The sequence below is a fragment of the Lissotriton vulgaris genome, chromosome 9, assembly GCF_964263255.1.
Source record: "Lissotriton vulgaris chromosome 9, aLisVul1.2, whole genome shotgun sequence".
NCBI lineage: Eukaryota > Metazoa > Chordata > Amphibia > Caudata > Salamandridae > Lissotriton > Lissotriton vulgaris.
In genome coordinates, this window is record NC_141697.1 from 1,036,702,757 (window position 1) to 1,036,774,845 (window position 72,089).

The window sequence follows — 72,089 nt, forward strand, 5'->3', positions numbered from 1 at the left end:
CACATGATATCAACTAGTTATAAACCCCATAGCCAGCTATGTGGGGAAATCATCCTATCTTATCATCGCAGGAAATTAATACGCTAGAAGTAGCTTGTATCGGTATTGCTGAAACTGGAATGAGGCCTGATATGTTGTTACACAATAGACTCATAATGAACATAAATTGGGTATGAGCCAGAATATCAATGGATATTTAACTTGATATTTCTGAAAAAAACAAACCATAGAGGCAGAACACAACACTAACGGAGACCAGTACATTAGTTAGTGGTGTCAGTGTAGAACACAGTGCTTATAAGTAAGTCTGGTAGTTACAAACAACAGGGGCAGCCCTAAGACTTGAACCTGGGGCAAAATAACACTGGAATCCAAACAAGGGTTCAAGTAGAACACTTAAAATAATAAATACAAAATAACCAACTCAAAATCTTATCTAAATTAGATAAAAGGTGAAGAAAAAAGAACACAAACTTAGTGAAAAATACACAATAAAAGATAGAAAAAAGAGAGGAAAAGAATGGCCAGATGCTATTTGGGCGTGGGATACCCATGCACAGACTGTTTCATTTATGTAGAAATTTATTACACAAAATAAACAATCAAAAACAATCATAAAAAAATAATGGCACTCATGGGATTACACAAACAATCCGAAAAGTTCAAAAGATACAATGTGTAATCAAACAAAGTCGCTGAGGAAAAAATGTGCAAAGACGGGGTTCAGGAAGAAACAACAGAAACAACACACAGCAATGAATGCATCCTCTACAATTAGGGCCAAATTTAAGCGTTGATGGTGTTTCAACCAAAATTAACTTAGAAAGTCATCATCAGGACAAAGCAAAGAACATAGGAGCATCCAAGTAATTTTCAATAAAACATCTGTATCAAGAAATTAATCCTCAATAATATAAAAATGAAACTCAAAATGCAGAGGGTGCAGAGCTTCACTGCATATTGAAGAAGTCGCACTTTGGTGACATATAAGGAAGGATTGGTGTCGTTACAACGCAGGCTATTACAACGCCTGCTGTTACAACACGGTTTTTACATCGCATACCACTACAACGCATAGTGCTTTTAAGCGCTGGATAGTGATTTATTTAATTTACTATTCCAACTCCAGTCCCCGTGGATAGTAGGGAAGGTGTTGGATAGTAAATTAAATACATTCCCTATCCTAGAGCGCCCCCCAGCGCAATGCGTTGTAATGGTTTGCGTTGTAATGGCTGCGTTGTAATGGTAGTGCGTTGTAATAAATGCATTGTAAGTGATGTTTCCCATAAGGAAGCATGTGGTGATTAATAACAATCGTAGAGAATCCCAAAGAGACTCCGTTCAGCCACAAATTACCTGTTCCATTGATTTAAATGAAAAGCCCCACTGATATATGAAAATTCCAGGGAGTAGTAATTGGGTGCCAGTCTGTAAGGATCCGAAAGATTGGTCCAGGGCCAGGGCAAAATAAACTGTTATCCAAAGTGAATGGAGTTATAAATAGGTCAAGCTTAGTTATTACGGCATAGGGGCCAAGCTGGTATTCGGGATCCAAGTCGGTTGGCTCACCTAGATGCCCTTCTCAAAGGCCGCCCGGTTCCACCAGCATAATGAGCAAAATCACATCTGGACGCAAAGCCCGAAGGTCTGGCGGGAGAACTCTGCTCTGCTTTGAGAGTTAGCTGAGTTTTCCGCACTCTGCATTACGCAGAGCTCGTGGAGTTCCGAAAAACTCTGCTCCGCCCTCCTTCGCGCTCATCGGCGTCAAGATGGCAAGCGCGAGCAAGGAAAATCCACCTCCTAGCGAGATTTTCCTTGTTCACGATCATCAACATCAAGTTGGCGAGCGGGGAAAATCAATTTCCTGGCGAGAGTTCTTGCGTGCGGTCGTATTTCTCTTTGCAAGTGGTCGCGTATGCTCGTGACTGCTTGCATTGAGAAACCGCCCGTTTGCTTTCAAAAATCTGCCGCTTGATAAATAATCCACTCGAGCAGCAGAAAGTAAGCTGCGCCCGCTTGCGCTGTGCATGGTGCCATTCGCGATGATTGCACAGTGCAGACAAACACCCAGTACTAAATATCACTGCGAACGGCATTAATCTAATGCACTTTTTTTTTGCACTTCACAAACTCCGCCCAGGCTTACTTTTAAGTTACCACCTAGGAACTTGAAAGAGATGCATTATTAAGTATCAGATCTGGGTTGAATCCATCATCGTTCTTTAGCTCACTTAGCCACCCCAGTTCAGACACAGCTATATGCAAATCAGACTTGACCCTGTGCCTCACGGGAACAGTCCAGCTTGAACTGCCAAGTCATGTCTTCCATGGACCATAAACAAGCATGCTGGGACCGGTTTCAGGCTAACAGCCCTCATCAGCCAGGCTAGCTTTAATCCAGTGGTAAAGTGAGCAAGGGACCCCAAGGAATGCACAATCCAGCTGAGTCTTCTGCACCCTCCAGAATGCCAAAAATACGGAGATCCCCCCCATTCCTGTCTTCAAGGGTGGCTAGTTCTTTAAAGAGAGACCATTTTGTGATGTTAAGTGCTGAAATTGCCTTATTAGTTTTGACTTCGGATGCTTCTAGGCTGCTGATTCTTCCTTCCGTTTCGGCAATCCTGCTGTTGGCTTTGTTTCCGTTGGATCTGATAGCACAGATTGTATTCTGCATTGCATGTGTGTTATCTTTTGTGGCTTTGGCAAGGTTTGGCAAGGTTGTGACCCTTTGCTAATGTCTTGAGGATCATATCCATTGTTGCGTTAATGTCATTTTTATTTATGACAGGTGAGTCAGGGTTGGTAAGATATTCTTTAACTCGTTTTAGGTTAACTTTCCTTTCTCTCTTCACAATGTTGTGTCAAGTATTTCAATTCTGGTAGATCTTGTATATCCTACTTGCAGAGATGCAATTGATTTTGATTCCAATTGTGCTTGTTTCTGTGCACCAATGATATACTGGATGCATTTGTCGCAAGATTATGAAGGCGACTGGTGGTAAATCAGTAGATGCCTGTGGGTTAGTCAGACTGAGATAGTCTAGGGAAGACGGTGCAGAGCAACCAAATCCAGTGAATCTAAGCAATTTCTACTAAAGTAGGGCACAGTTGACCATCACACTTATGCTGAGGCAATCATGCTCTAGCTATGTCGGAAATTGATATATTGTGCCAAGCGGAAGTGAACTGCACATAAATAGTGCTAGATCAGGACTCCCAATACTCTTGTTGCACTTGTGATTCTGTGGCCTACATAAGTAGTCAGAATCTTTTCGACACCACCTTTAAGGCTGGATTATGTGGCAATGCTGCGGGACTGCACAGTGATCAGAAAGAACCCAATGACATGGGCCAAAGGCGGCTTGAGTCCAGAGCAACTCAGTGCAGTTCTGAATGCGGTCTCACTGTGGTTGTGGGTAGGTTTCAGCACTGCCAACCAGATGAGAGAGTGATGTGTCCTTCCCATAGCAGAGATGTGCTGGCACAGGAGCTGCCATATTGGCTGTAATGACTGCTCATTTATTAATTCATTGATTGCCTCAACATGAGTGTTGTCACATTGTGGGCTGCTAAAACACTGCATTCCTCACTAGTCACACTATGTACACAACCTCAGCACCACTACAAGTACTGCAGATCGCGAGACTTGAGTGGGTTGTGCTCGCTATGCTGCCATTTTGTCCTTGTTTGGTCACCACTCACATTAGGGTCCGCAGGTACAAGCGCTCAGGCAGTGTGCCGTGTGCAATGATTCGGGTCCCCCTGCTGTGTTCAATGTAATTATTGTCAACTGATATCTGGCCATAGCCTGTTGTATGGCTTAACAATTAGGTATTAGGGTGGCAGGTCTTCTACCCAACCCGGTATGGGCCGTATATCTGGTGCTTACGCTCCGCTGCCGCTTAGCTGCAGCGCTGAAGAGCCTCAGTATCTCAGTGTCTCAGTGCTGAGCTATGTGCTAATTTAAGTCTTTAGGCAGGTCGGCAGTGTTGCGAGCACTTGACTGGGGTTGCTGAATGCAGGATGGCAGCTCATCTTCTCAGTGCGATCTGAGCCGTGCCATTTTGGTTAGCTCTGAATACGACCCCGTCACGTAGTGATCACTATCGCACATGCACATATTCTTAAAGCTGCAGTCATTCAGGCATAGAAGGAGGGTAGGCACACAAGCGGGTCTAAAATTGTTTACTTGAGTGAAGTAATTTTTTTAATGCATGCAGGACGACTGGCTCCCCGACTGCACCTAATGTAAGCCGTGAGGCGCCATTGTGGTGCATGTGGTGCCATTATGAACTGTACTTAGGTCACGTGAATTACCTCATAAGCTATTAATTGGGGTTGTTGTTAGGAGCTCTTAATTTGGACAGGGATACTTTGCACCCAGTTTAACTTCTTCTGGCATGTTGCTGGACGTATTGATAGAAATTTTGTTGGCAAAGCGTTACCATGCTGCGGAGCTGCAGTCTCACATCGCCATCTTCCTCCTCGTCCAAGCCACGTCCCTGCTGCAGAGGACTTCTAATTTAAACATAACATGAACAAATATATAAGAAAACAGCTCACCAGATGAAAACTGGGCATCGACCAGTACGTGCCACAGAAAAAAACAATGGAAGCAGATACAGAGGAGAGATTCTGTTTCATGTCCTCAGAGAACGGGAGGACCTCATATTAACGGATGACGTGAAAAGTCCTTTATGTTTCTAATGCTTGGACTGGCAAAGTGTGAGATAGGATGCACCTCAAGGAATATGATGAGGGAGGTGGACGGGGAGCTAATAATGTCGAGATTACTTACCGTTATCCTTGTTAATCTTAGTCCTACTCATCCTCAACCAAGTCATTACTCATGAGGTATATTCCACTGACAGGAAATAAAACAGGAAACGCTTGATGGCTCCACTCACCCTCCTGCCAGGGGCTATAATGTAATAGCCAGCACAAAGCACTTCCTGATATACAAAGCACAACAAAGGCCTGATACAGGGAGGGTGGGTGGGAAACATGACTGGGTCGAGAATGAGTAGGACTAAGAGTTATGAGGATTACCGGTGAGTAATCTGGACATTACCTCTACGTCCCTCGTCCTTGACCCAGTCATTACTCATGAGGCATACCAAAGCAAACACCATAAAGCGAAACACTGGCATAAAACAAATCAGACAGCACACTGGAGAGAAACGCACCACAGTGAAACTTTAATGGCATAAAAGAATCAACAAGGACTATCGGACTCCACAGCACGCAAAACACCACACCCAAAATTCAAACGGTCAGTCAGACCGCAATGCAACCTGTAATGCTTAATAAAGGTAGACTCAGAAGCCCAAGTCCCCTTATGACAGATCTCTTCCAAAGATACCCGTGAAAGGCAGCCCAGGAGGCTGAGACACCCCTTAAGGATCAGGCCTGCACACCCAAAAGACATGGCAAACCAGAACCCTGATAAGCCAAGGAAAGTACGGTCTTGGTACAATGACCTAGGGTAAGCCGAGAAGCACCCTTCCCGTGGCCATCCAGCCCAAAAGTCACCAATACATTGTCAGATAAGCAAAAAGCCACTGACCAATCCACATACACGCTTCACATCAAGAATGTGCAACAACTGATCCTCAGGAGAAGAAGGGGAAAGGTAGAAAGAGCGCAAGACCAACTCCTGAGAGGCATGAAACGTGGAACAAATTTTTGGCAGAAAACCAGGATACAAATGCAAAATGACAGCATCTTCCACAAACCTAAAAAAAGGAGGAGAACAGCACAAAGCAGAAAGACCCCCAACCTCCGAGCCAAGGTTATGGCCACCAGAAAAGTCACCATAAAAGACAAGAACTTAACATCAACAGACAACAAAGTCTCAAAAGTAGAGGACTGCCGAGCACGGCGGACCGGAGAAAGATCCCAGACAGGCACCGAAGAACGTACAACAGGAGAGGAGAGAGAAAAGCTCCAGAACAACTAGGACACCAACAGCCCATTTGAAGAGGACAAGAAATCTAGATGCCGGAAAGCCTAGACAGCCCCGCCACTGGGCCTTCAGGGTAGACTAAGCATTACCCTTATGGAAACTGTTAGAAATGGGGGTCTCTAGATGGCCGGTTGTTACCCTGTCCAATTTTGGACCCTTCTTCCTAGTCAGGATAAGGGGGACACACTACTGAAATAACCCCTACTCACCCCTTTAGTAGCTTGGCACGAGCAGTCAAGCTTATTATCTCAGAGGCAGCGTATAAAGCATTTGCACACAAACAAGAGTAATACAGTGAAAACACTACAAAAGGACACCACACCAGTTTTAGAAAAATATCTAATATTTTATCTGTTCAAAACAATACCAAAACCGATAAAAATCCACCATATAGTTAATAGTCAAAAATAGACTTAAAATACAGTTCCTTGAAGTTGATAGCTTCATCCGGGGCTATTACGGTGTCGTGAACAACAAATCCAAACAGCTATGGCTGATCGCGGTGTCGCGGGCCAGCTACGGTATTGAGAAGGCCTGCAAAACAGTACCTTTTAGAAATGTAGGGTATCGCAACCTCTCGTCCAGCTTTGAGGAGCCAGCATCGCCAGGCGTCGGTTCCAGAGGTTGGTGCAGGGATTGTCGGGCCCTTGAAGTCATGTGTTGCAGATCGAACTCCTCACGGTTGAAGTCAGGAGAGCCAGTGTCAGCCAGCATCAGGGCTGCGGTGCGAAGTGCAGCAGTGTGGCGTGTAGCGCCCTCAGATCATGGTAAAGGCAGATGCTCGGTGACGATCATCCAGCGATGCTGGTGAGTCCAAGGCTGCGGTGCGAAGTGATAAGGGTGTTCATCACAGTGCTGGCAGGGTGCGGTGCAAGCAGCGGCGTTGTCGTTGCTGAAGGGCTGTCGTCGGTAGACCAAGGCTGGTGTGCGGGATGAGGATGGTGCATCGTGTAACTTACGAGCGGTCTCCTTGAACCACAGTGCAAGCATCGGTGTTGATGTCGGCATGGAGCATTGTCATCGTGGCTATCAGGGCAGCAGTGTGAAGCGAGGCAGTGCAAAGTGCGGTAGCCCCAGGTCCCGGTGCGAGCAGTGGCTCGGTAGCGGCATCTAACATCGTAATTGGTGAGACCAGGGTTGCGGTGTGAAGTGCAGCATGCCCTCTGTGGTGCCTTCTGGACATGGAGGCAGCATTGGTGACGTTATCGGGTTGCTTTTTCTTCTGTTGCAGCACAAAATACACAGTTCCAGGTGCTGATATCAGATGAACTTGAAGTCTTTGCTGTTCCTGAGACTTCTTGAACATGGGGCAAGCTCTACCTCAAGCCCTTGGCGAAACTCAAACAAAGAAGTTGCAGAAAGTTCAGTCCAGTTCATCTCTGTCCAAGACAGAAGCCGCTACTGTGGGCCAACACAGAAAAGCACACAGTAAAGTGGTAGTTCCTCCTCACAGTTTCTCCAGCTTTTTTCTTGGCAGGTTTCTGAGTCCAAAAGAGTTCTAAAGTTCTGGGGTCTGGGCCCCAATATTTATACCACATTTCCCTTTGTTTTCTATTGACAGAGAGTATCTGTGCTCAGCCCAAACCAGTTCTGTCATCTCTGGCCCAGCTTCCTGGCAGGAGCAGGAGACAGTATTGTCCAAGGCAGACCAGGCCTATTCAGGTGCAAAGAAATCTACTTCCACTACTCTAAATGCAGCCCAGGTCTAGTCAGCCCAGCCCTAACTCCTCCATGAGAGGCAGGACACTCCTCCCCCCACCGTGGCTGTCTGAAAAGAATTCCCATCCCCAACCCCTGTCACTCCAAACTCAGGCAGTCAAATCATCACCCAGCAGAGGCACATGGGATGGCTGAGCAAGAAAATACCCACTCTTTAAAAGTGGTATTTTCAAACACACAACATAAAAATCACCTTTACTAAAAGATGCATTTTTACATTCTGAGTGCAGACATACTAAAGTCAATTTCTCAATATTTTCCCAATGGTATCTTCCATTATATCCTATGGGACAGATGGCCTTTCAATAGTGAAAAACAAAATACACCATATTTAACTATCAGGATATGTCACACATACCAGTACATGTCATACCTTTCACAGACACTGCACCCTGCCCATAGGAGTACTTGGGCCTATGTGAGGGGGTGCCATACATTTAGGAAAAGGGAAGGTTTGGGGGCTTGGCAAGTGGGTGCACTTGCCAAGTCGACATGGCAGTTAGAACTGCACACAGACACTGCAGTGGCAGGCCTGAGAACCCTTTGAAGGGCTGCTTGTGTGGGTGGCACAACCAGTGCTGCAAGCCCACTGGCAGCAATTGATTTACAGTCCCTGGCACACCTTGGTGCAATCTACTAGGGACTTACCAGTAAATCAAATAAGCCAAGCATGGAAACACCAATCCATAACATAATTTATAGTAGGAGCACTTGCACTTTAACACTGAACAGCAGTGAGAAAGTGTGCAGAGACACTAAACCAGTCAAAACCAGTAGGTCAGAAAGCAAAAAGATAGGGGAAACACGCCAAAAGATGCCAGGTCTAACAGAAACCATCCAAAAAGAACAGTAGAATCTCAGAGACAGAACAAGAAGTATAAGAAACCCCATGACCAGAGCACCAGGTGTTGATAGAATACCAATGTTTAGACAAAGTGGTCCTTCTACGGAAGGCTTGCTACACAGAAATAATGTCGACATGTAAACCCCAGCCACCTAGAGACTGCAATTCAACCTCCAGACTGCTATGGTGAGAGGGACCAGCAGGAGAGGAGTGGAAGACCTCAGCGGAGACAGGCACCTTGGCAAGATCCAAGGAGGACCCACTGCCAGACTCAATAACAGCGGGAACCAATACCTCCTGGGCTGGTGAGGCAACACAGACAATACCTGAGCCCCCACCCTCTCTACCTTCAACTGAAATGCACTGATGAGGGGAAAGAAAGTGAAGGCATACAGCTACCAAGGGGTCCACATGACATGAGATACAAGGCCTCCACACCCCATGCTCCATGTCCAGTAATCCGGGAACAAAATTGGGGAAGGAGAGCATTGGTACTGGAAGCAAACAGGCCCATCTTGGGAGTCCTGAACCTCCGACAAATCAAATGGAACACCCTAGGAGACAGGTACAAAGTCAGAGTGGATGGAAACTTGCTACTCAGGGAATGCGCCACCTCATTGTTCAAGCCCCTGATGTGCTGAGCCGAAGCAGCCTGGAAATAAAGCTGCACCCAACCTGCAAGGCCACAAGATTTAACCGCATCGCTGCTGCGGCGATTTTTGCGCTGTGCGGCTGTTTTCCGCGTTACATGATGAGCTCAGCTCGTCATCAGCAGACGCCACCCGTGGCTGATGACGAGCTGAGCTCGTCATCAGCAGCGAAGGGGTTAAAGACTGACTGTGAGTACTACCCTAATGATTCATGTAAGCCACAGTCATAGTGTTGTCGGATCTCACCAGAAAATTTCAACCCAACACAGGACCATGGAAGTACTGCAGGGCCAGTTCCACAGCAGACAGTTCCTTCTAGTTGGATGACCGGCTTGACTCTGATCCATGCCAATGAGCCTACATGGTCCACTGACCCAGAGTCGCACCGCAACCGAATGCACTGGCATGGGTCATCAGAACCACGGGTAGAGTAGGATGTAACCACATGCCGCGGGAGAGATTGGACCATCCACCACTGCAGACTGCTCACCACCTCCTGACACTCCCAAGTAAAAATCCTGAACAGGGAAAGGAACAAAGCGGTGAAGATGCCACAGCAAGGGGCGAAGATGCAACCTGGCCCACGGAACCATGAACACTGAGGCTGCCATCTGCCCCTGTACCTCCAACCACTGAAGCAGGGAAGCCAAAGTCTGAGACAACAGCGCCCCCAACAATGACTCCAGATACAAGATCCTGGAAGGAGGCAGGAACACTTTGCCCAGTACAGTCAAAGTCCGCCCCTATAAAAGACCTCCGGGTGGCAAGCTGAAGATGGCATTTCAGAAATTTAGGAGAAAGCTGTGGCCCTCTAGCATACAAATGGTCAAATCCAGATGCGGAGACATCCAAAGGGCAGAAGGGGCCTGCAGAAGCCAGTCGTTCAGGTAGGGAAACACAGACATCCCCAGGAGGTGATGGTGAGCCACAAGTTTGGAAAAGTCCCTGGGTGAGGAACGCTTGTCAAAAGGGAGGACACAAACTGCCAATAACAACCCCTCAGGAAAAACCTCAGAAAACCCTGGAACCCCAAAGCCACAGGTACATTCAGATATGCATCCTGAAGATCTAAGGTAGACATTACCCAGCCAGCCTGAATCAATGGGATCACAAGCTGCAGGGTCTCCATCTTGAAGGGAATCTTCCAGACAAACCTGTTCAGTGGCCGAAGGTTAATCATGATGCGAATGTCACCCATGACCTTTGGTGCCAGAAAGATTACTGAATAATTTCCCTGACCCCACTCTGACCGAAGAACAGGAACAATTGCCTTCTTCGGAAACAACAGCTGAACCTCCTCCAACAGGAATCGTCGTCATGACACCTCCTTCAGAATCAGAGTCCGCATCCTGCCTGACACAGGGGGGGAATAGGAACTTAATCTGGAAACACCAGTCCAGGCCATCCAGCACCCACTGGTCGATCGTCGTGAGACACCACATTGCCAAGTAATGGTGCAGACACCCAGCAAACTCTGGTAGCACTCCAGCAGGTCTGCCTTGGAATGTGGTATAGTCAAAAATGCTGATTCCCAGGACACGTATTTGGAGGAGGCTTTCTCTGAAACTACCCCTGGAAACCCTTCCCAGGGCCTTCTGGTTGCTGAAGGAATTCCTCTGCAGACGAGAGGGTTGCTGAAAAGACAGCCAATGAAAAGAATGACTCCTTATTCTGCTGCTGACTTTAAAAAGAAAAGTAATTCTTCTGTTTCTTGAACACCCGGTGCCAAATTCTCCTCCAGTTCCTTACCAAAAAGACGAGGACCAGTAAACGGTACCCATAAAGCCATGGACCGTTGAGCAGCATCAGTGTTCCAACCCTTCAGCAGCAAATTCCACATGGCAGCAATGGATGCACCATGGGACAGAGCTGAAGCATGAACAGAGTCAAACGCAATGTCAGAGAGTAACTCAGCCTGACGTTCCATGTATTCCAACAACTCCCGACAAGACCACCATCCTGCATACTGGAGAATGAGGACTTAAAGTCGAGCAACAAAGACTGCACCACATATACACCATACACCCCCGAACGAATGGCGAGATGGGACCCCGCATAAGCCTTCTTCGATGATGAGTCAATCTTCTTATCTGCACCATCCTTCAGGAAATTATCTTCAGCCATGGACGGACGCCCCACCAGACTTGCCACAATAGAATCAACATGAACCGACTCTGGAATAGTGTCCTAATGTCCCACAAGGAGAACAGCTTGGATATGATGCGAGGCATCATAATGCAGTCAGGATCCTTCCTCTCTTTCAAAAGCACATACATCATGAAATGATGAATGAGCAAGGCCTTTGTAGACTGCTTCCAAAGCTGGGGTAAAACCATGTCCCTGGACGTGCTGGCAACTTCCTCATCAGGGAAACCCATGATACCACTGACATAGGAAAGAATGTCCGGCAACAAATGTATAGATTTATTTTTTCCCTTGGCCACAGAACGCCACGCCGCAGCCCCAGTCAGCAAAGGAAAAGCCAACAAGCAGACAGTCTTAGGAATAACAAATGGGGAGAGGCACCAGCCTCTCTGAACACAGAGGCAGGCCTAGGCTGTAAATGGCAGAGCATTCACCAGGAGGCCGCTCCACAAAACCCCAGGTGCCAGTGATGAGGCTCCACCAAAAAATTTAGCTAAACCGGAACACACCGGCAGGGGCGGATAGCCAAGGCGGGCATTCGGGCATCGGCCGAAGGGCCGGTGTCTCAGTGCCCTCTGTGGGCCGTTTTTTTCTCCCCTTTCCCAGTCCACAGAGAGTGGACTAGGAAAGGGGAGAAAATAAAACCGGCCCACAGAGAGCACGGAGACAGAGACACTGGACAGAGAAATGAAAGCAGCCTCGCTGTGCGCAGTACAGCGATTATCAGCTGTGGCCTCTCCTTCACCCCCTGCCCTGCCAAGCAATCACGCTGAGGCTGGGCTAGGGAGGGGTGATTGCTGGCAAGAATCGGCCTCCCTAGGGGCCAGGTTTTGCTCAGGCTTTGAGCCATTTTCACCTCGGCCCCCCTGGGGCCCACGTAGCCCAGAAACAGTGTTACTCTTAACACCTCGCCCACAGCCCTTCACATTCAGGGCATAGTGGGCGATGAAGAATGGGTCTCCCTGTGTGGGCCAGGTGATGTTTTGAACTCAGGCACCATCTTCCCCTCGGCCTCCCCCTGGCTACTTGGCTACCTTGGATGACCCAGCAGCTGTGTTTTGTGCTCCCCTGCCAGGACATTTCCCTGAGGCCTAGAGGGCCGATTAATTTACTAATTGCAGGGGCCTTACCTCTGTTCATGTGCTCCTAAACTGAAGGGCTGGGGAGGGCTAAGTAGGTTAGTAATAGCAGGGGCTTTGCTGCTTTTCAGGTGCTCCTGTGCTGGAGGGCTCGAATAATTTTGTGACAGAAAGGAGCTTTAATGTTTTTTTTAGTTGCTCAGCATGTAGGCCATTGTCATCTTGGCCCTGTGTCCTACACAAGAACAGTATTCTCCCACTTTCATACCTTGTCTGTGCAAATGGTGTTTCATGAAAGGGCACGCCCCTTGAATGTGGGCCAAGCCACTTAAATATGTGCCACGCCTCATGAATGTGGGCCACTTTTTTCGTCAGTGCCCGGGCCAAATTGTGATCCCAATCCGACCCTGCACACCGGCACCTCCGCGGCTCACCAGGAATACAACCACTGGAGGTAGCCGGTGTAAAATAACAAATAAAAAACGAGCATCCCACCTGAAAAATGCTGAGAAGGTCTGTGACCCGCAGAAATATCCAAATGCAAAATCACTGCAGAAAGAGAAAAAGCTAAAGAGACTGGGGCCCGACCGAGCCAAGCAAGCAAGACACCCGGTGGCAACTTACAGTGTCCATGCGGCCACCAACGACGTCCCAGCTCCAGCTGCTCCTACGACGGTCCCAAAGCACTCCTAAAGCCCAGAAGAAGGAAACAACCCGTTGGAGGTAAGAGCACGGCAATTACCTCTGCGTCCCCCTTCATGTCCACCGACAGGAAACAAAAGAGGAAGTACTGGCAGGAGCGTGGGTGGAGCCTTCAGGTGTTTCATGTTTTGTTTCCTGTCAGTGGAGTATACCTCACGAGTAATGACTGGGTCAAGGACGAGGGACATAGAGATAACACATTGTTATTGACTGAGGCGTATAGCAGAGGTCTCAACTGTGGTGGTTAGTCAAACATTATAGCAGTAGCAGCGCTTAATTTGAGCCTGTGGTTGCCAGTGGGGGCAAGTGGCCCGTTTTGAGGGTGTAAGGGGGGGGGGGGGAACACTTATTTCCTTGCATCAGATCTTTACGGAGTGGAAAAGAGGGAAAAATACACAGATTGGAAAGACGGGGGGGGGGGGGGGGGAGGGGGTTGAGAAAGGCGGCAAAACCGTCACGAAGGGAGAAAGCAGGAACTTTCAAGAGGGGATAAGGGGGCTGGGGGTGTCTGCTAGTACATTAAAGACTACCAGTCTTGGTATTCGGCGCCCTGCTGTTTAATTGCACTGACCGCCAGCTTTTCAGCTGTTTCTGGCACCTGCACTCTTTGTTTCACAAATTAGGCCCTAGGCAGCAGTTTGACTAGATCACGTACACGTCGTCCTTTGCGCTTTTGCCAGCAATGGGTGGGGAGCTTTGAAAGGAATGAAGTAGGCATGATGGGTAATGAACTCTGATGCTCTTCTCAATCTCTGCAACTCGTTGCCATCCTGAAAGCGTTCAGCATTTGAGGCAGAAGCAACCGTTGATTAAAAAAATGAAACACCAGTTGAACATCTTTTCACATATTTACTATGTTTTTTGTTGAGGTTTATCATAAATGTGCCCTTCGTAAACAAATTCTGAAGGAGTACATTAAATAATCGTATGGGTTAAAATGTGCGTTCAATGAATAGAAAGCAACAGCTAGGTCAGTCATTTTACATTCATGGTGTGACCATGTGACTGTGTAACGCATGCGTTCGATTGCTTTTCATTTTCTTGTCAAACCCCTCTTCAAATACCTGTTCCAGCATTTTTCATTATGTTTGACTGAGAGAGAAATCTCAGTAACCACTCTTGCGATTCATCAAAAGCCTAAAGGACATTCAAGGGCAAACATTTGAAATGCGATATTGTTTCCTTCCACTAGATGTCAGTAGAGATTCGCGTTTGCCTGGCTGAAATAAGCAGCACTGGAAGCGCTTGGCAGCTATTATTATTTGCCATGCATAGCATGTTTGGTTTAACACAAAATGAAGTGCGTGTCGGCTTAGTTTTGTGCAGGCCGAATTACCAAAAAAATCTAAACTCTGTGAAGCTTTTCTGACATTGTTTGCTGCATTTGTTGCTATTTTAGTCTCTTGAAATGAATAATGCGGATGGCTGTGTACGCGTATTTTAATTTCACCTGAATGTAGAGAAATACATACTGTTTACTTTCTTCAAATGCAAAAGCTATTCTTAACTGCGACTGATATGGCAATACATTTAGAGGGTCGTTGGAGCACAAATCAGCACGTAAATAACAGGCCCGAGGGGAAAGGATAGTATGTTCTTCTATCCTAAGTGAGCAACCAGAGAAAGCTTGACTGTATTATTGATGCTAAATAGTATTTATATAACAACAAGATTAATCTTCGCCAAATCCCCTCTAGACCCAAGTGAGAAAAAACCCTTACATGTACGATCCGTATATTGCCCTAGGGTAGTCGCTGTCTATGATCTGCCCATTGTTGACAGTCACAACAAATTATGATTGTTCAAGCTGCAGCATAACACGCACAAGAAATATCAACACACAGGCTTCCCTTGCAGCACCTATGCACTATGAACAGCTGTCACATTTGCTTTCAAGAGTGTGCAAACAATATATACATATCTGATGTGTCTAGCAGAAACCCCGGCCTCACATAAGTCTATTTGAAATTTTGAATTATCAGGGTTAATACGAGCTATATAAATACAAACCTTTTTTTCCTCCTCTATTCTTCTGCTATCAATCCAAATACAAATAACTGACTAACCTATCCACCACTTAAAATGTACTTGCATGTTTCATTACACTAATTCAACACTAACTAATCCTCTATGGGTACCGGAGTAGCGTCCTACCCGCCGAAAAAGCGCTTCGACGCCTCGTCAGGGGTAGTAAGCGCTATATAAATGCAATTACAATACAATACAATTGTAGATGTGTGCATTCCATCCCCTGGACAGCAGGCTGGATTACAAAAGGTGACACTGAAAAGGTGAGACGGTTCTAGTTTTAAGTGGGAGGACGTTAGAGATCTTTGTTGCAGAGGTAATCTGGTGGTTGGGCTGTGGCTATTCTTTGCCCTTGGCTGTCTGTAGATGTGTGTTTCATGAATTGGATGAGACGCCTGACGTCAATGCCACCGACTGACGCCCCGGAGAGCGCCGAGTTCGCGGAAGAGTGGTTTAGCTTGTAGCGGTTCTTGCGCTGTCTATCATCATGAACGTGGCTGGGGCCGTGGCTCTGGGATGTTTCTTTATTGCTGCGGCAAGGCTTTAATTGGATTTGCGTGGATACCGAATTAAGGCAGTCTGAGTTCTAGAACTGCTGGACTTGGCATTGGCTTGTTTGTCTGGGACATTCCTTTGCATAGTCGAGCATGAAGGCAGAGGCCAGACGCCTGCAAGTGCATGGCTGCACGTGCACAGAAAGGGCAAACAGTAGAACTGAATTATTTCAATGTTCATGACATTTCCCGTGTATGTGCACGAAACCGGTGCATCAAGTGGGCAGAAATGTGCATTGCAGTATCCCATGAATTAATGAGTTTGGGGGCAGAGCCACCATAATTAGGTTATTCAGAGATGCCTTTGATTACTTCTGCAATCAATCAATCAATCAGTCATTTGTTAAGCGCACTACATACCTGTGAGGGTCTCAAAGTGCGGGGGGGGGGGAGGTGGGGGCCCCTACTGATGAACAGCCAGGTCTTTAGTGTCCTCCTGAAGGTCAACAGGTCTTGGGTCTGTCGTAGGCTCAGTGGGAGGGTGTTCCATGTCTTGGCGGCGAGGTGGGAAAAGGATCTCCCGCCGGTGGTTGTTCTTCGGATGGGTGGGACGGTGGCGAGTGAGAGGTCGGCGAATCGTAGCTGGCGGTTGGGGGTGTAGAAGGAGGCAAGTCTGTTGAGGTAGGCTGGGCCGGTCTTGTGGAGTGCCTTGGGTGCGTGGATGAGGCGCTTGAAGGATATCCTCTAGTTGACGGGGAGCCAGTGCAGGTTTCTCAGGTGGGGGGTGATGTGGCCGTGTCGTGGTACATCGAGGATCAGTCATGCCAAAGCATTTTGGATGCGTTATAGTCGATTGATGAGCTTGGCCGGGGCTCGCGCGTAGAGGGCATTTCCGTAGTCGAGTGTGCTGCTGACGAGGGCCCGGGTGACTGTTTCTTGTATCTGTCGGGATCCATTTGTAGATCTTGCGGAGCTTGCGGAGGGTGTTGAAGCAGGAGTAGGAGATGGCGTTGACTTGCTTGGTCATTGAGAGCGTTGAGTCGAGGATGATTCCCAGGTTGCGTGTGTGGGGGTCGGGGCTGCCCCCAATGCTGTTGGCCACCAGGAGTCATCCCAGGCTGACGGGTAGGAGCCGAGGATGAGGACCTCCGTCTTGTCCGAGTTCAGCTTCAGACGGCTGATCTTCATCCAGTCGGCGACGGCATTCATTCCTTCATGGAGGTTGACTTTGGCGGTGATGGGGTCCTTGGTGTGGGAGAGGATCAGTTGAGTGTCGTCGGCGTAGGAGATTATGTTGAGGTCGTGCTGTAGGGCGACGTGTGCAAGCGGGACCATGTAAATGTTGAACAGTGTCGGGCTGAGGGAGGATCCTTGGGGTACGCCGCAGATGATCTCAGAGGCTTCGGAACGGGGGGAGGCGAACACTCTGGGTGCTGCCGGAGAGGAAGGGGGTGGTCCATTCCAGAGCCTTGTCGCGGATCCCTGCGGCAAGGAGGCGTGTGCGTAGTGTGGGGTGGCAGACGGTGTCGAAGGCGGCGGAGAGGTCTAGGGGGATGAGTGCTGCAGTCTCCCCGTTGTCTAGCAGGGTCCTGATGTCGTCGGTGGCGGCGATGAGGGTGGTCTAGGTGCTGTGGTTGCTGCAGAACCCTGACTGGGAAGGGTCCAGGATTCTGTTCTCTTTGAGGTATCGGGTTAGCTGTTTGTTAATGATTTTCTCGATGACCTTGGCCGGGAAGGGGAGCAGAGAGATGAATTGGAAGTTTTTGAGGTCCCTTGGGTCTGCCTTGGGGTTTTTGTGTAGGGCGTTGATCTCGGCGTCTTTCCAGCTCTCTGGGAAGGTCGCGGTCTCAAGGGAGGGATTGATGACATTGCGTAGGTGGGGTGTGATGGAGATGCTTGCTTTGTTGAAGACGAGGTGCGGGAATGGGTCTGACGGAGAGATGGAGTGGATTGTGCTCATGGTCTTGTTGGTGTCATCGACGCTCACGCTGGTCCAGGCTAGTAAGAGGACGTGGTCGATGGTGTGCAGAGGGTCTGTTGTGTTGCTGTCTGTTGGGGCTGTCTGGGTGTTAAAGCTGCCGTGGATGTCTGCTGTCTTGCGTTGGAAGAAGGTGGCGAGGAAGTCGCACAGGGCCTGCGACCGTGGGATGTCGTTGGTGTTGGAGCTGTGGTTAGAGAGATCCTTCACGATATTGAAGAGCTCCTTGCTGTCGTGTGCGTTGTTGTCGTGGTGGTCTTTGAAGGAGGTCTTCTTGGCAGCCCTGATGACGTGGTGGTGGTTGCGGACGGCGTCCTTGTGTGCTGCGTGGCTGTCCGTAGTTTGTTCACTGTGCCATTTCTTCTCTAGTTTCCGGCAGGCTTGCTTGGAATCTAGGAGTTCTGCAGTGAACCAGCTGGCCCTCTTGCTGGTGTCTCTGTGGGGGGGTTTCTTCAGCGGGGCGAGGGTGTTGGCGCAGTCCTCGATCCAGCGTCTGAGGTTGTGGGCAGCGACGTCGGTGTTGAGGGTTCTGTGGGTGGGCTGAGAGCGAGGTTTGCATGTAGTTGTTTTTCTGTGATTTTGCTCCAGCGGCGGCGGGGGTTGTGTTGAGTAGGTCCCAGAGCTCGACGGCGTGTTTGCGTGCGGAGCGGGTGTTCAGTAGTACGCATCAATGGTGTTTGAGGTCTTTCTTGGCGGGTGGTTTGTCGGCTCTGTGGCTGGTGTAGCTGCAGTTCCGGCAGGTGAAGGGACCGTGTGTGCGTTTAGGGGCGGCCTTGAAGCAGTTGTGGGCCCGTCCGGGGTTGAGAGCGTGCAGAGTGCTGGCGTCATAATGGCGGCGGTCATCATGGCGGGTGCGGGGGCAAGGGGTGCTAGCGCTGGGCCCGGTCCAGGCGCGGACAAGCGTAGACGGGCTTGCCGCACGCCAGCGGCGCGACCGCGCAGCGGCCGGCATGTGTGAGGAGGTGGGAGTGAGGAGCAGTTGGGAGCCGGGAGGCGGGGCAGTGAATGGGCATTCAGGGGAACGGAGCCGCAGGGGACGCAGCGACGGGGGTGGTGAGGGACGACAAAGGAAACAGAAGGCAAAGGGCACAACAATCGAGGGGTAAACGAGTGGCACAGAGGGCAGAAAGGTCATAAAAGGGTGAAAGGTCACAGAAAATGGGGGAACGAGTGGCACAGAAGGGAAAGATCACAAGAAAAGGGCAGAAAGGTCACAAAAACTGGGGGGGACGAGTGGCACAGAAGGCAGAAAGGTCACAGAAATGCAGGGGCAGCTAAGCAACAGAAGTCAAAAACAGGCAGAGAGACACGGGGGCCGCGAGGGGAGCAGAAGGAAAAACCGGGCAGAGAGACACAGGGGCAGTGAGGGGAGCAGAAGGGAAAGCGAGCCGAGAGACACGGGGGGCAGTGAGGGGAACAGAGGGAGAGAACGGGCACAGACCACGTTCAGGCAGCAGGGGACACAGACAACAGCAGTCACAGACACAACAATGAAAATGCAGTTACTACAACGGGAGCAATAAAAGAAAATACAGGCAATACAATGGAGGATGAGCAAACCTACGGCCTACCACTGGTCACCAGGGATGAGGCGCAGGTGGTAGCCTGCGGGTGGAGGAAGGCCTCAAACTTCCTCAGCAGCGGCAGCTGGGGCAGGGACACACAGGCGGTGCGGTGCGGAGGGGGAGCGACCTACCTGGAGGGGTCAAGGGTCGCTCTCCTCACCGTGCAGTGGCCGGCCTATATGGGGAAGTAGGAGGGAGGAGCAGCTGGGAGACGGGAGGAGGGGTCAGGGGGGCAGGGCCGCAGGGGATGCAGAGGCGAGGGGCGACAAAGGAAATAGAAGGCTAAAGGGCAGAACAATTGAGGGGGAAACGAGTGGCATAGAAGGCAGAAAGGTCACAAAAAAGGCAAAAGGTCACAAATATACAGGGGAAACGAGTGGCACAGAGGCACAAAGGTCCCAAGAAAGGGCAGAAAGATCACAAAAAACGGGGGAAACGAGTGTCACAGAGGCACAAAGGTCCCAAGAAAGGGCGGAAAGGTCACAAAAATGGGGGCAAACGAGTGTCACAGAGGCACAAAGGTCCCAAGAAAGGGCAGAAACGTCAGAAAAAATGGGGGGAAATGAGTGGCACAGAGGCCCAAAGGTCTCAAGAAAGGGCAGAAAGGTAACAAAAAACGGGGGGAAACGAGTGGCACAGAGGCTGAAAGGTCCCTAGAAAGGACAGAAAGATCACAGAAAATGGGGGGAAACGAGTGGCATAGAGGCAGAAAGATCCCAAGAAAGGGCAGAAAAGGTCACAAAAAACGGGGGGAAATGAGTGGCACAGAGGCATAAAGGTCCCAAGAAAGGGCAAAAATGTCACAAAAAACGGAGGTAAACGAGTTGCACAGAGGGCAGAAAGGTCCCAAGAAAGGGCAGAAAGGTCACAAAAAATGGGGGAAACGAGTGGCACAGAGGCACAAAGGTCCCAAGAAAGGGCAGAAAGGTCACAAAAAAACGGGGGGAAACGAGTGGTACAGAGGCACAAAGGTCACAGGAAAGGGCAGAAAGGTCAGAAAAAACGGGGGGGGGGGAAACGAGTGGCACAGAGGGCAGAAAGGTCCCAAGAAAGGGCAGAAAAGGTCACAAAAAACGGGGGGAAATGAGTGGCACAGAGGCATAAAGGTCCCAAGAAAGGGCAAAAATGTCACAAAAAACGGAGGTAAACGAGTGGCATAGAAGGCAGAAAGGTCACAAAAAAGGCAAAAGGTCACAAATATACAGGGGAAACGAGTGGCACAGAGGCACAAAGGTCCCAAGAAAGGGCAGAAAGGTCACAAAAAAACGGGGGGAAACGAGTGGTACAGAGGCACAAAGGTCACAGGAAAGGGCAGAAAGGTCAGAAAAAACGGGGGGGGGGGAAACGAGTGGCACAGAGGGCAGAAAGGTCCCAAGAAAGGGCAGAAAGGTCACAAAAAATGGGGGAAGCGAGTGGCACAGAGGCACAAAGATCACAGGAAAGGGCAGAAAGGTCAGAAAAAATGGGAAACGGGTGGCACAGAGGGCAGAGAGGTCCCAAGAAAGGGCAAAAAGGTCACAAAAAACAGGGGGAAACGAGTGGCACAGAGGCACAAAGGTCGCAGAAAAGGGCAGAAAGGTCACAAAAAACAGGGGGAAACGAGTTGCACAGAGGACAGAAACGTCCCAAGAAAGGACAGAAAGGTCACAAAAAACGGAGGAAACGAGTGGCACAGAGGCACAAAGGACACAAGAAAGGGCAGAAAGGTCAGAAAAAAATGGGGGGGGGGGACGAGTGGCACAGAGGGCAGAAAGGTCCCAAGAAAGGGCAGAAAGGTCTCAAAAAACAGGGGGAAACGAGTGGCACAGAAGGCAAAAGGTCACAGAAATGCAGGGGCAGCTAAGCAACAGAAGGCAAAAACAGGCAGAGAGACATGGGGGCCGCGAGGGGAGCAGAAGGAAAAACCGGGCAGAGAGACACGGGGGCAGCGAGGAGAGCAGAAGGGAAACCGGGCAGAGAGACACGGGGCAGCAAGGGGAACAGAGGGAGAGAACGGGCACAGACCACGTACAGGCAGCGGGGGAGACAGACAACAGCAGTCACAGACACAACAATGAAAATGCAGTCACTACAACGGGAGCAATGAAAGAAAATACAGGCAATACAATGGAGGATGAGCAAACCTACGGCCTATCACTGGCCACCAGGGATGAGGCGCAGGTGTTAGCCTGCGGGTAGAGGAGGGCCTCGAACTTCCTCAGCAGCGGCAGCTGGGGCAGGGACACACAGGCGGTGCTGTGGGCGACCTACCTGGAAGGGGTAATGGGGACAAAGCGTAGACAGCAAAGTGATATGAAGGGATGCCTTTTGGTTTGACATTAAGAAACACAGTTCCGGCAGGTGAAGGGACCGTGTGTGCGTTTAGGGGCGGCCTTGAAGCAGTTGTGGGCCCGTCCGGGGTTGAGAGCGTGCAGAGTGCTGGCGTCATAATGGCGGCGGTCATCATTGCGGGTGCGGGGGCAAGGGGTGCTAGCGCTGGGCGCGGTCCAGGCGCGGACAAGCGTAGACGGGCTTGCCTCACGCCAGCGGCCCGACCGCGCAGCGGCCAGCATGTGTGAGGAGGTGGGAGTGAGGAGCAGCTGGGAGCCGGGAGGCGGGGCAGTGAATGGGCATTCAGGGGAACGGAGCCGCAGGGGACGCAGCGACGGGGGTGGTGAGGGACGACAAAGGAAACAGAAGGCAAAGGGCACAACAATCGAGGGGTAAACGAGTGGCACAGAGGGCAGAAAGGTCATAAAAGGGTGAAAGGTCACAGAAAATGGGGGAACGAGTGGCACAGAAGGGAAAGATCACAAGAAAAGGGCAGAAAGGTCACAAAAACTGGGGGGGGGACGAGTGGCACAGAAGGCAGAAAGGTCACAGAAATGCAGGGGCAGCTAAGCAACAGAAGTCAAAAACAGGCAGAGAGACACGGGGGCCGCAAGGGGAGCAGAAGGAAAAACCGGGCAGAGAGACACAGGGGCAGTGAGGGGAGCAGAAGGGAAAGCGAGCCGAGAGACACGGGGGGCAGTGAGGGGAACAGAGGGAGAGAACGGGCACAGACCACGTTCAGGCAGCAGGGGACACAGACAACAGCAGTCACAGACACAACAATGAAAATGCAGTTACTACAACGGGAGCAATAAAAGAAAATACAGGCAATACAATGAAGGATGAGCAAACCTACGGCCTACCACTGGTCACCAGGGATGAGGCGCAGGTGGTAGCCTGCGGGTGGAGGAAGGCCTCAAACTTCCTCAGCAGCGGCAGCTGGGGCAGGGACACACAGGCGGTGCGGTGCGGAGGGGGAGCGACCTACCTGGAGGGGTCAAGGGTCGCTCTCCTCACCGTGCAGTGGCCGGCCTATATGGGGAAGTAGGAGGGAGGAGCAGCTGGGAGACGGGAGGAGGGGTCAGGGGGGCAGGGCCGCAGGGGATGCAGAGGTGAGGGGCGACAAAGGAAATAGAAGGCTAAAGGGCAGAACAATTGAGGGGGAAACGAGTGGCATAGAAGGCAGAAAGGTCACAAAAAAGGCAAAAGGTCACAAATATACAGGGGAAACGAGTGGCACAGAGGCACAAAGGTCCCAAGAAAGGGCAGAAAGATCACAAAAAACGGGGGAAACGAGTGTCACAGAGGCACAAAGGTCCCAAGAAAGGGCGGAAAAAGGTCACAAAAATGGGGGCAAACGAGTGTCACAGAGGCACAAAGGTCCCAAGAAAGGGCAGAAAGGTCAGAAAAAACGGGGGGAAATGAGTGGCACAGAGGCACAAAGGTCACAAGAAAGGGCAGAAAGGTAACAAAAAACGGGGGGAAACGAGTGGCACAGAGGCTGAAAGGTCCCTAGAAAGGACAGAAAGATCACAGAAAATGGGGGGAAACGAGTTGCATAGAGGCAGAAAGGTCCCAAGAAAGGGCAGAAAGGTCACAAAAAATGGGGGAAACGAGTGGCACAGAGGGCACAAAGGTCCCAAGAAAGGGCAGAAAGGTCACAAAAAAACGGGGGGGAACGAGTGGTACAGAGGCACAAAGGTCACAGGAAAGGGCAGAAAGGTCAGAAAAAACGGGGGGGGGGGGAAACGAGTGGCACAGAGGGCAGAAAGGTCCCAAGAAAGGGCAGAAAGGTCACAAAAACGGGGGAAGCGAGTGGCACAGAGGCACAAATATCACAGGAAAGGGCAGAACGGTCAGAAAAAATGGGGGGAAACGGGTGGCACAGAGGGCAGAGAGGTCCCAAGAAAGGGCAAAAAGGTCACAAAAAACAGGGGGAAACGAGTGGCACAGAGGCACAAAGGTCGCAGAAAAGGGCAGAAAGGTCAGAAAGGTCAGAAAAAACAGGGGGAAACGAGTTGCACAGAGGACAGAAACGTCCCAAGAAAGGACAGAAAGGTCACAAAAAACAGGGGAAACGAGTGGCACAGAGGCACAAAGGACACAAGAAAGGGCAGAAAGGTCAGAAAAAAATGGGGGGGGGGACGAGTGGCACAGAGGGCAGAAAGGTCCCAAGAAAGGGCAGAAAGATCTCAAAAAACAGGGGGAAACGAGTGGCACAGAAGGCAAAAGGTCTCAAGAAAAGGACAGAAAGGTCTCAAAAAACAGGGGGAACCGAGTGGCACAGAAGGCAGAAAGGTCACAGAAATGCAGGGGCAGCTAAGCAACAGAAGGCAAAAACAGGCAGAGAGACATGGGGGCCGCGAGGGGAGCAGAAGGAAAAACCGGGCAGAGAGACACGGGGGCAGCGAGGAGAGCAGAAGGGAAACCGGGCAGAGAGACACGGGGGCAGCGAGGGGAACAGAGGGAGAGAACGGGCACAGACCACGTACAGGCAGCGGGGGAGACAGACAACAGCAGTCACAGACACAACAATGAAAATGCAGTCACTACAACGGGAGCAATGAAAGAAAATACAGGCAATACAATGGAGGATGAGGAAACCTACGGCCTACCACTGGCCACCAGGGATGAGGCGCAGGTGGTAGCCTGCGGGTGGAGGAGGGCCTCGAACTTCCTCAGCAGCGGCAGCTGGGGCAGGGACACACAGGCGGTGCTGTGGGCGACCTACCTGGAAGGGGTAATGGGGACAAAGCGTAGACAGCAAAGTGATATGAAGGGATGCCTTTTGGTTTGACATTAAGAAACACTTGTTGGAGCAACTACGACCCTCTGTTGATGACACTTGGAATACACAGGTTGGAAAACTGGCACTTTCGTAATGCTGCCTGCCCGCCTGCTCTGGCAGTAGAATGTGGGCAGATATATTGGTGTTTTCTTGAAGTGGTCTTTGTGTAGGTACATTGAAAGACATAGCAAGTCTCTATCTTTGCATTCGTGTGTCTGCGAACATTTTCCAACAGTTGTGTAATAATTTCTTAACTTCTTGGTGAGCTTTGTGCTTTTCGGAGCCTTTTTGGCTTAGCGTGGCCCTGATACTATGTAGGGTCCTCTTTGTTGTTAAACTCGTTTTGTGGAATCACCACTGCCCATAAACCCTTTGACTATTTTTTTTTTGTTTTACTCCCTGTCGTTTTTTGGAGCCTGAGAACCTGGGTCTTCTTTTCCTGCACCACTGCCTGTCCCTGATTAGGATGTCCAGGTGATCAGCAGATCTAGTAACACTTGATGTTTATCGGCCTTATTATTTTGTTATTTATTAGTTTGATCTTTTACCTTATATCTCGTATGGTTTCTATAAAACCACAACTCTGGCCAGTCTACTTGTTCACCATATTTAGAGAGTTATGCCAGCCCTGTGGTGGCACCTTTGAAGTCACTGAAATGTTCCTGAATGACTGCTAAGTTTAAGGAGACATTCAGCAATTTTTTTTATTTTCCAAAAGAAAACCTCCCACAGCATGCGTTTGTTTTTGAAAAACAAAAAAAATAATTGACCTGACATCCTGGGAGTCTTCACTGTCAGTGGTTCCCCGGTTCACCCCAAGGAATCTACACCCTATCACTATACGCAGCATTCCTCTCGGCAGGGTACTCTTGATAAGATTTTGTTGATCCATTCTGTAATGTAACTCTGTTTTATCCATTTAATAGGTTATGCTTGCCAAGGGTTTTATGCAGTTCCCTGCATGCATTTGATTTCTTCCAATGACAAAGAGCTTGTTATACTAATTTTCTAAGTAATAACAGTAAAGCCTCGTTGATCACCCATGTAGAATTCAATTCCTGCAATGTATTTAGATTGAATATTAATGATGTTGCTGAATCTAACATAACGGGCATAGATGTCATTCTCTAGTCTACTTCTGCTGCAAAAGCCAAACATCTAAGCACGGAAGCCCATGGGGATCCAAATCAAACTGTTAACTCTGAATTCCATCGACCCATGGGCTACTTTGTCCTTTCCCAAAGTGTTCTGCATGATGGACACATGAGTAATCACCACGACTGGAAATAGAGCTATCATCAACGATAGGCAAAGTCTACTTGAAGAGTTGTTCTCATCGCCTTTATCAACCTCTGCTTGAATCTTGGCTTCCTACCTCTTTGTGTGGTGTGCTTGGGAACTTCTTTTTTTACAATGCCAAAAAGTGTTGAGCATTGCTAATGTTCAGAGAGCTGTGGATCTGGCCTTGGTAAAGGTGGGATCTGTCCCCAAGCCCTATTCTTGCTTTGCTCATATACTTAGTTGGAATATTGCAGGACTGAACGCTAAGATGGATGACCCTGAATGGCGGGTCCCATTAAAGTTCGCCATAGGTCTATGTCTGAATGTACAGACTTTTTTTAATATAAGGAAGTGTTGGACTTGCCCTTTTGGCAGGTTCACCCCTGAACATTTTGCCTTTTAATAGTACATAATTATAGTGATTTCTGGTCTTTGCGCTCTTTAACACTGTGTCCCAGTGTAAAGTGTATGCACAGTCTGAGTGCGTGTGGTGAGATTGGCCTGCCCTCCCATAGGAATGCATTGGGAATATGTGTGTCCATGGTAGTTCCTTATGTGTGGGGAGTGCAGGGTCGAGTTTGGTATGTGCGAACTCGTGAGATTAAATGCTGCGCGATAATGTGCGCAGATTTATTGTGTCTAGTGTGGAAGTCCCACTTTTAGAAGTTGGCATGTCTGTGCAGTGAATGTGAATTGACTGTCTGGCTTGTGATTGGCTGAAGCTGGCTGGTGTGCCTGGCTCCCGGAGTCCGGATGGGTCTGCCCGGTGGTGAATGGGGAGAGATCTGCATGTTGATGGCAGGGAGGGGTTGCACCTGGGACCTGAATAGGGCTGGGCCTTCCCTCCACAATGCTGGCTCCACCCCCTGTGGTGTGTCTGATGTCCCTGACCCATCCTGTGAGTAGGCAGAGGGGCTGAGCAAAACAAAGTGCTCCAGAACCAGTTGCATCTGGTTCGCCTCTTGCCTGTACCTTTGGAGACAAAGGAAATGTCTGTATAAAAAGGGGCTGTGACCCCATGAAAAATGTTCTTGTTAATAACTCGAATCTACCAGGGGCGTGCTGCTGCTGGGGCCCACGGGAGGGCTTGCCTCCCTGGGTCCTGCCCAGCCCCTGGATGCCTGGAGGACTTCTGGGGGACCCTTCTGCCTTGCTGGAGGATTTCCAGGACCCTGATGAGACTTTGGGGCTGCCCCAGCACCTTGGGAGTGCTGGCTTTTATTTTCCATGTCCCTGGCTCTTCCTGCACTTTATCCCCATCTGGGAGCGCTTTATTTGAACTTGGCAGCGCTGAGCTGCCCCTTGCCTTGAAGGGAATCCCCGGTGTAGGGATTCCCTCGAAATCGCTCCACTGCGGGTGCCCACCCCACTTATTTTCATATTTTACATAGCGGGAGGCTACTCCGCTTTATGGGGGGTTTATTTAAATTACGAATGCCACCCAGCGTGTCCTTAGTTAAATTACGGGTGCCCACCCCGTTTATGCCCCCATGGAATCACTGCCGCAGCCCGAGCTGCTGTGGAAAACTTTGCCGGGCCTCTGCCTACCATGACCCGGAAGTACTGGAGGTGGGCGGCGCCAGTGCCTTCATCATATCTGGAGCGTCGTGGGCCGCCATTCAAGTCCCGGTCCCCGAGGAGAGAGGACCGGGTGAAGACTGGCGCATGGACTCCCATGAGGAGAGAGCCCCGCCAGCGCCGCAGCCGATTTCCTGCGGGCGGCGCGCGAGGCACATTGCCGGTACCTGCCCCCACCGCGTCTACCAGGAGGAGCCTTTCAACTGCATAGAGCCGGTAAGTTGAGACGGCTAGGGTGGGGGGAAGGTTACATGTGCACCTCTTTTGTTTTAGAGCCGCGTGGCTCTAGGGATAGGCCAATTACAGTGAAGGGGCCCCAGTGGCGCTCCCCCAGGCACCAGAGTGGTGCCCTTCTTCAGAGTGGCCCCAGATGGCAGCGGGCCGCTCCACCGTGGCTCTCTTGTTGTTTCAAGGGCCCGTGGGGGTCCTGAGGTCCCGGGGGCCCGTGTTCCCCCTCAGAGCCATTGCGCTCCACCAATGGAGCATTTCCTTTGCGTAGATTGGCCGAGGGGCAGTGTTCGGCCCACAGATATTTCCCGAGCATGAGGGCTCCAACGATGGCACCATTATTTTATGGCTGGCCCAGAGGGGCCCATAATTTCCTCAATCTTTCCAGAGCCAGTGCGTTCCTTGGGAGCCATGTTTTCTGTTCAGAGCCTAGATGGCTCCAACGTTTGGGCGCAGTTTTATTCCTAATGGCCAGTGAGGGCCCATGCCGCAGTTTATTTCCCAGCTGCCCAGCAAGTAGTGGACAACTGCACCGTTTAGGCATTTCTTTTAGGGGACATGTGCTTTTGGACTCAGGAGTGGGACGCACTCCTTCGCCCCTACCATGGCCTTCCACAACTGCGCAGCACTCAGTGCCAGCTGCAGCGTTTAGGCCCCAGTTCATTGTTCTCAGCTGCCCAGCAAGTAGTGGGCAGCTGCAACGTTTCGGCTTGGCGCAGTGGCACAACCTTGACCTTCGCTGCTTAGGCAGCAGCCCTGACTTTATGGACATAGGGCATTTGAGCCCCCTTATTTGAGATGGCCAGTTGGCCAGGGGGGATGATTTAATTTTTAAGGCGCAGGCCCTAATGTGATTTATGTGCTATTGTGATTTATGTGCTAATGCTTGGGGTGTTAGGAAATGTATTGTGTATAGTATGTTTTGCGCACCCTGTTTTGATACCTCTAGATATGGTTTATGCATGGGAGGTTGTTTTACCTGTTTAGGTTTGTGTTAGGGAGATTATTTTTCCCTGTGTGATTTACTCCCCTAGTTTAATGTTTACTTAGGTGGTTAGGGTCTAATATAGTTAGACTTGTGGGATACTATGCATTATGGATTTCATGTCACAGACTATAGCAAAGTACAGTGGTTATCAGTGGTTACTGGCTGTACGTTCTATGACCTATTTTACTTGTATGTTTATGATTTAGTTCACTTTGACCAAGTTCACTTTGTGATGATCCTGACAGTGGTCCATGTGGTCCTGTCAAGTGTAAACAATCCCTTGTAAATATTGCCTGTGCCAGTTGGCACAATGTATATTGTGTGATTACTATCTGATGTGTTGTGAGAATACAAAGGCTAATTTTGATATAACCTTGTGTGGAGTTCCTTTTGTGGGGGGCCTGGGATGTTGTTGCTGGTGGGTGCATGCGCAAATGCTTTACTCATGCCTCCGGGATAAGCCTTGCTGCTCATGTCACGTTGCCAAGGGGTGAGCAGGGGTTACCTTGGCGTGTAACTCCCTTGCCCTAACTAGAGTGGTGGTTTCTGCCTGGCTTTGGCGCAAGCCTTAGCCAACCAGAAATCCAATTTCTAACAGGAAGAATATAAGAAGCTACTTGTTAAAAAAAACAAAGTGTGCTGCAGCGGCTATGGAACGATTACAAACAAGTTACAGAGGAACACCAAGATTTTCTGGGAACTTGTGTTTGGGGTTTACAGTGGGCTTGCAAGTCATATACAAGTATGCATTGGCACAAACGAATAGGTAAGAAACTTTAAACAACTATATGTAGTCAACAACAAAGATAATAGTACATTGATTATTATTGCCCTGTGGCAGCTGTAAAAGTCCACAGTCCATGATATACCCGTAAGGGGTTTAATCAGCTATTCTTGGCCATGAGTTGAACACTGCCAGTGTCCTGATCTTGTGACATTCCACCAATACCAAATACGTGTTAAGGTTTGGGCACTGGTTCTTACTAAGATCTTTAATTCCATTATCAATTATCAATGAAACAACAAGTCATGAAGGTGGCCTCGACTTGCTTTCCCATCCTCATATGGCTAAAAAAAAATCCTCTGGATGTTGTCCTGTTCCACCCACAGAACCGTAGTCCAGGCTCTTGTTACTTCTAGACTGGACTACGGTAACATTCTATATCTGGAGGTAACTAAAGATGTGACACGCAAATTGCTAGTGGTGCAGAATGCAGCCGCTAGGCTGCTCTGCCAGGTTCCCAGAGCTGCCTTTGTCTCGGGTTCTCTCCTCGATCTTCATCGACTCAGTGTAGAGAATCGTATCAAATTCAAAGCCTTGAGCTACATGTTCAAGATCAAATTCGGCACAGCCCCTCAATACCTGCAAGCTTTAGTTCAACCTTACTTACCCTCACGCCTTCTTCGTTCCTCTACTCAGGCTAAATTTTCGGGCCCTAGAATCAGACTGTCTCTAACGGGCGGTGTTCCGTTGCTTACTTGGGCTCCTCCCTTGGGAATTCTCTTCTCATGTTGCTTCGTAATGAAACTCTCTATGGGAACTTTAGCAAGGGACTGAAAACCTGGCTGTTCAATCAATAATTCTCTGCTCTCTCTCTATTCCTCTTAGGCTGGTGCCGGGAAACCCTTGGGGTAGCTGTTGCGCCGTATAAAATTAATTATCATAACATAACATTATAGCCTCAGGAGTTAGCTCAAGTTTATGGTAATCTGCAGCAATTGTTCTTTTGCAGAAGAAAGGAAGCCTAATGGTCCAGGAACTTACCAGCCTGTATCCTTTCTGGATGATGCCCACAGGATACTTGGGCATTTTTTACTAAAACGTTAGGTCAATTCGGAAGCTATCCTTTTTTTTTACCCAGACAGACTTCTAGAGGAACAATATACAATAGATCCGGCCATGCCACTACAAAAGATGTACACAAAGAAATCAAATGGGCCCCATTGTGTTCCTTGATTTTAAATCTGCATTCTTTTTGTCTCACAGAAACCAGTTATTTCTCTCAATAAATCGATAAGGTTTGATAAATCATCCATAGCAGGGGTCTCCAACCTTTTCTGTAGTGAGAGCTATCATTGTGAGCTACTAAAGGCCAGGTCGCTCGCACATTCTTATCAGACGGGAAACAGACTTCACAGCATAGGCTGAGCTACACGTGCCATTTTCACACAAGCCGAACCACGCTTGCCTTAACCATGCATATGCCTTAACCATGCATATGTGTGGTAATGCAGTGTGTGGTCTAGATGCTGGAATGGGCGGACTGGAAGAGGATGGATTGGAAGAGGGTGCAGTCATGTAAGTGGAGCTGGGGCTGGGTTTCAGAGGGTGAGGGTTATTTGGGGGTGCAGTAGTTTTTAGGGCTCGTGGGATCAGGGATGTTTATAGGGCAGGGGGACAGGTTTTAGGGCTCAGAGCGTGGAGAGAAGGGACAGTTTTCCGGGCTGGGGGCAGTTTTGGGCCTCAGGGCAAGGGGGGGCCGGGTTGGAGTAGTTTACTGGGGTAGGGTTAAGCTTTTAGGGCTCAGGGCAGGAGGGCTGGGGTTTGGGCCGTTTGTAGGGTGTGGGGACACTTATTAGGACTCACGGTGGGGCAGGGAAAACTGACAGTTTTCAGGGCTGGGGCAGTTTTATTCCTTAGGGCATGGCGGGCTGGGTCGAGGTAGTTTACAGGTATAGTAAACAGTTTTTAGAGATCAAGGTTAGGGGCTGGAGTAGTTTTTAGGGCATGTGTAAATTTGTAGGGATCAGGGTGGGGAAAATGGACAGTTTTTAGGGCTGGGGGCAGGGGTGTAATCTTTACCACATGTGTCCCTTTACCAAGCATGTCTTTACCACACAATTATACGTGGTAGAAGCATGCGTGATAAAGGCATGCATGGTAAACACGCGGTCATGGTTGAGACTGCGTTGTTCAGGTATGTGTTGTTGAGTCATGCCTTGTACCATTATACGACCTTACCAGACGCCTCCATGCCCAGTTTCATTGACTTTAAGCTTAATGTCCATACAGCCAGGTACTATGGTTTGAACAAAATACTTTGACTGGGGGCACTATGACAGGGCTGTAATGTGTGTGAGTGAGAGTGTGGTCTTTCGGTATGCATTAACATGTATGCATATGAATGGGTTATATGTGTATGGGTAACTGCAAACCTGTGTTGTATGTACTTATGGTGCAGGACATACCTTTCGCCATATGTAGCACTGTTCCATGTATAACACAAGCATACAACCACTTTTGTAAATGGGAGAAATTTAATGTGTAGAAAAATGTTATGCACAAAAGTTGAAATATGGAAAAATTTTCAGCAATTTACATTTCCCCCACTTACAATAATGGTTGTATTTTTCAGTTATAAATATGGCACTGTGTCTATAAGCCACTGGGGAGCAAGATGCCTACTGTATGCAAAGGCGATACTTTGAAATGGGAGAAAATTAAACTGGAGAGTTAACTTTATGTTTATATGGATTCCATAAAACTCATCATTTAAAATGTTCTACCACTTCCAAGTGTCACATTTACAAAAAAATGGCATCTTGCTCCAAGTGGTCTGTGACACAGTGCCAAAATGATAACAAAAAAATGCAGCCATTTGTTTAAAGGGGAGAAATATAGAGTGAAGAAACATGCTTCATATAACATTATGACATAATAGGCTTAATTGAAAGTCGATAAAAACATTGGGCCCGATTCACAGAACTAACTTAAGACAAAATCCTAAACTTACTACTTTTGGTATTCACAGAAGTTAGGATTTTGTCTTAAGTTTGTCTTAAGACAGACTTAAGACAAAATCCGAACTTAAGTCTGTCTTAAGACAAACTTAAGACAAAATCCTAACTTCTGTGAATACCAAAAGTAGTAAGTTTAGGATTTTGTCTTAAGTTAGTTCTGTGAATCGGGCCCTGCAAGACTTATGTTTAATAGTAATATTTTTCTTCACTTTAAATGTATCCCATTTAAAAAATATTACTGTATTTTTCAGTTATGAATATAGCTCGGCGTCTACTGGGCACTGGGAGCAAGAGGCTTGCTGTTTGTAAATGCAACACTTTGAAATGGGAGAGAATTAAAATGAAGAGTTAACAATCATGAAAGTATCTTTTCTTTTTAATCTTCTCCCCTTTAAAAGCTGTCACACTTCGATATTGAGTTACAAGGACAATTATTTAAGCGTTCAATACCTCGACAGGCTGGACACACCTGGGCCATAGATTTTAATGAATGCTACATACAAATACAACTTCAAGAGTATGATTCGGTCTGGCTTGGGAGTGTACCAAGAGCTTTCCTATCTCGTCAGATGTGCGCCACTCCTCTATGGATTGTTCTTGAAAAATGTTGGGAATTACTTAGAAAAAACTGAAACTTGATGCTCCAAGCTTAAGGGGTACTAGTGTACCAATTCATTTGTTCTCTGATACTGCTGTTCTGCTTGTCAAAGCATAAATTGATTAGCGGTTTTGCAGAATACTGTAGGATAAAGTCCTTGACTATTAACGTTCTAAACCAAACTTTTTGCTCTTGAAGACCTCTTCCTTATTAGGAATATCATTTCCAGATAATTACCAACGGCTCAAATATGCCAACATATTTGATTTATCTGAGCATTCCTTTTGACCTAAAGTTAAATTGGGTCAAGCAAAGTGAGAACTTTGCACAGATAATAAAACAATCTAGTGGAACACTCATGAGATGTAAGCAAATAAGTAGTATACAATCGTAAAGTTCTATTTCGCATGTGTACAAGATGAAGGCAATAACAGCAGTCGTCTATGGAGCAGAAGTATTGGGTTATGTTTTATTCTGAAAGCTGGAACATATTGAAAACAATTTCTTATGGTCACTTTCATAACTATTGCCTACCTGCCTTACCTGCTTAGTATTACATTTATACATCAATCATTATGCTCTGTCCTAAATTATCTTGGATTCAGTTATATAGGAAGGTGCATGTGAGTGTCTATCTTGAATCAATGCATGAACTAGCAACCTATCATGGAACCGCTACCAATCAGTGGACAGTGCATGTCACAAGTATCTTAAGGAATAGAGATTTGATTAGCTCTGAGAAAATCCATTGTTCATCAAGGGTGACTCTGATGATTTATTCAAGGAAGAGTATTGATGTTCTAGATGTAAAAAGTTGTTAATGACATCAAATATGGCTCTTTGACCTATAATTATTTGCTGTATAAAAATATCTTCGGTTGTGAAACTTATTAAGATTGGATGCAACCGGAAGCATGCCTTCGGTTGGTCCTCAAATTAGGGCTTAAAATTCTCCACATTAGACTCTGTAAGGCTAAATGGGATATCATAAACTGCAATGTTGAATTTTGTGATGATAATGTGGGGGTATGGAATCTATTTTCCACTTTGTTTCTTTGCATGTAGTGTAAAGGTGAAATCAGCTTCAATGTGCAGCGAATAGTTGATACCTCTATTGTGGCGAAACAAGTGTCAATGATGCTTTTGCTCTGTAATAGGACAGACGAAGCACTGATCTATTTCTTAGTGGCATCATATATTTGCAAGGCATGGTTACTCACTGGACGAATAGAACAGCATCAAATAAAAGCCTAGAAGTATCTACCCTGCGCTCTGATGATTGCTTTGTTTTTTGTACAACCACATTTAATTGATCATTTTGGGTTGTCTTTATTTCACTAATAAGGAGCTGATGTGTTAAGTCATGAACCATAGATACATTTTTGCCAATCTGTGTTCATGATTTTTTGCTAAAATTAATTTGTATATTTATCTCCCATAACTTGTTTTCAGTAAAGATTTTTCTTTGAAATACAAATTCCTCTGCTCTGTTTTTCTTCTGACCTTCCATTAATTTATTTATCCATACACAATAATATCGTTATCCTGTGGATACTATTGAGTGCGTTACTGTGGTACAACTCAGAACTTAGACCGAATAATTTAAAAACAAATCCCTTGTAGCATCTTTTGTTTTGAATTGCACATTGCCCAAGCCTACAAGGGTTTATTGGGTTTCCCCTGCCTATAACACTGAACACCAGTTGTGGCAACATTTTGGAAATGAAGACGGAGTTGTAATACTGCACTGTAGTTAGAATGAGAGGAAGGGAGATGTTTGAGAGTTAATGAACAGAGAGGTTAGATAGAGAAAGGCCTTATTGAATGACCTAAGAGAAGAGAGCAAATGGTTTTATTTTTGGTGTGCTGAATGGTTCACATAGAGCACAAGACAAATTGGCTGATTTGATTATTAAAATTATTTAACTGGAAGATATTGTGATGAAGTCCATAATAGCTAAGGTAATTTTTTAGGAGAATTTTGACGTTTAATCCAATGATGATAAAGATCTATGTGTGATGAGTAAGCATGATGGTGTAAGTAGATGGTTGATAGTGTGTTCAAGTCCAGAAGAGAGGTGAAAAGACATTTTATTTTTCAAGATGACCCCACTGAATCATTACTTGAGTCCTGGGACCCCAATTGAGTAATTATTGGAAGCTGGGGACCTCCAGCCAAAGCAATTACTATTATATGAAGCTCAAAACAATGCACAAGAATACAGAATAAAAATATACACTAAACAGATGCTGAAATATTGAAATATTTGATTCAATTCACAATCAAATATAGAAAAAGATTTCACATTTTAAAATGTGATTCTTTATTTTTATTTATACGGTATTACGTTTTGCATATTCATTTTAATTTTACTTAATTTAGTGGGCCTAATGAGCCCCCAGGCATCCCCAGACCACAGGTCACGGAACACTGGTATAGGGCATTGGGCCATATGCTCTTACAAATACAATAAGTGTTGCAGATTTGTGGAGCTACATTGTGAATTCTAATCTCCAATACTGACAAAATTATGACAAAATATTGGATAACATCACCAACTTATTAGATAGGAACATTCCTTGACATTAACGGTTAGTTATAGAGTTCTTTGTAAATAGTCAAGCGTAAAAGTGCTCTCATATTAAGACAATGAACACACCCAAAGCATCTTATAGATAATTTATAATTAAAATATTGGAGGCAATTATAATTTCTTAGATATGAACATGTACGTTTTTGACAATTTTAATTTTCTTTTCGTCTTGTTTGGAGTATAAGAATCCAGTACGCTTCATTCACAGAAAAGTAAACAGAAATAGTTATTAAATATTGTTCCAAAAAGTAAAGAATGCTTTTGAATATTAGCCAACACATGTTGCACAGCATCTTGATGACATAATATTTTCACATATTTTAGATCATTTTTGGTAGAATAAGTTCTTAAACCTATGAAAACCATTTAAGGAATCGGTAGTTAATTTAAACTAATAAAGAGTTATTCAATTTGAAAATGTGAGTGAAAGCACCAAAACATATATTAAAAAAAAAATAATACACTGTAATTTGTTCACCATGGCCTTGGTAAGTCAGATACGACTCCAGAGAGAAGAGAGATAGGCAATGCTTAATTTGAGCTAGTTGATTACGGTGCGCGGCACCGGCACAATAGTGTCAACATCTGCACTTATGGTATTCTGCCACATGGTGGCGCTGCTTGTCTCATTTACAGATGAGCACAGGAACAGTTGCTTATTAACTGAATATGCATTAAAAAAAATAATACTTGCCGCCCAAGCAATTCATATGGCTCTGGGGGACTGGGATAGTCCGCTTTGTCAGACTTGTAGCAGTGGGATGGTTAGTAGTTGTGTTGATACTGTCACTGGCTGCACTGGCAGGGGTGAATGAGTGGTGCAAGCTACAGTGGCCTCCTGACAAGGGCCCTGGCACTTATTGTTTTACAAATTAAGTACTGGAGATAAGTAATACACATTTCATGGGATTGGTTCCCAGAGTAAAAAGGAAAATCGCTGTTTCATTTTCTACACCTTCAAACATTCGATCCTGGAATAATGGCTTGAAAAGCAGTTTTTCAATTGAGCTGGATATAATAATGCAATTAAGAGGCTGCAATAGAGACACTTAACAGGGCAGAATTCTGAACTTGCTATAGATTCCATACAATTGCATCCCTGTCTGAAGACATGGGTGTGTGTAGAGAACTGTAATGTGCCGTAAAAAAGCAAATATATTAGTTAATTATCAATATAAGTGAACATTGAAATTAAAAAAGTAATCAAATCAATATTTTCATACAAATCTCATGAGACACTCGAATGCATTTCTTAGCTCTCTTCTCCCTGTAGTCTTTGAAGCCAAGTTTTCCTCAGATTATCTACATTTCGTCAGCTACCCATATCATGAAGCTGTGTGAAATTCCAGCAGCTTAAGTGATTGCCACAGTTCTATGCTGTCTGGACCTCTTGATTTTGCAACCTCTGCTATGGCCTGAGGGCTATTGAACGAGAAAACGCTGTCTGTGTCGCTCTTTAATTACTGGTACAGTGCTTGTATAGTGGAATAGACCCTGCACTACGGCACTAAAGAGGAGAACCTGTAGGATTTTAAATATTATCAGCAAATACCCCAACAAATATCTGTAAGAGCACAGGGCTGCTAATTAACCTGATTCATGTGTGAAGGGGTAGGTGCTGTGGGATATTATCCCTTAAACTGAAGTATATCCTGTATCGCTTTGTTGTGTTTACCAACAGACAGCAGAAAGGCCTGGCAACAGCTCCATCCCTCATAAAATGGGATTTTATGAGCTGAAATTAATTTGTCAGGCCTGTGGGCAGCTGCATATACGTGAATTCACTGAAATCCGAATACAAGTTCCAAATGTTGCAACTGTTTTCAAAATTACGGGATTTGTAATATTTTATACTTCATAGAGCTAGAAATTAATTGAAGCATAATATCACAGCTGAGCAAAGAGAGAAATAAATGAACGCCCAGAATGACTGAGGGCTTGCATTGCGCGTCCGTCACACAAGGTGACACAAGGCAACACAAGCCCGTAACTCATTAGGAGCGTCGAACGTTCAGCGCCCAGTGCTGAACGTTCGAATAACGGGTGCGGCCCCGTCGGCCAACGGTCGTGCGCAGCACTGGCAAGGTAGTGCTCGCGACGACCGTTGGGCGACGGCAGCACTTAAAGGGTTAAGTCAGATTTACCAAGCCACGCTGAGCCGCTTTGCGAGGGTCTGCATGGCTTAGTAAATCTAGAGTAATAGAAGACAGCGCAAGCTGCTGCCTTGCATTACTCTGCTTTCGGAAGGTGTTCCCTGGGTGGATTGTGGGCGTTTCCACGCGTGCACCTGTGGATTTAGGCACATTGGGGCAGATTTACAAGTCCCTTGCGCCACTTTTGCGTTACTTTTAACATGGTAAAAGTGACGCAAAAGGGGCGCAAGGGCCTTGTAAATCTGACCCTTTAAGTTTACAAAGAAGGGTAATCCTTGGAATGCATCAAAATGGTATGCCTTCCCGACAGAGGCGTAACAAGGAGGCATATGCTTTATGTTCCGCGTGGTTTCCTATTTCTACACGTGTTGCATTCTGCAGCACACACAGAAAGAGTAAAATGCCTCTGAGGATTGTTTTGTGCAGAAAGATGTCCCTTCCTGCCCCAAAACGCTCTTGCCTGTAACACAGGTACCCTTGCATCATGGTGCAATGGAGCCTGCTTTGGCTAGGCAACATTCAGTGCACCAGCACAGGGCGAGATCAGTAATGCTTTATATCTTAGTAGATTTGGCACATTCCTGCTCTCTCCCTGTCACGCAGCGCAGTAAAGTGTCTTGCTGCGTTACATGACTTTTTAGTAAATCTTGGCCTAAGTTTTTGCTGATGGCACTTCTGTGTTCATCACTTGCTCCATAGCTTTAGAGGCATTCTGGAAAATAGGTAAAGAAGAGGAAGTGTTAACTTTCTGGCTTTCTTGGAATTTAAAATGAGGTACATGCTACTTTTTGCACTGAGCCACGATTCCTCTCTGTCTCTCTGACTCTAAGGAACTTCTTTTCTCCAAGAAGGACTTTCTCCGTTTTTTGATTTTTCTGAAAATGCTTTGCCTTTTTCCTTCATCTGTATGCTTGGCCAACATCATACCCCTGGAAAAGACAGCCTAGGACTGGTTTTGGATACCTCTCACATGAAATGCTAGCATGAATCACATAAGAGTTCACGTTAGACCCCTATATCTCAAGTTTAGCTTGGACAGGAGCAGAATGGGAATAGGAACTATGACCATCTACTTTATTATTAATTTGCTAGTTCAGGTTAAAAACAGCACCAAACCCATAAAACATACAAAACATATTAAACCATGACATTATACTTTTTAAATTATTTTTTTTATTAGCAACACAGGAAACAACAGTATACAAAATGAGTCAAACTAAAAGAGATGATCTAAGCGTCTACAGAGTTGACGTTAGGTTGGCATTAAATCATTTGACACAATTCTTATTGGATCCAGACAATGTATATCCATATATCTTAGCACATATATAACAGAAAACAATAATGATCTAGATAATACATAATTTTTCAGCTAAAATATGAGAGACCCCCAAATCTTATTGAATTTAGCTAGAGATTTAGTACCCCTGAGCCTAGCCAGCGCTAATTCCATACTATGAATTTCATTAAGAAGAGACCACCATTCCATTATGTATGGGGGATTAGGGGAGATCCAAGCCCGAGCAATTATAAGTTTAGCGCAGGTTACCATAATAGTAAATAAGGGTTTTTGTGGGATGTTCCTAACATTAGTGTCTAGCATAACTAACGCAGAATCTAAGGGAGATATATTCCCTAATTTCAGTGTCATTATATTCTGGAGAGATGTCCAAAATTCTAATAGTTTAGGGCAAGCATAAAATATGTGCACCAAATCTGCTGCAACCAACGCGCACTTGGGACATTTAGTTCGTTCGCTATATATGCTATTCGAGGCCCATTTAGTTATTCTTTCTGGGGTATGGTAAAGCATACAGGTTATTTTAAATTGCAGCAATCTTAGACTTGATGAAGAGACCAGATTATTGATATTACATAATGATAAACGTACTACAGCCGGAGTAATATTGGTCCCTAACATCCTGCTCCACTTCTCTGATATTATACTGCAGTCCATGTTTCTATAGGTATTGAGAGATTTATAACAGCCACTAATTAATGATTTAGTTTCCTGTGAATAGAAATGATCCCATATGCTCGAATCGGAAATATTCTTTAGTTTCACTTTTCGAATAAAAAAGTTGAATATCTGCAGGTACTTGAACTTCATGGAGTCAGGGATATTATGTAATATTGTAAGTGTTTCAAAGCTCAGGAACCCTTGTGCTCCATAAAGATCCCCTAACTTTTTTATTCCATGAGCTCCCCATAAGTTAGTTAATCCATAGCTGAATATTCCTGGGAAGCCGGGGTTTCCCCACAGAATCAAATTAGGCTGGAAAAAATTCACATTACAGAAGGCCTGGATATTACGCCAAATTTTAACTAGATCCCTCGCTGTCTTAAAACGCACGATTTTGTAGTAGTTGGGGTCATTAACTCCCCATAAAATCATTTTCGCATCTAGATCGAACATAAATGTAAGAAAGTAAGGTTGTTTGTCTGTACCTTCAGAATTAATTAAATATCGTAAGCACCCAACAAATTCTGCCCAAAAGTACAACTTAAAGTCCGGGAAATTCAGCCCTCCCATATCGAGAACCCCTTTTAATAGTGTCATTGATCTGCGGGCTTTACGATATCCCCAAATGAAACTGCTGAACACCCCATCTAGTTTAAAAAAAAAGAATTGCATAATGCCAAAGGAATAGAGCGAAAAAAGTACAGAAATTTAGGTAAGATTATCATACGAATCAAATTAATTCTACCAATAATATTTAAAGAAAGTTTATGCCATTTTTTTAGCAGAATTGTAGTATTTTTAACTAGGTCATCGTAATTTAGTTTAATTAAATCCTTAATATTTGCAGATAGTTGAACCCCTAAGTAAGTAGCTGCCGAGCACAGTCCGATAGTTAGTCCTTCTGGTTTGTAATTAGCAATTATTTGGGTTTTGTTTAAATTTAATTTATAACCAGAGACGTCCCCAAATCTATTGGCCTCTAGTATGATGCCCTGCATCGCCTTTCTGATATTAGTTGAATATATTGCGACATCATCAGCGTAAGCTGTAAGATTCAATAAGTCAGGACCAAACTTAAAAGGGATAATAAGTGATTGTATTTGTAGGGCATAAAGAAATGGTTCTATTGATAAGGCGAATAAAAGAGGTGATAGGGGACACCCCTGGCGGGTTCCCCGAGCAATGGTAAACAAAGCTGATAATATACCAGCATAGCTGATCTTGGCCATGGGATTATCATACAGTGACTGTATCCAGTTCAAGAATGTGCCCCCAAAACCTAGACCAGTCATAACTAGCCACAAGTAATCCCACCCCACTCGGTCAAAAGCCTTTTCTGCGTCAAGCATAATCATGCCGAGTGGGGTGGATTCCTTTTCAGCTATATCAAAGGCTGTCACAGCCAGATTAATATGTGCGGTAGTATCCCTACCGATCACAAACCCATGCTGGTTTGGGCTTACTATTCTCGGTATTATTGGGGCTAGTCGAGTAGCTAGCACTTTGGCAAATATTTTAGCATCCGCGTTAATTAGCGAAATGGGTCGGTACGAACCGCATTGATCTGGTGATTTTCCCTTTTTTTAATAAAAGACCAGTTTTACCTTATTCCAGGTTTTCGGGGCTACCTTGTTTTCCCAAAAATAATTAATATCTTTGGAGAGGATAGGTATAAGTTCTTCGACACACCCTTTATAAATTTCTGATGGAATCATATCTTCTCCGGATGCCTTTCCAGCTGGTAAGGAAGAGATGACCTTTCTTATTTCACATAAGCTAATGGGATTAGATAGTTGTTCCAACTCAAGAGAGTCGGGTTTCTCCAGAAAATCATCCAGATATTTCTGAATATCCACATCTGTCGGTTGATTTTCTGGAGCATATCGTTTTTTATAAAAAGCAGCAAAGTGTTCTAAAATTTGATTAGGTTGGTCAATTATATTATTATTAGAGCCCTTTAAATTCTTAATCAGAGTATTAGCTCGTTCGTCAGCTATTTTATAAGCTAATAGCTTTTCGACTTTATCGCCGCTCTCATACTGTGTCACTTGAAATTTATGTAGTTTAATGCTGCTCTTATCCAAAAAAATAGTTTTTAGGGCAGACTTCAGTCGTCCTAATTGTAGTTCCAAATCTGTTATATTCGTGGCGTGTCGGCGGAGAGCCTCCGCTAGTAACAGTTCAGTGGAAAGTATGTCATTAACCAACGCTCTATCCTTTTTAAACCGTTCGGTATTTTGATGAAATAGAAATTGCTGGGTAAAGCCCCGGATACTCACCTTGCAAGAGTCCCATACCATTAGACATGTCGTAGAGTTAAGATTAATCTTAATACAATCTACAATATGCAGCTTGAGTTGTGAGATAAATAAGGTGTTAGTGAGTAAGTGCCTAGGGAATGAAAATATTCGGGGTGTTATATAGTTCTTTTCAGACATTATACATCACATTTAAAAATTTCATACACAATGCTCAATTGGGTGATATCATCCATTATGCCGTCATCCATTAAATCATGTGATACAAATTCCTCTTGGTACACATACAAGTAACAAATATTCTTACCTAATACTCCATACTGATGATAACATTTCAGAATGGTACAAACGCCCTGAGTACCTGCTGCAATCCATTTAATTCCATTATAATAATAAAATCCATGTATCAGAACGATACAGAATCACATTTATACCATGATAAACAAAGATATCATTTCTGGTATGCCAGGAAGTTACTGAAAACTTCGAAATTGAAAAAAGGAAAAATAGACATTATCAGCTTTGCAAATCCAAAGTGCCTGTGCATACTGTACCCTCAACTTCTTGTATACCTTTTCTAAAGTAGTCTACATTTCTTCCTCCAGGAACATGTTCCAGAATTGTGAAGACTGTACCTTTAGGTTTTTGCTGCTGTGGACTCCATGGAACCTGCTGTAGAGTCGAAAACGTTCTATAACTGAGTGAACCTGCTGATCCATTGAGTAACTCACAGTTAACTATTCGAGTACTGGAAGGGCATTTTTTGACCTGTTATAACTGGCTTCTTTTGTCATGGTTTCCCCTGTCTTTTTGCCTCTACCCTCCTGTTTATTGACTGTGTGCTGCATTTCATTTTTACTAGTGTTAGGACTCTGGACACTTTACCACTGCGGACCAGTGCTAAAGTGCAAGTGATCCCAGTCTAAAATGTAATGGTATTTGGTTTCCCAATTATTGACACATTTGATTTACTAGTAAGTCCCTAGTACAGTGCACTGTGTGTACCCAGGGCCTGTAAATCAAATGCTACTAGTGGTCCTGTAGCACTGATTGCTCCACCCACATGACTCTCCCTGCAAACATGTCTCAGGCCTGCCACTGCAGTGCCTCTGTGCAGGTTTAAACTGTGCTCCCACTTGCTAGGCCCAAACCTTCCCTATTATTACATATAAGTCTCCCCTAAGGTAGACCCAAGGAAGCCCCATGGGCAGGGTGCAGTGTATTTCAAAGGTAGGACATGTAATGTGTTTTACATGTCCTGGTAGTGAATTACTGCTACATTCATTTTTCAACACAGCAAGACCTATTTCTCCCATAGATTAGCATTGGAGCTGCCTTGTAACGTCTTACAAGTGAATCTGCCACTTGAGAGCTGAGAGAAAATTGGGATTTGGTGTCTCTGGACTCCCAATTTAAAATTACATATTTTAGTGAAGTTGGTTTTTAAATTTCTGGTCTAGAAATGCCACTTTTACAACCTCATCAGTGAAGTCCATGAAGCATCGCTCTGACTCCGATGCAGTGTCTGCTTTATCACTGTGAAATCAACGGAACAAGACTTGACTTTTAACGCATCGTCCCTGGGCACCGATTTCTTCATTGACTCGGCCCGCAGTATGGTACGGATGTCATGTGCCCAAAAACAGTGCCTCACCTCCCCTGTGACAGTGAGGACCCGATGCATTACCTCCCCTGCCTATCAGTAAGGAGCAAACACATCACCTCCGCTGTAGCAGTAAGGACCCGACATATCGCATCGACCAATGCATCACCTGCCTTGTAGCAGGAAGAACCGACATATTGCCTGCTTTTTCAACGCCTCTCCTCCCCTTTGCCTCTCACCATCTTTTTAATTTTTTAAGCATCTAAGGTATTTTGTCCTGAACAAGTGCAACCATTGATTTTTAGGAGCTGAACTCTATTTAATCTTTAAAAATTCGTATCTTGAATAGATCACATTTTTGTGTTTGAGCTCCAAGGGAAGAAGCCATGAACATCCTTCTAACAGATAAGTGTTCTTCTCGAATACAGTAACTTCATGTACTTCGCTCAACTTTCTCAACTGCACCAACATTTTGATTGAGATGACAAATCACCAAGAGGTGGCTCCAAGCTTGCTTACTCCAAATATAGCCTGTTTGCTCAACCCGGTGAATAGCATTGCCTTCCATAAAGACATTTGAATGGTAAATTAAAATATACATACGAACCAAACTCTCAATATCTATGTATCAACATTCATTCATAAGCTAACTTACAGTGGTCACTGATCCCTACCAGACTTCCATGAGGCTACTAAATACAGTTGTTGAGATATTGATAGCTCCCATATATTGACAATGAAACACTTTTCCTTTTGCTTCTAGTGCAACATTCACATTTTCCTTAATAACATTTGAACAACTTATCAATTTTTCTTCACTTGTATGACCTATTATTTATCCAAAACTAGTTTAGCCTTAAAGTTATTTTGCTTATTGCCACAAACATGTCAGGCATTTCTATGGAGGCTTGCCTTGAAACTCAGCCCATAATACCAAATGTGTACCGAGGACATCTATAGGTTTTCCTTGCCTTATTCACGCTCCCAACTCCAGTGATTGTCTCCAAGGCTCCAGACTTTGTTGTGAAGTTTTTGTTCGTCCTATGCGCACCTTACCACTGACTGTGATCCCAGTTTATTCTTCGCTTGGGATTTCTCCTGACCCACGAGTGCCCAACATGACACTATTCATAATCCCTTTATAGTTCACTGACTTCACTATGCCTGTGATCCAGTGACTGGATCCTGGTCTTCCTATTCCCAGCAAAGGCTCCAGTCTACTGCAGACTAAAAATGGGAGAGGTACCCCTTGGAAGCGTCAAGGGAAATAGGGTAATTAACCAGTAGAAAAGAGTATTTCCCTGGACCGTGATTTTGAAGAAACACAATATAACAATATAATACAACAACGTAATTCTATATAAAAATTGAATATTTATTAAAAATACATGTTAAAAAAAGAAGCATTAAAACTTATATTCGATTCTCAGTGCCCCAAAATACAAAAACATCAGTAAAATCACACTAAACACAATAGGACCATTATGACCAGCATAATTACAAAAGACAGAACAGGTTGTATGACTTTAAATTTGTCAATACTATTTGTACATCTCATATATTATTTCGCAACACGATGTCATACACTTTCAAATAATTAATGATTGGCGACATCGACGCATTTCGATAGCTTAAATATTTCACACCATCTTTTTCAAGGCAAATTCGGTTTGTCTGTCTCTGTAAGAGTTTTTTCCTCTTTTCCCTTTGTTGGATTGCAGCACTCTATATTATAGATAAGATCACATTTTAAGAATCCTCTCTGGGTGTTCTGTTCCTTTCTCTCGTGGGCTCTTGTGTAGATTTAAAGTAGGGCTCCTATATATTGGCTATTCGGTCTTATTCTTAGGCTTATTGTTCACTCAGGGAGCGTTTTCTCCTACTGGGAACAATCTTATCATTAGTCATTTGAGATGAAAAACTCGCTGGCTCCTTCTACTTAGTTCCGGTTTTTGACGGATGCCTTCCTCCCTCTAATAAATTCAGGAGGATACAGGACTGCTGATTTTCGTGCTTTGGTTTGTAGCGTCTTCTCTTAAAGTCCTGTTCCGAGTGCCGCAGTCTACTGCACACATCACATTGTGCGTTATTTCAAAAATTGTTATCCCTTCAAACTGTTATGGTTTACCTACTTGACAAGCTTTCATCAATGATTCATTGGGCATAAATACAAGCCCATCAGATGACAATAACCTACTTAAGTGCACCCCAGAGGCCATATTGTTTTAGAGCAGAAAAAGGAAACTTCCTGTGGCAAATTTCTCAGCTTAGGCCTGTTCAGTAGAGATGGCATTGGATTAGACTCTCTGTTTCTGTTCTAACTTGCCACATGGCACAGTGGAAAAAGACTAAAAGCGACACTGAGCTTTAAGGCCTACTGAAGACATCCGTCATCAACCTATTCTTCGAAGGAGGAGGATACGTTTGTAGTTCAATTATATAGGATGTATTATAGGATGTATAACAGTATGCTGAAAAGCAATGTTATAAATCAAAGCATGTTATCTAATATCCAAAACACTAATCAAACTTCTCTATACATAATATACAATTGCCTGTTCACAAATATTTAACGGATAGTTCAAGAAAGGGCTAACTAGAGGGATGGTGGACAGACCGCCACAAAAGGGCCACCAAAGCTTAGCCTCTTCGCTAACCCGAAATTGTCCAATGAAATTGCAGCAGAACTATGGTCTCCTGACGGTGACAAGCGGGTCATAGCAGTGTCAGAACTGTGGATGAGCGGCTAGGTGAGGTTTCAGACCTTTTTATGGTTTATTTAGGCATTAACTCATTAATAACACTGCTCTTTGCAGTGGATTGCTACTGCTGCAATTTTTTAACTACTTGATGCACTGGCGTACTTTAAAACCTACACTTTTATAATGAGCGGGGGAATGAACATCTTTCTGCACTTGGAGGTCCTTTGTAAATACATCAGTTCAGCACTGGTGGCAGTTTCTCTGGTAACAATCCCATACTCTATAGTACAGACACAAAACGTTCTCTGACTCAACCTCTGTTAATTGCATTGTCCTCTCAGAAACAAACTGAGTTGTTCTACTTATTGAAAATAAATAAACATTAAATATCACATTCTCCTTCCACTAATAGATTTCATTAATATTGTTCAACATGGATCATCCTTTGTCTTCTACTCCAAAACCTTTTCCCTCTCTTACAACTATCCTCAACTCTTGCAAAGATCCGATGGGTAATGTCAACAGAAGGGAGAAAAAAGATCCAGTTGCTCTGTTGCCTCTGTTAAAGGATCTAATGAATTAAATAAAAAATCTAAAACCTTTAATTGTTGAAATGAATGCCACCATTTAAGGAATTAAAGAGAAATGGTCTAATTTGGATTCCAGAGTTTTGGAAGTAGAGCAAAGAATCAGCGATATTCAAGTTGTAGTGGCCAAGGTGGAGTCAATGTCAAAAGAAAATATCCAGCTTAACACAACAAAGGTTTGGGAAACAGATTAAACAATTGGAGAATCTGTGGTGTTCCTGAAGATTCAGTAGGTTTGGACATGATCTAATTTCTTCAGCTTCCTATAACCAAAATGGTCAGCCTAAATGATGGTTCAGATCTCAACATACACAAATCTTCATCTCAAACAAACTCTACTTCTGCTCGACCAACAGGTATCATTGCTCACTTCATACAAGACCCGGATCTTATGAAAGTTTTCTCAGCTGTCAAACAGCGAAAACAAATTCCACAGTCAGGGCAGGAAATCTTCTTCACCCAGGATGTTGCTAGATCAACAGCTAACAGACAGAAGTAGTTTCTCCATCTCTGTTCAGCTTAAAAATCCAGGAACATTTGATTTGGCCTCCGACACCCTTGTCTTTTTAAGGTCACTTTCAAGGGAAAACATCAACCTTTGATAACCCAGATGATTTGAAACTGTTTGTTTTCTCAAATAAAGGAGAAGCAATGGTACTTGGAAAAACCTAAACCCTCCTGTTTGTTACTGTTAGGACATTATTATATTACATTACGTATTGCTGTTTGAGATTGACATTTTCGTTTACAAGCAGCTTGTCGGTCCAAGATGTTTAGATCAATGTGTCTTAAGTTCCGGTGTCTCAATGTTTCCCAACATCTGAACCAATCAGTGTTTTGTCTCACTCATTTTTTGCAAGCGTTCCTTTTGCTTTTTTTAATTTACAAGGTCTCTCCTATATTTACTCAAATCTGACTCCTCATTTATGCCTTTTTCCTTTTAACTGGTGATATGACTTGTGGCTGGTCTTTGATTTCCCACTCCACCTCCTCCAGCTCAACTCCGTTGCATCCTCCTGCTTTCACACCCTCCGCCTCCTACGTAAGCCCTTCAAATGGATCCCCCTCGAGAACAGAGAAACTGTCACTCATGCCCTCATCCACAGCAGACTCGACTACAACAACGCACTATACTCCAAAATAAACAAAAACCTCAACCGCAAGCGACAAAACATCCAGAACGCCGCTGCAAGATTGGTCCTCAACCTACCAAGACACTGCCATATCTCCCAGCACCTGCGCACACTCCACTGGCTCCCTATCGAGGCAAGAATCACCTTCAAGATTCTAACCAGCGCACAAAAAGCCCTCCAAAACTCCGGACCAGCATACCTGAACAGCCAACTCAAATTCCATGCACCCCAAAGGACCCTAGGATCAGCCCTGCTCTCCTATGCCATGGTTCCCCTTGCCAGAAGGACCAGATCGGAAGGCCGCTCCTTCTCCTTTCTCGTGGCCAGAGCCTGGAACGCCCTACCGCTCCACCTCATACAGACAACATAACTCCCCACCTTCATGAGAAACCTCATAACTTGGCTCTTCAACAGACCCCTCCTTGATGGACTGAAACCTGCAACTCCCCTCCACCCTAGCGCCTTGAGACCTATACGGGTGAGTAGTCGCGCTTAACAAACACATGATTGAGCTCACAATGTTCTTCAATCTCATCCACTGACTCACATGGTTAAGGTCTTGTATGTTTTTGCTATCTCCTCTTCATTTACTATGGGGAGTTTCACAGTCTCATCTCTTTCCTAATTTCTTTCTTTTTTGTTTTTCATTCATTCTTTCTTTCTTTCTTCTTGCTATTAATTCCCTGATCACTTCTCGATTTTTCATCCCTAGCCATCCCCTTTTCATTGCTGTGATTGTTCATTCATTGTTCAACTTTATGGTGATCTTACCTTTATATTACATATTTGTAAATATTCTGTGGTTATCTTTTTAGTGACTGTATCCCATGAACAATTTCCATATTGTTTCAAGAAATGTTAAAGGTCTGCATAATCCCACTAAAAAACAAAGAGTTCTCACTAACCTATCTAGACTAAAGTATCAAAATGCCAAAAACCTTTTAAAAGGCAATAATTTCAAGGGAGTTATTTGATGCTTGGTGAATTCCTAATTCTCAAGCAATGACATTCGCATTTTGTTCTCCAGTACACCAATCTAGATCTAGTATAGATTACATATTTGTAACTCATACAATGTTCAAATATATGGTACAGGCAGAAATTAGTTCCAACCTCATTTTGGATCATGCCCCAGGTGCATATACATTTATTGTCAGATGCTACACTTTCAAACAGGTGGAGATTCAATAATTCACTGTTAAGTAATAAAATGTTTGTTGACAAATATGCACAATTTTCCAGTGATTTTTTTTATATGACTATAGGTACTTGTACTGCTATGAACTTTGTTTGGGATGACTTAAAGAAAAAGGCCAGAGGTTTTTTTATGAATGTGTGGCTATAAAGAAAAAAAAGGCACTCAATTATCTGTTGCTTTGTTGAAATATATCAAAGAGCCCTAACATGAGTATTTTTCTTCGAACCAAAACTCAAATTAGCCCATTTAACAAAGTCCAAATTGGAATTTAACAGCAAATCTACTGAACATGCCTGTGGGACCTTATTAAAATTAATGCAAAATATTATGGTCGGCAAAACAGAGTAGGCAAATTATTGAAAAGTCAAAAAGCGAAAATCTAACATAAAGTTCATTTCTGATAAATATGACAACTGACATTACACAGATTCAGGAACATTGGACTGTTTTATGGATAACTACACCCAACAAACTATACACTCTAGAACACTCCATCAGTAAAGGCAATAGATGATTTCTTTAGTTCTATTTCGAAAAGCCACAATAAAATAGTTGATGTTTCATTGCTAGGAACTGAGACCAAGGCAGCTATAAAGCACCTGGCCCAGATGGTTTCTCTTTTCCATTCGAATCCTCATTTTCTACAATTTTTGAGCCCAAAATTATTATTATTTCAATACTTTCTGTCCACAAGCAAAGTGCATGGAACATTTCTGGAAGCTTTGCTTTGTCTGAGTCCCAAGACGGGAAAAGGTTTGTCACTATGTAGGAATTATAGACCCATTTAATTAATGAATGCTAATTGCAAGATCATTGCAAAGCTTTAGGCCCTGCTCACCAACCACACTATTTCTGACTTGACTGGCATTTGTTAAAGGCAGATGTATTACAGACAACTCTAGAGCTTGAAAGAAAATGATACTCTTGTCCTGAAAAAACACACCAGTTTCATTTCTGCCATTCAACTAGTTGCTGAAAAAGCATTTGATTGTGTGAATTGGGATTTTATTAACAGACTTTTGTCCTAAAATGTTGAAATGTTGAAATATATTGGGTTACTTTATTCCTCACTTACGTCTATTTTTGTTAATGGCTTACAATTTCATATTTTCAGTTGCATAGAGGTACTTGACAAGGTTTTCCGTTATCTCCATTGTTGTTCATATTGTCTCTTTGGAACCGTTTTTTGGAAAAGATTTGTAGATCTTGTACATTTATAGGTTATAAACACATGCACATTAAGGTTACATTTTTAGCATATGTGGATGATGTATTAGCCATTGTATCAAACCCTAAGCATGCTATTCCTGATTTTTTTAAATGTATTAAGAGAATATTCCTCTGTCTCTGGAAATAAACTATATATTGAAAAAATCAGAAGTCCTACCCCTTAATAAACATAGTCTTTAAGAGATGATTCAAAGTCTGGATAGACATGGAATTTCAAGCACATCAAATGTTTGTGTATTCTGTACTCTAATTACATTTGAGAAACTATTTCTATTCACATACAAACTTCTTCCTTTAACTGAGAACTGGTCATCTTTATTTCTATCATGGTGGAACAGTTGGATACCATTAAAGTGATGATGGTACCAACTAATAATTTTGCTGTATCCATACTTCTTGTGAAACCTCCTCATCATATTTTAAAATCAATAAATATTAGGCTGATAACACTTTTATGGAATAAACAAAAAGCAGGCATATCATAAGCTTCAACAACCTAAAGTCTTAGGTGGGTCTAATTTTCCCAATGTAATCAAATATCACTCTGCCTTCATCATGAAACTGATTTACACTTCTTTATGGGTTGATTTGACCTCAACCCATATTATAAAACAAACACGAGAACACTCCCTAATAACACCCTTTTCAATTAAAGATATGGTTTATATCTCACAGCTCTCTAAATTCTTCTTGTCACCTGCTATTACTATTAAATTCTCATCTCACACGATCTTATACAACTCTTGAAAATTGTAACTTTCTCCCTTTTGGTATAATAAAATATTAAAATAAATAATAGAGTAGTTTTCTGGTAGGGCTGGATACAAAAGGGCTTTGTCCCATTGGGTCAGCTTTTTTACAGATACTATGTTTCTTTCATTTCCTGAACTTCAAGATAAATTAAATGTAGCCCATCCTATTTTTCCAAATACGAGCAACTTATAGATATAGTGTTACAATACCCCTCCTCTTTTCAAACTTTGGACCACATCTTTCCATGCAATTCCTTTACTGCTGTGAGCGTATATATATATATATATATATATATATATATATATATATATATATGAGGTACGTGTAGTTCCCAGTACAGCGCTGTGCAGCGCAATCAGCCACACCACTAGTCAGGAACAGGCAGGACCCAAACGTGGTGCAAATGAATTTATTTAGTTGTTAGCCCAGCACCAATCCGCCATGACGCGTTTCGGCTAGAGATAGCCTTGATCACATGACGATATATATATATCTTGACATAGTTCCTGCTGATAAACCTAAAAATAAAATTACAACAGGAAGCTGATTTTCAAACGTTTTTTTCTATCCTCATATGGAATAAAATATTTTCTAAAATATTCTCCATGTCATCAAGTACTACATGAACGCTATTTTTTTAATAGTAGGCAGTTTCTCCTCATACTTCTTTTTTCAAGTTTAAAATATCTACAGATAGTAAATGCTGCTCTTGTACTAATGAAAACAGACTTCTCCTACATATTATCTTCAATTGTACAAATGTTAATCTATTTTGATCACAAGTTTCGGATATGATCACTCATGTATGTTAAATTACATTACCGTTTGATAAAAAACATATTTGTCCAGCAGGTTCCGCTCATATTTGGCACACTAATGTCATGGTGGGGAGGCAAGATGTTTCCCTGAAAGTTACCCCAAACTGCATTGTTACTCCATTACATGTGCTGTTCTCTCTGGGACAATGCTGTGCAATGTAGAGCCACTCACTGGGCGGCTTTGTTTCCATTCTGTTCATCCGTCTCCACCCCCCCCCCCCCCCACCCCCCTCTCCACCCCCCAAAATTCCACTTGTTCTGTCAAACACTCAACTTCTTATACACACAGCCTGCTGGCATCACCAATCCGCTATTCCATCCTTCTTGCTGTGCACTACTACACTTGAAGAAGAACAAACAGGCACAGTGCTGTCATAAATTCACTCTCAGCCCATGAACATAGGCTAAACACCCTCATACATGTTAGAGAATAATAGTTCATCATACTGTGCTGTTAAGTCAATTACCTCACTGATCTACACGTTTACTCTTTATTGTGAACATCACAAGAAAGGACAGAGAGCCTGCAGCTAGCGACCTTCAGCTGCCATCATCCTCCCCTTTTGGTTATGGTATTTTCAGGCCCCATATGGCATGCACATTACCTAGCTCCATGTCATGCATGTCGCTTCCCCTCTTGTTGTCAGATGTTTCCTTCAGTTGAGTACCAATTTGTTTTGGTGTGTATGATGTCACTGAATCTTGTGGCCTGAGATCAGCAGTTACTTTGGGAATTTTAATATCATTGCAGTATACCATCAATGTATGTGATGTTTCTCGATGCATTTAGATGTCTTTAATAGTTGTGTGTTTCCTGACTTACATGTAAACCTAAAATTTGAAGTAAAGGCCCATCGGCATGGAATTAGATGCTAGCTTTGTAAAAGGATATCACTGATAAACTCAGGTTACTTTGCACCTTCACCAGGTATTGAGACTGAGACCATGCGCCATTGCTGATTTCCTTTAAAGGGTTCACCACAATGTGGTTCTATTTTCAACAAGATCAGGAAGAATCATAGAATGTTTTGTTTGCAGCCTCCTATGACCAGTCACATGCTTTGCCCTATTTCTACTCTAGGTAGAGCGCGCTCCCCACAACCTCTCTTCTATCTCTACAGGGTTCCAGGTACATACCATCCCCCATCTTTTTCTTAACTCGATGACTTTTATGCCATTTGCAATGTATGCCTTAATACACTCATTTTAGCGTGGCATTAGCCTGGTATGGAGCAACTGCTCCAGTTATCTCATTTAGTAATCTTTGATTTCTGACTCGTTGGTCATATTCACAGATATAGTTGAAAGTTATAGATGCTACTTAATGTAACATACCAGCAGGGTCATTAAACATACTTCTTTATCTTTTTAATGACATTGAATAAACCCCAGCCAATTATTGATGGGTAATCAAAATTTCTACTGAGGAAACTTTTTTTTCTCAGAATGCAGATGTGGATAGTGCATCACCCCATATCTCTATAATGGACACACGTATGTGCCCCTGAATGAAGCACACTGAATTCCTTATACATAGTAATTCAGAGCCTGCTTCACAACGGTGAACTTTTGTGTAAGTTTATTATTTTTGGGTATTCATAAACTCTGATTTAATAGTAACTTTAACCCCTTCGCTGCGGCGGCTATTCCGCCGCAGCGCTAAGGGGGTGGGGCGGCCTCGCGGCGGTTCCGTGCTTGTGACGGAACCGCACCGTCACGGCTCGCGGGTGAGCTGTGCTTGTGACGGAATGGTTCCGTCACGAACCCGCCCGCCCATTAATTTGTCAGCGCAGGCGCGGCGAGCGGGCCGTGACGGAACCGTTCCGTCACAAGCACAGCTCACCCGAGGCTTGTGACGGAGCGGTTCCGTCACAAGCATGCAACGGGTTAAAACTGCAGAGAGACCCCAGTCGGGGTGGGGAACTCAGCATATAACAAGATAGGCCTGTCCTATATTATTATGTGTGGAGTTGTCTGCCTTAACTGTGGAGTCTCTAAAATGACAAAGGTACTGTAAGTCTGTAGTTTGTGAATGCTGAAAAATAGTACATTTATACATAGTGTCATTTTAGTTTTTTAAATCAGGCCCTCAGGGTTCCAATCAGGCACATCACCACGTGCTCCTGTGAGGCACATCACCGTGTGTATACTTGAGGTTAATTACCTAGTGCAACGTTCCCCCGAGACACATCACTCAGTACACCCCTGAGTTGCAACAACCAGCGCTCTCTAAGTTTCATTACCCAGTGCTTCTATGAGGTACATCACCCCGTGCTCCCCTGAAGTACATCCCTAGAGCTGCTCTGAACATCACAGCACCTTGTGATCTGCTGTCGCCCATCATCTTGTTCCTCCTGCTACTGGTCTGTGTCATTGATTCCTGTATGTTTGGCTGGTGCATTGATATTTTGGCTTGTGCACTCTGCGCTGTAAATGTCCATGCGTCCATTCAATGTTGTATTCCTCTGTGTGCATGCACTGTACAAAAGCCTAAACAAATAAGTTTGTCCACCCTTCTCTAAATATGTAAGCAAGCAAGGCAGCACTAGAAGTACCAAAGACTAGTAGAACATATGAACCCCCCAATCCACCATGACAAAACAAGATTTAAATACAATGTAAGAGCATGATACACACACAATATTGGTCACATTAATCCTAATTTATTTCAATAATAAAATTTACTTGTTCAAATTATTTTATTGCATTTCCAATTGATCCCAGCTAATTAATGTTATCGTTCTACTTCCATGTGCAGAGGATTTATTGTTTATGGCTCATCAGGTTTTTAGTCTTGAGATTTTGATTTCATTTGCGAGATGCGAGGGAATCCATCTTGTGAGCAGCTAAATGTAACACATTCCCTAGAGCAACCAAGGCACTCTGTATAATAATGAGCTTGACACAGAAATGTACTGGCAATGTAATTTGACTATCAATCACTGTCATTATTTGAGCGTGCAAGGCTCGTGGCAGCTGCAAGAGCAGCTGTAATATAGGTGCATTGTCTGCACAACCATCCTTCACATAGAGAAACCATAGAAATGGTATTTTAAGGACCCTTTTTCCTCACAATTTGCATATTCGAAATTGAAGTCGCCAACTAGAAATCAGTTTCACAATAATATCTGATTTTTAAGAGATCACTTGGCTCCGGGTTTTGGCAAAAGGAATGGCGTTTCAAATGGCTGCGGTCTTTCAGTCCAGTTTCCCTTCCTGTTTGTAGCATATATTTTATGAAAAGAAATGCAGGCTCATGCTATGCCTTCCTCGTTGTTTATCAACCTTTGCTCCTGTTAAAAAATCTCTGCATGGCTAAAAAAAGGGACAGAAATCACGTAATATGTTTCTCGAATTTAGCGATTCAATGGATTATCAAGATTTTAATTTACCGGCAGCGATATGTATATGCTTTTTGTCCTTTAGAAAAAATATGACTATTTCAATTCTATAATCGTCATCCTAACTTAGATTAAAAAAATAGTTTGTTCTGAGTTTCTGTATTTCTGCTTATTTACTCTCCAAATGTGCTTCATTTTACTTTGTTTGAGGGGCTTTATTTAGAGTATATTCTGCATGGCAGATATACCCTGAGGAACTGTTCGGTGCAGCTAAAATATATTAAAAAAAAAAAATTCAATTACCTGAATGGGTGTAGAGTCGGCAAAACCCCATACCCCACTCCCATAAGTAGCAGTAGATACACATTTTGCCTTATAGATTTTAATTAACTCGGTGGGAGGGCTTTTACCCAATTTTTGGCAAAAGTGATGAGGGCAGAAGTAGAACGTGCCATCGCCAATTTCTTCGCTGCTACAGCTTGGGCCCGAGACTCATTCTGCGCAAATAATGTGCCTAAATATGAAAATTGCTTGGTTGCCTCGAGCTTCTGTCCTGCAATAAAAATAGCCCTATTTGTCTTAAAACCCTTGCCACAGCGCATAATGAATGTTTTAGAAGAGTTCACCCTTAATCCAAGATCTTTCATGAAGAGGGTGAAACTGTCCACCACGCGCTGAAGACCCACTTGGGTATGAGACATTAGCACAGCATCGTCTGCGTACAAAAGGGCCGAAATTGGGCGGCCTGATACATACGGGGAATCTAAGCTATCTCTACACAAGGCCACCTCCAAACCGTTTATATACAAATTAAAAAGGAATGAGGCCAGGACACATCCCTGCCTGACTCCACTCCTACTTGGGATTGCAGCCGTGCGTTCACCCCTCAGGCCATAGCGGACGCGAGCTGACGCGTCATTATAAAAACGTTTAAGAAAATAAATAATATTTTCATCAACCCCTAAGTGTCCTAGCAAGCCCCACAGTTTAGAGTGGACCAGACAGTCGAATGCGGCCGAGAGGTCCACAAAAGCTAAAAACAGATTTCCTTTCTTAGCCCTTGTGTACTCTCCTACCAACATTAAAAGATTTAAGCCTTGCTCTATCATACCTAGGCCAGCCCGGCATCCATATTGTAAATCAGATAAAATGGAGTTGTCATCAGCCCAGTCCAGGAGACACTCCAAGATTATCCGCCCAGTTATCTTTGTGAAAAATTCCAACAGGGAGATAGGTCTGTAACATCCCGGATCATGTCTATTCCCTTTTTTGAAGATAGGCACGATTGTGGACTCCACCCAGGTAGATAAAAAAACAGTATTACTGCTTGCATTAAGCACCTGGACCAGAAGAGGCCCCCACAGAGAGATGCTTGCCTTAAATATTTCTATGGGGACACCATCCGGGCCAGGAGACTTACCACCCTGGCTAGCATGGAGGGCCCTTTCAACTTCCTCCAAGGTAAACGCCAAATTCCTTGATTTAGAATAGGCAATAGTGTGACAAGGGGCAAGTGATAGTTTATCTCCCTCATAAACCTGAGCAAAAGGCCTAATCAAATCCGCTTCTGGGATAGCTATCTCAATTTTAGGACCAGTCTCTTCCGCTAGGAAGGGAGTTCTAATGACCTTCCAAAAGCCTGCACTATCATTATTTACAGATGCTAAATGCAGAGCTTCCCAGGCCTCTAGTTTTAACATATTCTTCCTATCTCTGACTGCTAGTTTACATACATTCCTAAGTCTCCTCACCTCAATAATACTTCTTGGATTTGTATGTAGTTCTTTCTTTAAGAGTGCATAGGCTTGGGTGCATTTAGAATCAAACCATCCTCCCTGAATTCTGTTATTCTTATATTGCCTAATAAGAGAGTTCCTTATCGCATTTGTAATAGTTAAAAAAGAGGCAAGAAGAGTTGAAGGGGCGGTATCTTCACCCAAGCATATCGCAAACTCTGACATACATTTACCGATTACTGTTTTAAGTATTTCTGATTGATCAACCATGGCCCATCATAAAGAGTAACCGTTTGTGCTACCAATAGATAAGTTCTCTCGAACTCGCTCACTTTTAATAATCCTTAAAGTGTTTTTCGTTGGCAATAAGATGGCCAGACAGAGAGGAAAATGGTCACTTAGTGAATTATCAGAGAGTTTGAAAGAATGGATTCTATGAGCGTAATTACTAGCGGCAAGAACATAATCAATAGTGGAACAACAACCCCTACCATTAAATGTTGGAAGGAAAGAAGATGGCAATACACATGGTTCATTTGCGAAACCAAGATCAAAATTATTAAGTACTTTGTTTAATTGATCACCCAGAGCAGTATGACTAAAATGAGATAGACACATGCCCTCTTCCAATAACACTCCACATCGATTATCTTCCGCCTTTCTACATAAAGTACAATTAAAATCACCTGCCAGAAGAATCATCACATCTTTCCTTCTACTTTTAATCAGGCAGGACAGTACTTTGAACATATTGTTAATAACATTCGATACTTCGCCAGAGGGGATATTATTATAAAAATTAACCAGGGCAATAGAGGTAACGGAGTCCAGATCAAGTACTAGAAGTTGAAAGTAAACATCTTAAACAGGCTCTGTAACCAGTTTTAAATTCAAGTTATTGGAAAGGTAAACACTTAGCCCTCCCTTCGCTCTCCCACACACGGCCTCGACAGCCGGGGTGTGATAAGTCTTATACCTATTTAGGTGGACCGCTTCCTTGGTCCACGTTTCCTGGAAACAAAGCAGTTCTTGGGACTGAATAAAATCCTGACAAATTGGATTATTGATTTTTGATTTAATTCCAGCAATGTTCCAGGAGGTGACATGACATACTGAGGATACAACAGGGGTTGGAGCAAGTACAGGAGGGCTGACACCTTCCAGTGTAGACCCATTGGGGTGCACTAACTCAGAGCCAGCTTCGAAAACCGTACCCTCAATCCCTGGAATCCTAGGCTCCTCCACCCTCTGACTCATAAGGTCCCCCTGATTGAGCATAAGGTTATATTGGACTGCTTCACTAGGTAGTTTTACAGAGTTCTCCATTTGCAGTCAGTCATTAGTTTCTAGACCACTCAAAACCTCAAAATGGTTTGATGTCGGTATACAGTATCTTACTTGTCTAGGACCTAAGTAATTTTCAACTAGACGTCCAGGGCCTGGGTACATTACAGAATCCATGGGACGATAAAAGAAACCCAAAGTTAGGATGTTAATGTCCTCGGTGTTAACCATCCCACTGAAACCCCACTCAATGATGTTACGCACAAAATGCGGGGTCCTAAAAGTTAAGATAACACAGTCTCCAATTAAGGATTTAGGGGATGAACCTACCCAGCTAACCCTTCTAGCCATTTTGAATTCAGAAAACAGAAAGTTTTTAAATCCAGTCCTAGTGGTTAGAAAATGAAGGGATTTATTCCTCAGTGCTGACCAGTGCTCAAAAACATTGGGGGGTAAAACTGGGATATTAGCTAAAACAACTGTATATGGCGTGGCTTCTGGCGGTAGGTTTAGAGTTAGTGAAGGTTTGTTTGGAATATCCCTTCGGTCAGGTTGGTCTCTGCCAATATCACAGTTAGTTTTACCATTAACGTTACCTCTCCTACTTGGGCCTTTTGGATTTGCCTCACTGGTTCCAATGTTACGCGCTGGGTTAATATGTTCCAGTATGGTATTAACCTTCCTGTTTTTGGATTGTCCAGGGTTAGCCATAACCGAAGTCAAACCCTTAGGGATTTCTGTCGTTTTATTGGGGGATGGATAAACTAATATGTTGGTATGCACCATCTGGGCAGATTGACAGATGTTAATCATCTTTTCCTCTATTTTAGCTACCCGAGTTTCTACAGTAGTAATTTTTAGGTGTATAGGCTCTAAGAGTGTCGTCATTAAAGTCTCCATTCTTCCCCAAAAGTTCTCCTCCTCTTCAGGCTTATCCAGACTATTTCGGTCGGGAACATTATCTGCGTGGCCCTTGGGTTTGCCTACGTTTATACCCTTTTTCCCTTTCCTTCCAGGGGGATTTACAACAAATTTACGTTGATTTGGATTACCCTTCCCTTTAGGGTTATTTACAGGGGGTTCTTCCTTGTTTATATGGTTGCGTTTACATTTTGCCTTTTGCCCTCTGGTTATAACTTAAATTATTTTACCTGGATGATGATACTAAACTAGCACTTAAAGGGGAATCAAGTCCCACCTGACCTGGGGAACCAGCAATTAACAAAGAGGTCTCATCAATAGCCATTACGTTCGATGGCAGCATTGTAGGTGTCAGAGAGAGTCTACTGGGCGGGAGAGGGGTTCAAGGGACAATCTTCGCTGAGTGAGCGCAATTTTGTGGTTTAAACGGATTCTGCCCTTAACAAAAAGGCGTCTAAAGTCCCTACCACAGATCTGTTTTTGGGAGTATTGAGCTTATTCATGCTTTAGCCAAAATATACAGGACAATAGTCAGTAAATTAAACAATACCACAAAACTAATAAAAAGTACCAAGTCCAACTTCTTCGTGGGGTGGCCCAGCCCAGCCTCTTCTGGCCCCGGATGGCCACGGACGGCCCCCCCTTTGCCCGGGCTTAGCCCGGCGCCTGCCCATGTGTGTCCCGCGACGCGGGAGTTCTGACGTTCTTTAAGGCAACACCGGGCGCGGAATGGGGGTATGCGGCGTCCGGCCGCAAGGGCTCCTGGGGGATGTAGTCTCCCCCCTCGGCGGCGGCGCACAGAGATCGTGAAAGGCAGCGGCAGCGGGGGAGACCAGCGTTTGATGTCCCCACAGGGAAGTGCCTCCAAAGTTCAAGGGCCTGCAGCGGAAAGCAATCCAGGTATGTCCGCCCACTCTACACACTATACAGAGCACCCGCTCCACCGGAGCTCTGACGTACTTTTAGGCGCCACCGGGCGCGGAATGGGCGTACGTGGCGTCCAGCTGCAAGGGCTCCTGGGGGATGTAGTCTCCCCCCTTGGCGGCCGCGCACAGAGATCGTGAAAGGCAGCGGCAGCGGGGAAGACCAGCGTTTGATGTCCCCACAGGGAAGTGCCTCCAAAGTTCAAGGGCCCGCAGCGGAAAGCAATCCAGGTATGTCCGCCCACTCTACACACTATGCAGAGCACCCGCTCCACCGGAGCTCTGACGTACTTTTAGGCGCCACCGGGCGCGGAATGGGCGTACGTGGCGTCCAGCTGCAAGGGCTCCTGGGGGATGTAGTCTCCCCCCTTGGCGGCCGCGCACAGAGATCGTGAAAGGCAGCGGCAGCGGGGGAGACCAGCGTTTGATGTCCCCACAGGGAAGTGCCTCCAAAGTTCAAGGGCCCGCAGCGGAAAGCAAATCAGGTATGTCCGCCCACTCTACACACTATACAGAGCACCCGCTCCACCGAAGCGCTGACGTTCTTTTAGGTGCCACCGGGCACGGAATGGGCATATGTGGCGTCCGGCCGCAAGGGCTCCTGGGGGATGTTGTCTGCCCCCTCGGCGGCCGCGCACAGAGATCGTGAAAGGTAGCAGCAGCGGGGGAGACCAGCGTTTGATGTCCCCACCGGGAAGTGCCTCCAAAGTTCAAGGGCCCGCAGCGGAAAGCAATCCAGGTATGTCCGCCCACTCTACACACTATACAGAGTGCCCCTATTAGTATTTCTTCTTTTATGTTATTTTCTTTGAAAAGTCTTATCCTGAGCAGTAGCGGTCGGTGGTGGGAGTGCTGCTGGGCGGTGACGTGGGGGGGGGGGAGGGGCAGGCTGGGGGGTAGTAAACTAAGGAATACAGACAAATGCAGGTAAGTAAACATATAAATAAATAAAACAAATATTGTTGCATGCACTGCATCGAATTTGGCGATGCAGTGCGTGCAAGGAAATTAGTTTTATTTATTAATATGTTTACTTACCTGTATTTGGCCATATTCCATAGTTTACTACCCCCCACCATGCCCCTCCCCCACCCCACGTCACCGCCCGGCAGCACTCCCACCACCGACCGCTACTGATCCTGAGTCTGAATACAATAATAAAAATGAAAAGATCTTGTTTTTACAATAGTGCTTTAGCCTCTTTATGGTTGTTTCTCTGTTCTTTCAGTTTTCTGTATTGCTATGTGGAGACTTACCTAGTGTAGTCTCGGATACAGCAAAGAGAAAGCACATTTTAGAAAGAAAAGAAGGATTTTTGTAAATTCCAGGGGCCTGATTCACAAAAGTAATCTGAGGAAAAAAACGAAGTTTACAACTTTCGGTATTCACAGAAGTCTTTTAGGAGTACTAAAGTTAGGATTTTGTCGCAGTTAAACTAAAGTTTTGGTCTTAAATTAAATTTAAGACAAACTTAAGTTTAAATGAGACAAAATCCTAACTTTATTACTCCTAAATGCCTTCTGTGAATACCCAGTGTCGTAAAGTTAAGATTTTGTTTCAGATTACTTTTGTGAATCGGACCCCAAGTTTTATTAGATTTGGTCCACAAGATTTGGAGAGATTAAATAGAGCTTTCTGCTGCCTCCAGTATACTTCCTGCAGTCATGGAGGGGGAAGGACGCAAAGCGAGCTCCAAAAGTTGACACATTGAGAAGGGCAAGAAGTGGAGGGGGTGGAGCAGGTGAATCATGTGAAACAAAGATTTCCTTCTCCTAATGATTTCCAAGAGATGATAAATAAGGCGGTTGCAGTAGCTTTAAAAGCTCAGGAACCCCCGCTAAGCAGTCCACGATTGCTGATCCTGTTGAGGGTAGCTGTGAGCAGCGAGGTTGCAACATTCAGAGTCTGGTTTTTTTGGAACAGTTTACCCACATCAGACAGAATCTTGGCTTCACTGGACCAGCCTCAATTAATGAGGAGGATTTTTTTGCACAATATCAGAGTAAGGAACCAGAGTTTTGCGTCTCCATCCTGCTATAAAGAAGGCCTTGTCAAAATAATGGAAGGACATTGAGAAACTGGTATTTGCTAGGTTTCTCTCAAAGAGATATCCTTTAAACAGTTTTCAGGAAGGGTTTCAATCCTTAGTAAAAGCTGACTCTCTTATGGAAGGCCTATCTTCCCATGGTTCTATTATTTTGGAAGATCATCACTTTCAGAAGGGCTTGATAAGAAGTTATATACAGCAGGTAATGCTGCCTCTAACTTTGCCATAATAGCCTCAGTTTATGTTTCATATACAGTTCAATCCTTGTTGAAGGATTTCAAGGCATTGGCGTATAGGATCCAGGAAGGTTCTGACTGCACGGAGAGACTGTCAGCAATGGAACAGCAGGTCAGCTTCCTGGCAGACATTTCCTTTGATTTTCTCTCTCCTTCTGCTTCCACTTCAGCATTTGCAATTTCAGCTAAAAGGAGCATATGGATGAGGCATTTGAGAGTGATTCCTTCCCAAAAGCTGAGCTATCTTCATTTAATGGAACCAAATTGTTTGGAGCACAGCTGGAGAAATTAATACACAATCAGCAGAAGACAGGAAGCTAATGGCTCCTCCTAATTTTTCAGCCAGAGGGCATGATTTTGGTGTAAAACGAGGTTTTGCTTTTCATACTGGATTTATAGGTTCTTTTCAGCACTTTCCAATGAGAGGATGTGACCAGGATGTCCCTTCCCCGGTAAAATCCTGGTCTCAGTCAGCAGGAGCATCGCAATCAACACCTCAAAAGTCTTGACTATGCCAGGCCAGTTGGGTAGTGACTTCTTCAGTTTTTCGACATCTGGGAAAGATCAATCTCAGATGCTTGGGTACTGGATATTATACACCAAGGTTACAAAATAGATTCAGAAAGAACCTGACATATTTTTGTAGACACTTAAGTTTCTCACAATACTCAGAAATGGAAGGTCATTCTTCAGGGTATAGATGATCTACTAATAAAGAATTCCATAGAGTCTGTTCCACTGGAGGAAGAGGGGAAGGGGTACTATTTAAATGTGTTGGTGGTACCAGTTTAGAGTATTGTCTTGTGGACTTTCCTTAGCACCAAGAATATTTACTATAGTGCTTGCTCCATTGGTGGGGTTGTTGCATAAACAAGGCATTCATCTTTTTCCCTAAATTCAGTGACGGCCGGGTGGAATCTCTTACCTGATCTCGCCTCTGCTCTCCATCGCTGCGTCTCTCCCATGTCGAGTGAGTCTCTTCCGGAGACTGGGAAGCATCCAGGCTCCCCACATCCAATCACAACAATGCCGTCTTGTGGCTCCTCTGAGCCAATAACAATGCTGCAAAGCATTGTTGTGATTGGTCTGAGCGCCGAGGGAATGGGAGCCTGGGCATGTTCTCCATGTAGGCTGTAATGCAGCCTGCATGGACAACATGCAAAGTGCTCATGAATGTTTGGCTAGCCCAAGAGGGCTGGTCAAACATTCATGTACACTTTTCAGAATGCACAACCACTCCTCGCGACGTTAAGGGAGGCAAACTCCACCCCACCCTAGCTTGACCATATGAAAAAGACACCATAACAACTTCAATTATTATCATTTAATTTTTTTGTTTATACAGATTCATGAGCAGTGGGGCGATGCTCCTCCGCCTTAATGGAGGAGTCGCCACTGACCATCTTGATGATTTACTAATTTTAGCATCTTCTTTTTCCAAGTCGTTACTTCATGTTCAGACTGTGTACAGAGTCCTGCAGGAGCATGGGTTTATTTTAAACTTCCAAAAATCTCATTTGGAGCCATCTCAGACTCTTCTGTACATAGGGAAACTTTCAGAAACAGAAGCAAAGAGGTGCTTCTTCTGTTAGTCCTTAAAGTTCTTTAAGGCCCCCAATTGAGCCTCTAGAATCCACACCTTTAAAAATTGTAATGCTCAAGGTTTTTTATCTAGCCGCAATTATGTCTATTAGTTGATATGGGTAGATTGGTGATTTGCTGGTGGAAGAACCATACCTAAAAATTAATTCCACACAAAGTCGTATTGATAACCAATCCAGCGTTTTCCCTGAAAGTGGCTTCTTTCATTTAAACAAGGAGATTGTTTTATCTGTTTTTTTTCTGAGCTTTCTTTGGACAAAGATGCTCCTCTGCATTTGTTAGATGTCCGTAGGGCATTATCAATCTATAAGGTTCATTCTGAAGAGTACAGTAAAGTTCAATTCCTATTTCTAACCTTTGGAACTTCCAACAAGGTCTTCACCCAAACTCTTCTTCTTTGAGTAGGTAGGTTAAGTAGACCATGTTGACTGTCTACGACTTATGTGATTCCTCCCCTTTAAATGCAGTCAAAGGAACATCAACAAGAGCAATGTCTGCATCACGGGCAGCATACAAGGAGGTGTTCCCTAAGGGAATTTGCAATGCGACTACTTGGGCCTCCCCAATTATGTTTGTTTCACCTTATAGGCTATAGTTAGGGGAAGGGGGTTCTACTGCTTTTGGTGTAGGGGTTCCTTCAGCAGTGTTGGTTTAAGATGCTATCAAACTAAATATGCTGGGTATTCTTTCTTTTTTTATATGACCATGTAAGGGAGGATAGTTTGAGTACATCCTCATTAGAACGAGGAATTCAGATGAGGAGTTAATGCCCGGATTACTTACTGGTAATCTTCATAACTCCGAGTCATAGTCTTACTCACCACAGTCCTATGTTCCCTCCCATCCTCCTGATTCCTTATATGGTCTATTTGACTATGTTGTTTTCTGCTTGAGATAACAGGATGTGGAGAAGGACTAGCTCGTCTTTGATATCAAAAGATCAATGAGGCTGAGGCTTCAACCCTCATTCTCTAGTAGAATTGTGGGAATAACATTTGGGATGGTCTATGTTGGGGCCTCATTGGGCTAAGTAATCCAAGTATTTGTTGTTACTTATTTTGTCCCTCCTCATCTGTAAAACAATTGTTAGACTGAGATACTAGTCATACATGAGCAGTGCATTTGCCGCTCAGTGTAGCTGATTACTGCTTGTGCAAAGCCTGTTTGGGCAGCTTCCTCACCATTCCAACAGCCCTGCCTAGCCCCCTCATCATCGACACATTTGGGACCAGATTTACTAATGTTTGACTCAGGGCAGCGCTGCAATCAAAGCTGCTGTCAGCCTTGCATCAAAGGGAAAGAGAAAACATGTGCTGCATCTATTGAAAAAAGTACAAAGTGGGAGCTACACCAAAGTAATGCTCACTGATGTTGCACCTTGGTTGGATCGGCGAGCAAGTAGGTCCTGGTTCTCAGTGAATTCTCAGAGTACGTTTTGGCAAACAAATTTCTATGTTCCAGCTTTTATGGTTAGTCAGGAGCAGCACCTTCATCACCACACCCAAGCATCCAGGACTCACACCAGCAGAGCTCAAATACAGGGTTCAAGGTCTCTGGAGATCGCTATGTCATTTTAGCTCACACAGCAGGCCTGCCAACTAGCTCTTGGCGTCACTCTGGTAGTCTTTGGTTCAAGCAGCAAAGAGGTCTTAAGCAGCAGGGCAATTCTCTGGGGTACAAGCAGGCTTGAAGCAGCAGGACAGTCCTCAGGTGCCCTCCACAGGCCCCATAGCCAATCCTCTACACAGAAGTTATTCCTTTTGGTGCCCTCCACAGGTGAACTGGAGTGTTGGTCTGAAGGTCCATTAAAGGTGCCAACCTTTAAAGGGGTGGTGACATCCTGGCGACCCTCATATTGGATAGTTACTACCTTCCAGTGCCAAGGCTCCAAGTGGTCTAGGGTGTCAACATTCTTGTGTCAAGTTCATTTGTGTGTGTGCCGGAGGCATCCCTTTGATAAATGAGGCGGGGAACAGCTCTGCCTCATCAATCCTCCCAACAACTAGTTCTCCTTTGTCTTACTATCTGGGAGGAAAACACAAAGGGCAGCTCCCACCTATCCATAGTCATAGTGGAGAAGTGTGGCTCACTGGTTAGAGGAGGCATACCCTGAAGTAGAGGTCAGACCCGGGACCAGGGTTCAATTCCCGACGCGGCAGGGTCTGAGCCCAAGTGTCCACGGACTCGATAATTCTGACTTCGGTGCCTACTCGAATCACAGGTTCACACTCTGCAACTCTGGGCAATAGCTTGCTTAATCTCCACTATGGCCCCCCGTGGCGGGATGCCTGGCTTTCACCCTGGGGATGCCCAGTACGGGTTATCTCACAGGGAAAAAGCCAGGACGGGTTCCCAATGCAAGCGCCGAGATGCCCAAGGGTAAGTCGAGCGCTATATAAGAACACACACATACATACATACATGTGACCAGAACACAGGCTGCAGGCTCCAAATGGTTAGGACAAGAAAATGCCAACTTTCTAAAAGTGACATTTTCAGAATTGTGATTTATAATCCAACTTTACCATTAAAGAGGATTTTAAGTTAAAATACTTTGGAGAAGAAACATTACATTTCTACCTGTTCCCAATCAAAGCTTCGCACAGTCATAGGGGTGACTTATATGCATTAAAAAGGGAAGTTGAGGCCTGGAAAAAGGTTTATGTCAAATTGATAGTTTTAAAATGGCAGTACAGGCTGCAATGGCAGACTTCAGACATGTTTTAAAGGGATAGGTAAGTGGGGGTACAATAAGTGCTACAAGCACACTTGTAGCATTTAATTTTAGGGGCCCTGGGTACTTGTAGCACCATGAACTAGGGGCTTATAAGTACATTAAATGTGCCAATCAGGTGTAGGCCAATTTTACCATGTTTTATGGAGGGAGCACCAGCACTTTAGCACTGGTTAGCAATATTAAAGTTTAGAGAGCATAAAGCCATCAGAAATGAATTTCAGAAAGCAGGAGGGGAGAAGGCAAAAATTGGAGGTGGCCCTTAAAAGAGAACCAAGTCCAACAATTGGGAAATATAAGTGAGCTAAAGGAAAACAGAAAATGCTGTGTAGTGACTTCATCATGCTGGTATTAGCTTGAGCAGCATTTTGTTTGATTGGGAAACCCATTCTTGTAGAAGACACATGGCTTTCACTTTACAGTAACATCACCATGCTGATATTAATGTAAGCGTAATTCTGTTTGATTGGGAAAACGTTTCTTATAAAAAAAATGTAAGAAAATTATCGAAATGTGGTTAGGTGTTGGGTGCAGGTGGGTCTCATTGGCATCCGCCTTGTCACTCCAGGGGGTTCTCCTTCAGTGCCAGGGAGCTCATCGTCTCGGCCTACAGCCGCCTCCAAGACTAAGGTCGCGGCCTCTATCTAGTGCATACCAGAGTACAAGCCGGCTAGTCATCTCTATCTCAGGTCCTTGGCCAGAGCACCGCGATTCCTCATCCCTCAAGTTCTGCAGGTAGTGGGGGGTTTAGGGGAGAGCCAGGCTGGCCCTTTTCAGGCCACTGGAGGACATGATGTTGAGGGATGCCAGCCACCAGCCTAGGAGCTTACAAAAATGCAGCCATCTTGCAGGCTGCTGACCACGCCTCTCTTGAGTCTGCTAGAACGACTGCATTTGATGGCATGAGATTCTAGAACAGGCAATAATTTGTTAGAGATCTGTTGAGTGAGAACTCTTGGGAATTGGTTTGTGGGTGAAGCGATTAAACCAATTAGTCCCGACACCTTGTCTCTTCTGTACCCTTTTTCAGCCGTGTCGTAGCACTCTATAAATGAGTAATCATTTCTCTGGTTTTAAAAAAAATATATAAAAAAATAAATAAAAAATAAATAAAATAAAATAAAGTGTCCTTTTTAACTTTTCTGGTTTCACCCAAATGTATTTTATGATTTGTGTTTTGTATGTGTACTTTTCTGATTTTAATTAATCGATTAAAGTGGTTTTGACTTGACTTGAGTAATCCTTTTATGTTCTAAAATAACATTTCTTTCCAGGTTTATTCCCTTTTAGGTATTCCATTTACATCTGTGCTCACATTGGCAATAAATGTGGCATCCTCCTCCTAACTACTCAGTGACCTGAAATATATTTTTCATGATATTAAACTTACCCAAACAATATCAGAGTGATCTGAAAGACATTTTATACAATTAAAGCAACAGATAAAGGACATCTAATAAAGAGAATAACTAATTTAGAGATTGGAAAGGCTACTTTCATGCAAATGGAGCCCAATGGGGACTGCCTTGGTATATTTGGAGAACCCCGTAGCAAGGATGGGGTGTTTTCGCAAACACAAACCAATCATCGCTTGAGAAAATGCAATGCTGTCTGTGCAGCCATGTCCTAAAGGCCATGTCGACATATTTTATATTTCGAAACCAACCCTGAAGTGGGGTGGGGGAAGGGTTGTTTCTGAGAAATAGAAACAAAAATGTCCTTGATGCATTAGGAGGTTTCGCTAGATCATAGGGAAATCTCTACTGTTTTCCCTGTTTGTGACAGCCATACCCCGCGTGAAGGTTGCCATGAAAAATACTTACAGTATACAGGGTGAGTATTCGGACGTTGTTCAGCTGGTCCACAGGCAAAGAGTTTTCAAGACAAGAGCCACATAAGGCTCCATCGTTACAAAACTTGGATATACCCTTACTTCTAAACAAAGTGATGGACCTAAGAAGCAGATGGAAAGGAACATTGGCTGTTCTTTAGCAGATGTCCTGTTAGTGATCGCTTCTGAATGACCTCCGTCATTAAATAAATGCACAAGTGCTTGCAGAAAGTTGCGATTTAGATTTACTATGTCTGAAAGCACATCTGTTGCACATCTGTTGCAAAGATTTATGTCCTTAGGCTTGTTTTAAACCAGCCCTTTGACCTGTATGTCCACTCAAACTATGTACTCAATGCATTTTAGGCATAACAATACATGTATTTGAAATGTTTATTTAACCTAGGGGCGCTAGGGAGCGCACAGCGGGATGGCTGCTTGAGAGAGCAGCTCCGCCAGGCACTTGATTAACGGCGTTTACAGTGCGTTAATACAGATCTAACAATTCCGCAAATCACGCCTCTGGCCATCGGAACATGCGGGGCATGCACCGGGAGAGGAATTGAGCGTTTGAACCCCCGCTAACGGCAGAAATCACCGGTGGAGTGCGGCCCACGGAAGCAACCATCATGGCGGCCGCAGCGTCCTTCAACACGGGAGCGATCGGCATCATGTGGCAGTGAAACACACCGGCGCTACCCGAGATATATGCGGTGAGGGCCGACTACGGACGCACAGTTCTGCAGGGGTGAGTGCGGCTGTTCACAAATGCATGTACCGGCGCCTAGCAGCCCTGAAGTGACACCACTGCGCAAAATGGCGCCGCCAGTCCCCTTCACGGACAGAAATTGCCGGCAATGAGCAGCGCTGGTCACCCCCTGTGACAGTGGGCATGCACACTGACTGCAGGCTAGGATAAAGCCGTGATAAATACCACTCACTGCAAGCCTGCCCTGCAGTAACCTTGAACTAACAGGGACAAGTCGGCAATCATAGGCGGGCATACATAACGCACAAAATGGCGGCGCCCATTGACCCAGCAGGCTAACCGGGACCGGGAGCTTTCTCGCCGCTTAACCCCCCCCGCTGTGAACGTGTCTGTAGCGGAGTGACTGTCCGGGTGCAAAGCTGTGCTGTGGGGCATGATAGACTGTGCAGGTCCATTGGACAAACCGAAGACAGATCCATGGGGCGGAATGGGGCAATAGTGTGCGTCTGTGACGCTTCAGGCGTCAACTACCCGGCTACTCCGACTGGAGGGAATGTGTCCATACACTGAGGAGTGGGGTGGCGACTCTCGTAGAAAGATACCATCCGACCAACTGGGCTACAGGCCGACTGGGGTCTGTCCAAAGCACGAACACGACTACACAAGCCACGCTACCCTCACCGCGTGGACCCCCTACGCATGCGGAGCACCCGACTGGTGAAACTCGGGCAATTACTGGATGGCGTTGTGCTGTTCGTTCTGAGGCCGGTCCATGTCGGCCATTTTGGGCTCATTGGCGCATTCACTAAGCAAGGTTCTCACACAAGCCACCACGCCAACGCGGACATACCCGACAACCGCCAGTGCTCACAGAACTACTTAAGAGGACATCACCAAGCTTCACGTCCTCACAGCGCCACACTAATAGGTAGTCACGCCAATACACCACCCTAATAGCAGCTAGAGACTGTGTCTGTCGGAGTGGCAAGGGGAGCTGCGAAATCAAGTCATCACTAACTCACTGCCCCGCGCAATCCCTCTCCACGCGCGCACAGGGCAGATCTATCCATCGACGGCAAAGACTCGGCTGGCACTCACGGGTGCGACGACGTCACGATGACAAACCGCAACAGTGGTGGGGGAACATCGGAACATGTGGGCCCAGCCTACCACCGTGATCACCACACCTAAAGACTGCAAAGACCACACTCCACTGTGGAGAGCCCTGGATGTGGTGTGGGGGTGTTGCTGCCGCGCTACTCAAACTCAATCTATGTAGCTGCCTATAGGTGGAAACCAGACACGGGCTGCTCCATCACAACAATCTACTAAGTTTCATCACACAACGGGAAGACGCCTTGCTGGGCTTCAGGTGCGGGTGGCACGTTCCCTGATACTGCGGCAGAGCTCAATCAGGCACAATGGGCAAGCCAGAGAAACCCCAGGCCAAATTAACGTTCGAGCCCCGGAAAACGCCAAAAGGGCAGAACGTGCCCTCAGAAAAAGATGTGGAACCGGAAACCAGTGAAGGCAGTGCCATGGAAAGCATACTGAAAGCCATCCAAGTCAACTTACAGGACATCAATGGCAAGCTGGACCACCTCACAGGACGAGTGGACAGCATGGCGGCCAAACTAGACAAACAAGGGGAGAGGCTAGATACCGCCGAAAATAGGATATCCAGCGTGGAGGACGAATCACATGCCACAGCCACCAAATGCACGGGTATGGAGAAAGTACTGGAGGTTATTAAGGCAAAGTCAGAGGAGTTGGAAGCTCGCTCACGCCGTAATAACATACGAATAGCGGGCCTGCTGGAATCCACCAACACTGGCAGGATGGAGTCATACATTGAACAACTCTGCAGAGACATCTTTGGTGCTGAAGCGCTGTCGACAATCTTCATCGTGGAACGAGCACACAGATCACTAGCCCCAAGACCTGCACCAGGAGCCACGCCGAGACCGATTGTGGCCCGGATACTCAACTACAGAGACGGAGACACTATATTGAGGCTAGCTCGGGAGAAAGGCGAGATACACCACCAAGGCAGCAAGTTGGAATTCTATCCGGACTACACTTTTGCGGTACAACAGGCTCGACGGGAGTACAATGACGTCAAAGCCAAGCTCCGGGAACTACATGTCCCCTATGCCATGCTCTATCCAGCTCGGCTAAAGGTCACCTGGGAGGACAAGCCGATATTTCTATCAACGCCTAAAGCTGCAATGGACTTCATAAAGAAGACGGCGAACAAAGGTAAACGATCGGACCGTAGGGACAGGAACCTAGACTCTGATTAAGGTAAGCCATTGCAAAGACATGTGAATTGCAGTCCATACCATCGTCACAATATGGGTGCGAGCTATGCGTAGGGGGGAAAGGGCTCCAATTAGGTTCATTTCTCACCACTTGACTTTGACACCAGTCATGCGATGCACAGACACTGGAACTAATATGCATGACTCAAATCTAGACTCCGGAGGTGCAGCACTGCTTACGGGACAGCTAGACGGACCCTCAATGTGGGAGGTGCTAAACAAGTGGCCAGAAGAGATACTTGGTATAGCATTGTATACTGCCGTCACGAGCAACGGCTCACATTCATATTTTCCTATTGCGGCCTGTATGGACTTATTCTATGCAATGCACTGGAGTAAGACTGAGCTGTAATGTAGAACCTGGGGTATTGAACCTTTTTCATTACACAACGAGCTTCTTCACTAACATAAGCTGTCAAGTGGTAGTTATGCGCTTTCCTGAGGTCGAGCATATAGCTCGCTGCTCTAAGCTACGTGTTTACTACTGTTAGAATGTATGATGCTTAGTATATCTCGGTACGTAAGTTATGGAGATTTTATGCATGAACTGTAAGGTGAATCTAGACACTGCGAGATCTGTAACACACTCTTTTCAATTGCCCGCACCCCTTAACCGGGGTGTCAGAGGGTGCCCCCGGCGGACCTCTACCTGGGAGATCCCCACAAAGTTATGTTGTCTAAAGCAGTTAACTGGGGAATATGGCTTCGGCAAAATTGGGTTGCCGGAGTGG